The sequence below is a fragment of the Nicotiana tomentosiformis genome, chromosome 8, assembly GCF_000390325.3.
Source record: "Nicotiana tomentosiformis chromosome 8, ASM39032v3, whole genome shotgun sequence".
NCBI classification, from domain to species: domain Eukaryota; kingdom Viridiplantae; phylum Streptophyta; class Magnoliopsida; order Solanales; family Solanaceae; genus Nicotiana; species Nicotiana tomentosiformis.
Window position 1 is genome coordinate 140,430,763 of NC_090819.1, and position 72,089 is coordinate 140,502,851.

At 38.8% G+C, this 72,089-nt stretch overlaps 4 protein-coding genes across 4 annotated transcripts; 2 read left to right on the forward strand and 2 right to left on the reverse strand.

The window, feature by feature from the left end:
- Window positions 1-17,114: 17,114 nt before the first annotated feature.
- Window positions 17,115-21,842, reverse strand: LOC104107723 (RING-H2 finger protein ATL20-like). The gene is made up of 3 exons (XM_009616605.4): window positions 21,258-21,842; window positions 20,394-20,716; window positions 17,115-17,840 (listed from the first exon to the last, which is right to left on the reverse strand). Exons 1-3 carry the CDS (start codon window positions 21,644-21,646, stop codon window positions 17,386-17,388), a joined length of 1,167 nt encoding a protein of 388 aa, XP_009614900.1. The 5' UTR covers window positions 21,647-21,842; the 3' UTR covers window positions 17,115-17,385.
- Window positions 21,843-41,691: 19,849 nt separating this feature from the next.
- LOC138898238 (uncharacterized) lies at window positions 41,692-42,195 on the reverse strand. Its single transcript, XM_070184288.1, has one exon. The coding sequence runs from the start codon at window positions 42,193-42,195 to the stop codon at window positions 41,692-41,694; it is 504 nt and encodes a 167-aa protein (XP_070040389.1).
- A 21,769-nt stretch (window positions 42,196-63,964) lies between these two features.
- LOC138898239 (uncharacterized) lies at window positions 63,965-65,288 on the forward strand. The gene is made up of 2 exons (XM_070184289.1): window positions 63,965-64,111; window positions 64,686-65,288. Exons 1-2 carry the CDS (start codon window positions 63,965-63,967, stop codon window positions 65,286-65,288), a joined length of 750 nt encoding a protein of 249 aa, XP_070040390.1.
- Window positions 65,289-68,974: 3,686 nt separating this feature from the next.
- On the forward strand, window positions 68,975-69,730 carry LOC138898240 (uncharacterized). The gene is made up of 2 exons (XM_070184290.1): window positions 68,975-69,037; window positions 69,398-69,730. The coding sequence occupies exons 1-2, from the start codon at window positions 68,975-68,977 to the stop codon at window positions 69,728-69,730; spliced, it is 396 nt and encodes a 131-aa protein (XP_070040391.1).
- Window positions 69,731-72,089: the final 2,359 nt, after the last annotated feature.

Here is a 72,089-nt window from a genome sequence, read left to right on the forward strand (position 1 = left end):
GAAAATAAGAAAAACAGGTAAATTGGCAGCGCATAAGTACTCGTCACCTCACATATACGCCGCTCACATGAATTTCACATAGCAAATAATCTGAAATTTCGAATTCCCTCAAGTCAGGGTTAGACACAACACTTACCTCGCTCCGAAGGCCACTTAATTCTCAATCACAGCTTTTCCTCTAGAATTCACCGATCGAGTGAACACTGTCGCGTTCGCGAAGGGCATCCTCCTAAGGACTTACGCGATTGCGGGAGGCTTTACGCATTTGCGAAGGTTTAGCCCGCCTTACCTTCGCGTTCGCGAGACATGGCTCGCATTCACATAGAGCTTCACAGGTCCCCTGCCCAACCTAACTAAAGCTACGCGTTCACGTTCGACCGTTCGCGTTCACGTAGAGAAACTCCCCCCAATGCTCCGCGTTCGCGACCATGGTCTCGCGTTCGCGTAGGGTAACCCCTCCCCAACCCAGGTTCCCCTTCGCGATCACGAAGTAAAACATGTCTGATACCAAATATAGCAGAAACACCAGATTTTTCTTAAGTCTAAAATATCTCGTGGCCTATCCGAAACTCACCCGAGCCCTCGGAGTTCCAAAACCAAATATGCACACAAGTATAAAAATATCATACGGACATACTCGCGTGATCAAATTTCCAAAATAACACCTAGAACTACGAATTCAGCACCAAATCAAATAAAATTCTCAAGAACACTTTCAAATTTCTATCTTCATCATCGGACGTCCGAATCGCGTCAAATCAACTCTGTTTCTCGCCAAATTTCACAGATAAGTCATAAATATTATATTGGACCTATACCGGGCTCCGGAATCAAAATACGGATCCGGTATCAACAAGGCCAAACATCAACCAAATTTTAAAAACAATTAACTTTTAAGCTTTTAATTTTTATCAAAAATTCATAACTCGAGCTAGGGACCTCCGAATTCGATTTCGGACATATGCCCAGGTCTCATAATTCGATACGGACCCGCTGGGACCGTCAAAACACAGGTTTGGGCCCGTTTCCCAAAAATGATGATCGAAGTCAATTAAAATCAATTTTTAAGGTAAAAAGTCTTATTTTCATCAATTTTCAACATAAACGTTTTTCGGAAACACGTTCGTACTGTGCACGTAAATCGAGGAGGGTAAAAATATGATTTTTAAGGCTTAAGAGTGCAAAATCGAGTTCTAAAACCTAAGATGACCTTTTGGGTCATCACATTCTCCACCTCTAAAACAACCGTTCGTCCTCGAACGAACATAGAAAAGTACCTGAGCTGGTGAAAAGGTGGGGATATCTACTCCGCATATCGGACTCGGACTCCCAAGTAGCTGCCTCAACAGGCTGACCTATCCACTGCACTCGAACTGAAGGGTAACTCTTTGATCTCAACTGGCGAACTTGCCGGGCTAGAATAGCCACCGGCTCCTCCTCGTAAGTCAAACCCTTGTCCAACTGGACAGAGCTAAAATCTAACACATGGGACGGATCGCCGTGATACTTTCGAAGCATGGACACATGGAATCTCAAAAGATCGCGGGACGGGACGGGTCGGGTTCGCGGGCCTTAAGTATCATTTTAAAAATAAAATTATTTAAGCATTGAGTTTGGCAACGACTATTCTTTTGACAATGACTAAGTTTTTAAAGTTTGCAACAACTAGTTTGTTGACTTATTTAATAAACTTAAAAATTAAACAAAAATTAGAAAACTAAGTAAAGAATTATAAAATATTAAAACAAAAGACTTGTAATGAAATATTCTAGTAATTATAAATATATAATAGAGTTATAATTTATTTAATATAATTTTAAGCTATTAAGTAACTAAGTAAGAGTGTAAGACAATTCATAAAAAAAATTCAACGCTTAGAGCATTTTATTTTATTAATAGAACTTTCAAATCTCACATACAAATATAATTCTTTTGAAGAGCACCTAATCTACGCAGCCACCTTCTAGGAAGGTATCTGTTTGAACTAAGCCTCTTAGTAACCAATTACAAATTATCATACTAATATTTGTAAGCTCCTATATAATTTCGTTGTAACTTATCTATAATTTCTCTCGGACATTGTTTTGGAATTGGAAATGCTGATTGATGTTCCATGAGTTCCATGCCGTCATCGCTCCTAGTGCTAAGTATCTCATCGTATTCATCTTCTTCCCTAATGGTTAATTTTTCAAAACCAAGATTTCTTCTTTGTGAATTAATCCAATCTCTGAATAATACGAAAATCTCTAGGTTGTCCTCCGCTAATGAATATCTATGATCTCCTATTTGAAATCTCGCCGAGCTAAAAGCATTGTTCGATGCTACTGATGATGCTTGAATAGCAAGGATATCTCAGAACATTATTAAAAGTGTTGAAAAAGTCTTGAAAAAGTCTTGCCACGCTCCCTCCACCATGCCAAAAGTTATTCGTTGCCTTCTTCGTCTTTAATACTTTCCAATCTTTGATTAAGATAAGAATCAAGTTCATCATTAATAGAGGAATCAAAACCTGTTATATCATCCATATCTTCCCATATAACTTCTACTCTAGACTTAGAAGTAGAAGGAGCAGTTTCACCACATGTTATTTTCATAGATTTATATTTATCAAACATTGATCTAACATAAGAATATATGTTAGCTTGGCAGTCTTTGAGATATGGTTGTTCATTTTCTTGAATTGCTAAATTCTCATAAATTTTACGAACAAGTCCCTTTACACCTCTTAATTTTAAAGATGGATTAAGTATAGTAGAAATTAAATAAACTTGGGGAATAGATTAAATTTTGCAATCATTTCATTAATGACCGGTGCATTAGTTGGATTTTTATACTTACCAAATACAACAAAAATTCCAAAAATATACCATAATATTTGTGTAACAGTAGGATAATATATACCAGAAAATTATTTTGTAGCATAATAAAAATTTTCTAAAATTTAGTAAGCAATTAGAGTCGTTGCCCAACGGCTAGAATTTAAAAAAAAAAAAAAAGGATGCGGGACAGGCGGGACGGGACATGCGGGATAGGCAGGACGGGACGGGACAAAACGGGACGAAACGGCCATCCCGTCCCATCCCATGTCACGTTTAACATGGGCCTATCCCATTTAGAATTAAGTGGGATGTTCCGTCCCGTTGGACAGCCTTAGTTTGGCCTATGGCCCTATTTATTTTAATGCATATCCCAATCTGCAAATTTCTTTGAATGATGAAAATTCTCTTGATGCTTTAATTTTAAGTATTAAATTGCATGGTTATAATTATTTACATGGTACAAAAGTTATATGTATATGTTATAGAATTTATTATAAGCTTTTATATACTTTAAATCATATGTGCAAAATTATGGATTTTAAAAATGAAACTATTTTAATAGAGACTAATTTTGGTAGATCTAAAGTTACTACCATAAGACCTATTAAATGGGACAAAATTAATTTTCCCACAGGGTCATAGAGGAAGCAATAACTCCTCAAAACACTGGTAATTCTGAGGTTACGGAAATCGAGCAAACCTCAGATGGAACTATAAAGATCAGGTTCAATAAACCCGTTCAAATTGATAATATGAATTCATCATCTAGACTAACTAGATCTAATTCATCTTATATTTCTCTAATTGATTATGTGGTAGATTTTTTATCTAGAGCTTCTCTTCACAAATTAGATATAATAATAATAGAATTGATCATACCAAAATCAGCCAGGATAATATTGTTAAGGTTGATTCAGACCCTGACCCAACTACATCCGAAATGGATTTTTCAAAAGGTCTTAATGGATATAAACCAAATAGATTTTAGTTCGGGATCACCGGCAGGAAAAATAATTTGTGAAGAATTTAAAAAACCAAGATGGAAACTTTTCAGAAATTAATTTTTTGATAACTTTAATGAAGAGTTAAAAACTTTCTTCCGAGATGAGTTTTATAATGACATTAGCAAGTATAATAAAATCATTGCTTTTGTTCCTTGGTTTATGTCGAAATATGTTCATAACTATATTTCTGTGCTAGAAAGAGATTATAAGCTCACCAGTGGAGAAATCACAAAATCAGTTTTTCCACCACAACAATCTTTTCAAATAGGTGAAAAAGATAAAGTAGTATACTTTAATGCTTTTTCAAAATTATTTGAAAATGACACTGTTGTTATAACTCCTAAAAATTTGAATACTATGCTCACGCAGAATAATTACATTAATATTTATGTTAGTATTCTGGGTGAACAGATTGCTTCTATTCATGAAAGATTGGACAAGCTAATAGCTGAAGTCCAAAAAATATCTGAAAAGAATACTAAGGGTAAAGAGCAGATCGCTACCACTAGTATTCAACCCCCTCCCGAGGTTAAGGATTTTAAGATCAATAATGTTGAAATTCTTGAACAACAATTGAACAAGGTATTCTTGTTTATCTATTGGAGGGTATTGTTTTAATATTCCTCCATACCCAATATCTGAGGCATCAGTTTCAATTACCTTTGCCCAACTTGAGTTGGCAAGGGTTAAACATGGAAGATTATTAACCTTCTGTTTAATCTTTTTGACTGAATCTGTATGACTTTCAGTCCATGATTTTGGATTCCTTTTTAGTCTATCATAAAGAATTGCAGTATCTTAGCAATATCACATATAAAAGGGGAGATATAATTTAAACTTCCTAAGAATCTTTGAAGTTGAGTTTTATTAGTAATTATATCAGAAAATTTAGAAGCAAATTCAATACTTCTATTAATAGGAATAATTCTACCCTTTTCAATATTATGACCAAGAAATCTAATATTAGTTTGGAAAAGGGACATTTTTGGTTTAGATATTACTAAACCATTTTGAATAATAATTTTTCTAAATAAATCAAGATGTTTGAAGTGTAATTCGATATTTTTTGAAAATACCAAAATAACATCTATATAGACAATTATAAAATCTGTATAAGGGATGAAAATATCATTCATAATCTTCTGAAATTCAGAATGGGCATTTTTTAAACCAAAATGCATCACATTACACTCTTACTGGCCCATTGAGACATTAAAAGCAGTTTTATACTTATCATTTTCAGATATCTGAATTTGTTAATATCCTGATTTTAAATCGAATTTAGAAAATATAATAACATCATGTAACCTGTCTAATAAATCCTTTTTATTAGGAATAGGATACCTGATCCATTTTAAAGCCTTATTAAAGAGGTTAATGTGATGACCCAAAATGTCATATTTAAATTTGATAATTAATTTTGTATTCTAAGACCTCGAAAAGCACTATTTATTATTTTTCGACTTGCGTGCACAGTCCGTACAATTTTTCTGAAAATATTTATGTGAAAAATGAACTAAAATATGAAATAGAGCTTTAAAACTCAACTCAGTTGATTTTGGTCAATATTTTGAGCAAACAGACTCGGATCATTGCTTTGACAATTCCAGTAGGTCCGTATAGTGATTTGGGATTGGGCGTATGCCCGGAATCAAATTCCGAGATCCCTAGCCCGATGTTGGATTTATTAACACCGGGTCCGTATTTTGGTTCCGGAGCCCAGTATAGGTCCATTATAATATTTATGACTTGTCTGCCGAATTTGACGAGAAATGGAGTTTATTTGACGTGATTCGGACGTCCGATTGTGAAAATATAAGTTTTAAATTTTTTTTGAAAAATTCATTCGATTTGGGGTTCAATTAATAGTTCTAGGTGTTATTTTAGCGATTTGATCGCGCGAGCAAGTTCGTATGATATTTTAGGACTTGTGTGCATGTTTAGTTTGGAGCCCCGAGGGCTCGGGTGAGTTTCAGATAGGCTACGAGATGATTTTGAACTTAGAAAAATCTGGTTTTTAGCTTCTGCTATAATCTGGTGCATTGTGCTTCGCGATCACGAAGCCATTCCGGCGATCACGAAGAGGAAATTGTAAGTCGTGAGTTTTACCATTCGCGTTCGCGAAGATAGGAACGCGATCGCGGAAGGTAAACTCCCAGTGCACTGCGAACACGAGGGATAAGATGCGATCGCGTAGAAGGAAGGAAGGCAAAAGCTAGGCACGTCAATCGTGCTACGCGACCGCACAAGTAAGTACGCGATCACGTAATGCTGAGAAAAGGTACGCCGCGATCGCATGATCATTTATGTGATCGCGTAGAGTTAAAAATATGGGCAGCCAAAATGTGCTTCGCAATCGCGGGATTGTTCTACACGACCGCGAACGAATTTCCGCGACCGCGATGAGTAAAAATCTGAAAAACAGAACTTAAGTTCTGGAAATGGGATTTCGACCCATTTTCAACCATTTCTAATTTTTGAGCTCGGGATGATTGTTGGGCGATTTTCACAGGAAAATATTGGGGTAAGTGTTCCTTATCCTATATTGATTATATTTCATGATTCTATACTCATTTACATCATGAATCCGTGAATTTATGGAAGAAAAATCAGATTTTTATAAAATCTTCCTAAAACAAAAATTTAAGATTTGTGGGTCCATTTGACGGAATTGGATAATTTTTATATGGTTAAACTCGTAGCGGAACGGGTGTTCAGATTTCGCGAGTTTTTTCGGAATTTGAGATGTGGGTCCCATTGTCGAATATTTAAATGATTTTTGGATTTTTATTCGGAAAATTAATAAATTCATATGGAATTAATTCATATGATTCGTATTGAGTATATTGAATTGTTTGTGAATAGATTTGACGCTTTATGAGACAAATTCAAAAAGAAAAGTTGTGGTCGAATAAATTATTGGAATTTGCAAAGCGAGGTAAGTGTCGTGGTTAACCTTGACTTGAGGGAATAGAACCCTTAAATTATTTGTTATGTGAAATGCATGTGAACGACGTATAGGCGAGGTGACGAGTGTCTATACGTCGTCAAATTAATTGTTTGAATAATTATTTGAAAATTATAAATTGTTCTAAGACACGAATTAATTGATATAATAATTGTTTCTCTCCTATTCTTTGTCAAATATTAATTCTTGAATTCCTGCAATAATTGTTACATGCTATTTGATTTATGTGTCCTAATTGTTATTTAACATTTAGCATACTAAATATTAAACTACTTATTTTCTCCATAATTTTTATAATTAATTGCTAATTGTCATTGTTTGTTCATAAATAAATTATAATTATCGTGTGACTTGATGCCTAATAGTTTTTCATTGGACGTGGTATTTATTAGAATAATTTTTATTACATTTATGAGTTGTTTAAAGTTATATTTGGGGAACGGGTTGCACGCCGCACCGGAAATGAAAGTGTATATATATATATATATATATTGGGGAATCGGATTGCACGCCGTAACTGACTTATTTAAAAGTCTATATTGGGGGATCGGATTGCACGCCGCAACAGACTTATTAAGAAGTCCATATTGGGGGATCGGATTGCACGCCGCAACAGATTTATTTAAAAGTCTTTATATGTACTTGATTAAAATAAATATATTGGAGGAGGATTGTAAATGAATATATTGTAGTAGCGATTTGCACGCTGCAAGAGAAATTGGTTGAAATAATAATTGATTATGACTACTGAGTTGGCTTCAACTATTAAAATTGATTTACTTGATTTATTTCTATTATTGTTGTTCTTACTAATATTGTGTACATGTTAATGTAAGTGACCTGCCTTAGCCTCGTCACTACTTCGTCGAGGTTAGGCTCAACACTTACCAGTACATAGGGTCGGTTGTACTGATACTATACTCTGCACTTTTTGTGCAGATTTCGGAGTTGGTCCTAGCGGCGTACCACAGACTTGCTCGGATTTCAGCTACTAGTGGAGACTTGAGGTATAACAGCACGACGTCCGCAGTTCTGAAGTTCCCGTCTACTTTAATTTAGTTGTGTGTTTGTTTCCAGACAACTTTATTTTATTCAGACCTTTATTTGTATTATTCTAGAAGCTTGTGCACTTGTGACACCAATTCTGGGATGGTATTTAGACATCGTTATTTTTATGAATTATTCATAACATTTTCATAATTTACTTCCGCATTTGTTTTTTTTGTTATTAATAGATTTAAAATTGTTTTAAAATGGATAATATTATTCTAACGTTGGCTTGCCTAGCAAGAGAAATGTTAGGCGCCATCGCGGTCCGAAGGTGGGAATTTCGGTTCGTGACAGTTGGTATCAGAGCACTAGGTTACATAGGTCTCACGAGTCACGAGCAAGCTTAGTAGAGTTTAAAGGATCGGTACGAAGACGTCTGTAGTTATCTCTTAGAGTCTATGAAGTTTTGGAACAATATCACTTCTTTCTTTTTCTGTCTTGCAAATTTATTCTATCATCGATGATTGAACCATTCTACTCTTATTCTCTCGTAGATGGTGAGAAAACGTAATACATCTACCAATGGACAGGGACCAGAGCCCCCGGTGGCAACTATGGCCAGGCGTAGAGGTCGAGGTCGAGGTCATGCTAGAGGCAGAGGCAGAGACAGAGGCTGAGGCAGAGGTAGAGCTCAATTTAGAGCTCGAGCAACTGCACCTGTTGTAGAACCTCAAGTAGATCTTCAGGGAGAAGTTCCAGTTCAGAATGTACCAGTCGGACCAGTTCAGGTTCTGGAAGGATTCATTGCCACCCCAGTACTTCAGGTCGCTTTTATCCATTTGGTGAGTCTTATGGAGGGCGTGGCCCAGAATGGTACATTTCTAGTGGCACCGACCGTCTCACAAGCTGGGGGTGCAACACAAATGCCCACTACTCCCGCTCCGGAGCAGATGGCTCCCTAGAATCAGGCTCCAGCAGCCCCGCTAGTTGGGGCAGTTCAGCCAGTTATTGCGGCACGGGCCGGTGATAGGCCCACCATGTCTTTTGAGGCCTGATTGAGACTGGATAAGTTTACTAATCTCTTTCCAGTTCACTTCAGTGGTACACCTCCTGAGGACCCACAAGATTATCTTGACCGCTGCCATGAGGTGCTACGAAACATGAGTATAGTTGAGACCAATGGGGTTAATTTTGTTATATTTCAGATGATGGGTTTCGCCAAGAGGTGGTGGAGAGATTATACATTGGCCAGACCAGTTGGATTGCCTGCACTTACCTGGGAGCAGTTCTCTCAGCTATTTCTGGAGAAGTTCCTTCCTATCACACCGAGAGAGGATTTTCGCAAGCAATTTGAGCGTCTACATCAGGGCAGTATGACAGTTACTCAGTATAAGTCTCGTTTTGTGGATTTGGCCCACCATGCTCTCCTTTTACTACCTACTGAGGGAGAGAGTGAGAGAGGAGGTTTATTGAGGGACTCACTCACCCTATCAGGTTTTAGATGGCGAAGGAGACCGGAAGTGAGATTTCTTTTCAGGTGGCTCCTAATGTCGCGAGGAGGATCGGGATGGTTCTTGCACATGAGAAAGGGCAGAGGTCTGATAAGAGGCCTCGTCAGTTCGGTGGTTTCAGTGGTACCTCGTCTGGAGGCAGGGGTAATTTTGGTAGGGGTCATCCTCCCAGATCATTTTATTCAGCACTTCATGCATCTCACGGTGCTTCAGGGAGTCACGGTCCTATTATGCCTTACTATGGGCAGCTAACATTTAGTACACATTCAGGTTCTATTAGTGCACCACCACTCCAGATTTACTACAGTGGTTATCCAGCCCATTCAGGCCAGCTTCAGTTTCAGCAACCACGGCATCAGTATGGGTGTTATGAATGTGGGAATATTGGTCACATCAGGAGGTATTGCCCTAGGTTGGCGAGTATTAGATTTTGGCAGGATTCTCGTGCCATCATATCGGCACTGGTTGCTACACCACCTTCTCAGCCAGCTAGAGGTGGAGGTCAGGCCATTAGAGGTAGAGGTCAGACCGTTAGAGGTAGAGGCTAGCTAGTTAGAGATTGTTCTAGAGACGCAGTTCAAAGTGGTGGGGCTCAGCCCCGATTTTATGCTTTCCTAGCTAGGCCTAAGGCCGAGTCATCTACAGCTGTTATCACAAGTATTATTTCAGCCCACTCGATAGAGATATTGACTTATGTATTGATTTGGCTCCGAGCATTCAGCCCATTTCTATTCCACCGTACCGTATGGCCCACCGGAGTTGAAAGAATTGAAAGAGCAGTTACAAGACTTGCTTGATCAGGGATTCATTAGAACCAGTGTCTCGCCCTGGGGTGCACCGGTATTATTTGTAAATAAGAAAGATGGTTCTATGCGGATGTGTATAGATTATCGGCAGTTGAACAAGGCCACTATCAAAACAAAATATCTGTTGCCAAGGATTGATGACTTATTTGATTAGCTTCAGGGTGCCAAGGTATTTTTGAAGATTGATTTGAGGTCTGGCTACTATTAGTTGAAGATTAGGGCATCTGATATCCCTAAGACAGCTTTTCGGACTCGGTATGGGCATTACGAATTCCTAGTGATGTCATTTGGGTTGACAAATGTGCCAACAACATTTATGGATTTGATAAATCGGGTGTTCAAGCCCTATTTGGATTCTTTTGTGGTTATATTCATTGATGATATCTTGATTTACTCCAGCAGTCGAGAGCAGCATGAGCAACATCTTCGGAGTGTGCTTCAGACTTTGAAGAATAATCAGTTATATGCCAAATTTTCAAAATGTGAGCTTTGGTTAGACTCAGTTGCTTTTTGGGGCATGTTGTATCCGTAGAAGGTATAAAGGCGGATCCTAAGAAGATTGAGGCTGTTTAGAATTGGCCTAGACCTACTTCAGTTATAGAGATCCAGAGTTTCCTGGATTTGGTAGGTTATTATCGTCGGTTCATGGACGAGTTTTCATCTATAGCAAGCACATTGACCAGACTGAACCAGGCAGGTGTCCTATTCAGATGGTCAGACGAGTATGAGTTGAGATTTCAGAAGCTCAAGACTGCTTTGACTGCGACACCAGTATTGGTGTTACCCACAGGTTAAGGATCGTATATGGTATATTGTGACGCATCTCACATTAGACTTGGTGCAGTATTAATGCAAGATGGCAAGGTGATTGAATATGCGTCGAGGAATTTGAAAGTTCATGAGAAGAATTATCATGTTCATGACTTAGAACTGGAAGCCATTGTTCATGCGCTGAATATTTGGAGGCATTACCTCTACGATGTCTCGTGTGAGGTATTTACTAATCATCGTAGCCTTCAGTATCTGTTCAAACAAAAAGATCTTAATTTGAGGCAGAGGAAAATGGTTGGAGTTGTTGAAAGACTATGATATCACCATTTTGTATTACCCCGAAAAGGCCAATGTGGTAGCCGATGCTTTGACTAGAAAGGCTGTGAGTATGGGCATTCTTGCGTATATTCCGGTTGGTGAGAGGCCATTAGCTGCAGATGTTCATACTTTGGCTAATCAGTTCATGAGGTTAGATGTTTCAGAACCCAGTCGGGTTCTAGCTTGCACAGTCGCTCGGTCTTTTTTATATGAGCGCATCAGAGGGCGGCAGTATGATGATCCTCATTTACTTGTCCTCAAGGACACGGTGCAGCACGGGGATGCCAAACAGGTTGTTGTGGGGGAATATGGAGTTCTGCGAATGCAGGGTCATATTTGTGTGCCTAATGTTGACAGGCTTCGTGAATTAATCGTTAAACAGACACACAGTTTTAGGTATTCTATTCATACAGGTACCGCCAAAATGTATCAAGATTTGCGGCAACATTACTGGTGGAGGAGAATGAAGAAGGATATAGTTGCATATGTAGCTCGGTGTCTGAATTATCAGCAAGTTAAGTACGAGCATCAGAGACCTGGTGGTTTGCTTCAGAAGTTAGAAATTCCTGAGTGAAAATGGGAGCGTATCACTATGGATTTTGTTGTTGGACTCCCACGGACTTAGAGAAAATTTGACGCAGTTTGGGTCATTGTGGACAGGTTGACCAAGTCAGCACATTTTATTCCAGTGGCAGTTGCCTATTCTTCAGAAAGGTTAGCTGAAATTTACATTTGTGAAATTATCCGCCTTCATGGTGTGCCCGTGTCTATTATTTCAGGTCGAGGTATGTAGTTTACCTCACACTTCTAGAGGACTATACAGTGTGAGTTAGGCACACGGGTTGAGTTGAGTACATCATTTCATCCACAGACAGACGGACAGTCAGAGCGCACCATTCAGATATTAGAAGATATGCTTCGCACTTGTGTTATAGACTTTGGAGGTTCTTGGGATCAGTTCTTGCCACTTGCGGAGTTTGCTTATAATAATAACTACCAGTCGAGCATTCAGATGGCTCCATATGAGGCATTATACGGAAGGCGATGTTGTTCGCCAGTTGGCTGGTTTGAACCGGGAGAGGCTCGGTTGTTGGGTACCGATTTGGTACAGGACGCCTTGGATAAGGTCAAGGTTATTCAGGATTGACTTCGCACAGCTCAGTCTAGGCAAAAGAGTTATGCCGACCGTAAAGTTCATGATATTGCATTCATGGTTGGAGAAAGAAGGGCAAGTTGAGCCCTAGGTATATCGAACCCTTTGAAATTATTGAAAGGGTGGGTAAAGTAGCCTACAGGTTTGCATTACCACCTAGTTTATCATCGGTTCATCTGGTGTTCCGTGTGTCTATGCTCCAAAAATATCATGGTGATCTGTCCCATGTGTTAAATTTAAGCTCAATCCAATTGGACAAAGATTTGACTTACGAGGAGGAGCCGGTGGCTATTCTGGCCTGGCAGGTCCGACAGTTGAGGTATAAGAGTTATCCTTCAGTTCGGATGCAATAGAGAGGTCATCCAGTAGAGGCATCTACCTGGGAGTCCGAGTCGGACATGCGGAGTAAATATCCACACTTATTCACCAGCTCAGGTACTTTTTCTAACTTCGTTCGAGGACGAACGTTTGTTATAGAGGTGGAGAATGTGATGACCCAAAATGTCATCTTTAAATTTGATAATTAATTATGTGTTCTAAGACCTCGAAAAGCACTATTTATCATTCCTCGGCTTACGTGCGCATTCCGTACAATATTCCGAAAAGTTTTTATGTGAAAAATAGACTAAAATGTGAAATAGAGCTTTAAAATTCAACTAAGTTGACTTTGGCCAACATTTTGAGTAAACGGACTCAGATCAATATTTTGTCAATTCCGGTAGGTCCGTATCGTGATTTTGGACTTGGACGTATTCCCGAAATCGAATTCCGAGGTCCCTAGCCCGAGATATGAAATTTTGATGAAATATAAAAGTTTGAAATATTAATGATTTTTAAGAAGTTACTGATCTTGGATTTATTGACACTGGATCCGTATTTTAGTTCTAGAGTCCGGTATAGGTCCACTATAATAATTATGACTTGTCTACCGAATTTGGCGAGGAATGGAGTTGATTTGACGTGATTCAGACGTCCGGTTGTGAAAATATAAGTTTTAATATTTTCTTGAAAAATTCATTTGATTTGGGGTTCAATTCGTAGTTCTAGGTGTTATTTTGGGGATTTGATCGCACGAGCAAGTTCGTATGATGTTTTAGGACTTGTGTGCATGTTTGGTTTGGAGCCCCGAGAGCTCGGGTGAATTTCGGATAGGCTACGGGATAATTTTGAACTTAGAAAAATATGGTTTTTAGCTTCTACTGTCATCTGGTGCATTGTGATTCGCGATCGCGAAGCCATTCCTACGATCGCGAAGAGGAAATTGTAAGTCGTGAGTTTTACCCCTCGCGTACGCGAAGATAGGCACGCGATCGTGGAAGGTAAACTCTTAGTGCACTGCGAACGCGAGGGATAAGCTGTGATCGCGTAGAAGGAAAGAAGGTAGATCGGGTTGTACGCCGAAACAAACTTATTTAAAAGTCTATATATATACTTGATTAAAATAAATATTTTGGAGGATTGTAAATGAATATATTGTGGGAGCGGTTTGCACGTTGCAATGGAAATTGGTTGAAATAATAATTGGTTATGACTGCTGAGTTGACTTCAACTATTAAAATTGATTTACTTGCTTTATTTCTATTATTGTTGTTGTTACTAATATTGCGTACAGGTTAATGTAAGTGACTTGCCTTAGCCTCGTCACTACTTCGTCGAGGTTAGGCTTAGCACTTACCAGTACATGGGGTCGGTTGTACTGATACTATACTCTGCACTTCTTGTGTAGATTTCAAAGTTGGTCCTAGTGGCGTACCATAGACTTGCTCGAATTTCAGCTACTAGAGGAGACTTGAGGTATAACTGCATGGCGTCCGCAGTTCTGAAGTCCCCGTCTACTTTACTTTAGCTGTGTGTTTGTTCCCAGACATCTTTATTTTATTCAGACCGTTATTTGTATTATTCTAGAAGCTCATGCACTTGTGACACCAATTCTGGGATGGTATTTAGACACCGTTATTTTTATGGATTATTCACTACATTTTCAGAATTTACTTTCGCATTTATTTTTTTTGTTATTAATAGATTTAAAATTGTTTTAAAGTGGATAATATTATTCTAACGTTGACTTGCCTAGCAAGTGAAATGTTAGGCGCCATCGCGGTCCGAAGGTGGGAATTTCGGGTCGTGACAGTTTATAATTAATAACTAGTCTAGAAACTCCTCGTTCCTGTTCAACATGTTTATTAACATAGAAAGCAGTACAAGACCATTTGGGCTTCGAGGGTCTTATTAAACCCTTTTGGTGTAAGGAATTAGTTTCCTTTTTGCATAATTCTAAATATTCAGAATTCATCTGACAAGGCCTAGCCTTGGTAGGGATATTACCCTATGAGAAGTCTTCTTCATAGGGAAGACTAACAATATATTTTTTCTATCCCAAAATTGGTTTGGATGGTCTCCACAAATTTGTAAGGATAACTGATTCTTTAATAAATCAATTTTATTAACTAGTTTAGGATTTTTTAAATCTTGTTCAATGGTTAAAGAACAAATTTTATTTTTTAGAAAATCAATTTGTTTGACCTTAGCAAAAATATTATTAGAAATAATTTCATTTAAAAATCTTTGAATAGGTTGAGTTATAAACTCAAAAGTGATTTCCTTACCATTAAAAGTTCCCGAAAAACTTTTAGTATTCCAATTTGTAAGGGACATTATTTTATGAAAGAAGTTGACCCTAATATAACATCTTGATGAATATCTTTTGCCAAAACAAAACCTTCAGAAATACAAATATCATTTTGGCAAATATAAGCCTTAGGTAATTTATAAGAAATACTCATTTGAATCTATGAGTGGTTTTATAAAAATATCTTGAAGGTATTACTCCTTCTTTTATACAACTCAAATTTGCCACACTTTCAAATAAAGCAGTAAATTCTTTTTTAAAATTGTAATCGATCAAAATAGTTATTTTTATTAAAAGCTTTTGAGTAGTAAAATAATGGAGTTTTTGCAAAAATTCATCTTTTGCATAATCAATAGCTCCTAGTAACTTATCTGCTGACGTTTCTTCATCGTCTGCTTTTTCAGTAATATCAATACCGAATTCTTTTTCAAGATCAGAGTTTTCTAATTTAAAAACTCTTTTGTCTAAGGCTACATTAGAAGCCTTTAACTCTGAGACTTCTTTTTTGAGATTATTAATCTCAATTCATTATCGTTAATTCGTTGTATATAATACTCCTATATATTAGTATCCATTCATGCTTTTATTTGACAGCTACTAGCCCTCAACACAGAAAAAAATTAATTAGAGGTGGAATATATTCTAAAATACTGGATGGAGGCATTTGTTAGAGGCTACGTTCCTTTATATATATATATATATATATATATATATATATATATATATATATATTTGTGTTATTGTGTACAGTAAAGAAATAACAATTCTGCAAATGGTCAAAATTTGTGTCATAAGTACGTCTAACACAGAGAAGACAAGAAGGATGGCCGGGTAGTGCATTATATGTTTTTATCTCATGATTCAGGCTCTTGCAAAAGAACTATAGCACCGTGCATGTTTCTTTTTATTTTTTCTTTATTTTTTTCATTATTTTCATTGCACAACTCATACTTTTTTGCTTCGTATTTGTAGAAATTTGTACGTCAAGATTGTATTTTTGTGTGTGTACGTATTTTCTTCTTTTATCTTTTTGTGTTATCGAACATGTATAGAAATTTTGTCGACTTTCGAGCCAACATACACATGGAGTATAGAATGAAAGAAATTTGTACATAAGATGATCTACGTACTGACGATATAACACATGATGGATTAATTTCATTACATTTGTTTTCGAGAATTTCTATTGGGGATGGTTTCTTTGTTAGCTAAATAAGATTAAAATTTACCATTTTCAGAAACTTGAATTTTTTTCTTTAACGTTTAATTTATAACACAAAAATATTCTTTAACAATATTTATTTAGTTTTAAAAAAAATTATGTTCATTAAAATAGAATACACGCGCAATGCGCGTGCCCAAATACTAGTTTATTTTCAAAATAAGTAATCCAAATCCGATATAACTGCAAAAATTGGTCATATTGTCCTTTATTAAGGAAACTAGTTTTATCAATTTGAAATCGATTGGTTAAGAAACTTTCAAGTATAAATATTTTAAATTTTCAGTGTGTAATGCTAATTAGGAACTGATTTTATCGTTATTTATAAAGAATACAATATACCTTCGCTTGTAATTACTACTTACTAGTAAATAAGTCAATAAGAAGTGTAATTAAGGATTACAAAATTGTGTGCTTGTAATTATAACTATTAAGCAAATACTTTTTTTTTGGTCGAACTGAATTTTTTTATTCAACCAGGTATAATTATGTACATCAGCTAGTTCTTTTTGACTCTCGAACTAGCGCTCCAAAAGACAACTATTTCTTACCTATCTATCTATCTATGAAGACAAACTAAGCCTTGTATCGTATTACATCAAGATAGGAAAACAATTTAAACTACTTAACAACTTGCTCCAATGGCGATTTTGTTGTCCTCTAATATGTAGTTGTAGTACAATCTCTCTGATTCTATGAGCTATTTCTCTTTTGTGGCTTTGAAGTCGTCTCGCATTTCTTATATAATAGTGTTGTAGTTCTGCTCGAGCATCCACATTTGGAAACCATTTCATTGCTTCGATTATTTTCCTAACAATCCAGTTAGACTGTTTCGGGACAGCTATTGAGGTCAAGGCATTGTTTTTATGTAGAAACTATGTACCACTATTAAGCAAATACTACGAGTTAAGAACAAGGAGAAAAAAAGGAGCAACAAGTGGATTTTTTACTGTAGAGAACATAATCATCCATTTCTATATCGAGTTTCAACCCTATACTTAGGAGGACAAGCGATATGTATACTAGCACTTCGTTTGTAAAACGTAATTGTCCTTTCCTTTTCTAAACAAACAATGCCAAAAAAGAATTCTATCCTACAAGCTTTATTTTCTTTCCATTTACAATACCGAGATCACAACTTATATACAACAAAAATTCCCAATGAAAGGACATTAAAATAGAGTTTTGTGAGATCTATGGAGAAGATGAGACCAAAGAAGTTGATGATGAGCAAGGATGTAAAGAACCATCTGGCGTATTTCGACATAAGGGGCAAGTAGCATTGAGCTTAAGCCATTCATCTATGCATTCAGCATGATAATAATGGTTGCATTCTGGTATGGTTCTTAAGGTTTCTTTAGGCTGGTAATCTGATAAACATATCGGACATGTGCCATCGTTGGGGTTAGGAAGGCGCTTGCTTTCCCCGAGCACGATCTTGGGATAGGAATCAATGGTTGCCTTGTTAAGACCTGTCGTCGCGATTGCTAATTGTAGATTAATGGTGGTAGGGAGATCAGAGTTCAAATCACGGCGGAGGGCATAAACCTTGATCTTACCAAAAGCAAAGCTTATTAATCCTAATAAGCATACAAAACCTGGTACTCCAACTCCAATTATAATGCCATATTTGGCACCCCTGGGTAATCCTGCACAAAGAATACTAACGATTGTTAAACCATGAGTTTTCCCAACGGTCGAAGGATCCAATATTCAAGTTATTACCTAAACGTTAATCCGAATTAGTTACGATTAATTATATGAATCTTGTATATCTACCTCACTTTATTTGAGATGGCCATTGAAGTAAAGAAATCTATTAAAGGAAATGGCTTAGCTTTCAAAGAAAAGGCTGAAAAATGATGGGAGATCTGAGTTCAAATTCTGGTAAATACAAAAGATTTAGGATCTACCTAAATTTATCCAAACTTGTGTTGGTTGGAAGTAGCAGACACGGCCGGTTCACCCTCTAGGCGAGTGAGGCGACGGCTTTAGGCCTCATATTTTGGGGGGCCCAATCTTATAAGTAATAGGATAGTGGATTTTTTCTATAAATAAAAAATTCAAAATGGATTATTTGGTCTCAAAACTTCACAAATAAGAGATATTTTATTGAAATTAGTAGAATTTAGTGAAGATTAATCAAAACTAAAAGTGTTACTGTTATATTTGATTGCATCTGAGAAGAATATAAAACACAATGCCTTAATAACGAGAACATGTTTAAAAAATAATTTGCCCATAATATTGACAATAAACTGACAAAATCTCAAAAATCTTTTTAAGTTAATTATTCCTACTTCTTATACAACCATTTTTCACTTCAAAATATATTTTAACAAATTCAGAGAATATTAAAAAAAGAATTCTATTTAGTGGTGAAACTTTAAGATCAGTAAATGATTAGAATCTAAAAAAACAATGCCTTGAGCGTGAAAGTTTCTTAAAAGAAAATAGTCATTATGAGAGTGTTGGCTTAGACTAATTCAAACTAAAAGTATTAAGGGATATAATAAATTAATTCTTTTTCAAATGCCTATATTATTTAGAATAATGTTAATACCTCCTGTGACAACTGTCTTTGCAAAGTTTTTAGAAATTAAAATTGATAAATCTTCAATAATGTGTCAAGTGAGATAAAATGGATTGATTATATTATAAATTAAAAAGGGAATTATGAATAAATTTGCATTTCAAATAATTAGAAAATAAAATCTATTAAATATATATATATCAAAATAAAAGATTAAAGCTTCCTCTAAGTTTCGCTTTAGGCCACAAATAATGTTGAGTCGGCCTAGGGCTTCGCCGTACCCTGCTTACTCCTCTTTCACTTTCACTAGCTTCTACTTGTCTTTTTATTATTGGCTTATTTATAAAATGATATCAATATTTGAGACGACTCTCCCGGGCCAATCCGCAGTCGTCCACCGCCCCTAGTAGTAGGAACTGAATTTTATGGTAGCTTTGAGGGGTCAATGGGGTTTCCAGAAATAACATGTTATGTGCGGTGGCATATGGATGGCTAAGACTTTTAACTTTGTGAAATCAGAGCCTCATACATGACTCAATCTCGATCAATAAACAGCCAAAAGCAAGTTACGACTTTCATTAGGTAAGCTACAATTATTTGACCCCACAGCCAAAATTGTCAAATTGCTTAATATTTCCTTTCCTCAACTATAAAATAGTATAGATGATGTAACATGCCAAGCACATGGACCATGCAACACTATTGATTGGGACACTGGACAAGTGACATACTAACACATATGTAAGTTCAACAACTCCAACAAGAATCAATTTAAAAATTTTGGAAAGAGCTTTTGTTAAAAAAAAAGGAAATCAAAATCAAAGCAAAATGATAAAGTATTTGCATATCTTCATAAATAATTGATTCCAACACTTCCTTTATTGAAACTCTCTGGTACCCTTTTCAACACTTTCTTATATCTTTTCAAAGTTTATTAAAATTCAATATTTAAAGTGGTTCAAAGAAAGAAAGAAATTGATTTTACATATAATGAATATCTTTTTTTATAACTATCTAATATTTGCTATTCACTGGCTATTAATTTAGATTTGTGTTGAGTAAGGTTCCTAGAGGGGAACTCCCTACTGGGAATTTCTCCATAACTTAAAATGACCAATAACCTACACACACTCACACACATTTGCATAACGTACAAACATTATTAAAAAAATTAATTTTTTAAAGGGGTTAAAAGAAAGACAAAAACCGGACTTACATTAATGATGAATAACCCTTTTTTATAACTACTACCGTATTTGATATTCGATATTCACTCATTGATTAATTCAGATTCGTATATGTTTCAATTTATTTGAACCTATTTGACATTTTAAAAAAAATGAAAACTATTAGAATTTGTGGTCCTAAAAAAATCAAAAAGAGGTCCATAGTATTTGTGTGGTTATAAAAGTTTCTCATTAAGGTAGAATCGGAAGTTTAAGCTAAAGTTTAAACGGACAAAAAAGAAAATAGATTCACATAAACTGGAACGGAGGGAGAGTGTTCCCTGTAATTTCTCCCTACCTTAAATGATGAATAAATACACACACACACACACATTTGCATAACGTACAAACATTCTAATACAGAGTACAATGCCCACATTGCACAAACTGATCCACCAAGAACATACTAATAGGAGTAACAGAAAAATGACTGAAAAACATACCTTTAGAAGAGGGAGGATTAGAACAAGCAATATCAGATCCAGTATCACTTTTAAACCCACAAAGTTTCCCTTTATTTTCACAAATCCTACAACTGGGTTCACTCCAAGTTAGCAAAAGACTCTCCATTGGAGACCAAAAGTTATCTTCCAATTGCAAAGGAACTGAAACCTTTGACATTAACTTGCAACCTGGTGGCTTTCCTTGTGCATACATATTTGGTGGCATAGCTAAAATCGCCTGATTTCTGCTCGAAAATCCCCGGCAAGATAACCGAATCGCCACCTGATAATTTGGGTAATTTAGCCAATCATCCGAAGTACACCTAACAACATACGCCAATTCAGAATCTAAAGTCAATAGTTTGAACTAAATGCATTGATATTTATCTATATTTTTGTAATAAAAAGAAAAAGAAAATTCTCAAAATATGCAACTGAACCCGGTAATTATTACAAAATTTAAAGTAAATTATAATATTTGTTTATTGTATGAGCTTAATCAAAGCTTACAATCTAGTGATACCAGCAGAATTCTGTCACACGGGCTAGATGCACAATTAAAGTTACTGGATTCGACTTAAGCTTTGATTGTATGCGTTAAAAAATCTACTAAATATGTAGAATTATTAAATTCCGTACTCAGTAACTCAAATGTTAATTCGTTTCAATAGTATTCTGAACCTATAAACTTTAAATCTTGGATCTGTATATACTCTCGCGCACAAATACAATAGGTGTGGATCAATTCTCATTTATCCCCCTCTCCTTGCTATAGAAGAAACTTCTTTTAAAAAATATATATATATAAGAGCTGAAAGTAATAAATTCAATTAAACAGTTGAGAAGTGCTAGATTTGTAATTACCTGACAATTGTGTAATTTCTTTGATGATCAGCTCTGAAGGGAGAATTCGTAATATTGAAATCGATGAGTCTTTTCACAAGGCAGAAATCTGGATCATAAAGTATAATAGATTGTGCAGTGTAATCAATATCTATAACTAGAAAATCACCTGAAAAAGGAAGTGTTATAATTGTTTGGCCTCTCTCATTACATGAAAGATCAAAACCGGGGTACCCACACCGGTCCGGTTGCCGGTTTTTTAGCCGGAAAGGAAACCGGATTTCCGGTCCCATACCCACTTCTGAACATACAGTTGGGTTGCAAACATCAACAGAGTAAACTGGAAAAAGATTAAGGAAGAAAAAGAAGATTATGAGATTAATCTTCAGGTTAAGCTCTGTGGTTTCCATTTTCTTTACAAAAATGAGAAATTGGAAAGTGAGAATATGGGTATTTGAGAGGAGAATTAAGCTGAGGGGGATTTGAATACTGTGATAAATTGGAAATTTTAAAGTTTAAAATGTTGGGTTTTTTGAGTTTCTAGATGAATTCTGATTGTCCAAATTTGTAGTATGAAGTCAACTGCAATGAACTGAAATTACAAGCACTATAACTCAGTTGGAAATAAATTAATATAGACATTGTAACTCTAGTGGTCGGCACAAGTTAATAATTAGTAGGCATTTGACATAAAAATTATAATTTTTGAAAAAAAATAGTATTTGAAGTTAAGTTGAAAAAAAAAATTAAAATTAAAATTAAAAATTATGTTTGGACATGTATTTTACTTGAAAAAATATTGTAGTTTTATGAGTGGTGAAAAATATTTGAAAAACTCATTTTTGAAAAAGTTCCAAAAAAACTTTCAAAATTTCACATACACACATTTTTGAAAGAAAAAATTTTTGAAAAAGAGAAATTTTTTTATGGACAAACGGGGACTTAATATATATAATACAACCATACATATTAACTTCTTAATTGTTAATATTCGGTTGAGTCTTCTTGTCTTTCGTGTTAATTATGTAGGAAAACAATACTTTTCAAATTTAACTATTTCACGAGTTTTATTAGTAACTACTTTTTCCTCTCTCTCTTTTTTTTACAAAGAAGAAGATTATTCTTCGAAGTTCTTATTATGCTCGTTGTATAGTGGCATTAAAACTTACAATATATAAATGTATAATTTTCCTAATTCTATAGATAATTAGATCTTGTACTTTACTAATAGTCATTTTCTAAAATGTTATAAGAAATGTGTAGGTTAAAGACAAACTGAATTAGGTGGGGAATCATGCACGGGGCTCAACCATTATGCAAAATAGAATACTATATAAATAAACCATAGCCATCTTATTTTATTAATTAAATTGAGAGGGTCCGAAATCTTGTTTTAATAGTCAAATCATTCGACTTTTACACATCGACAAGGATTACGATGGCTAAGAAAGAAAATATATAAAGGGTAGGTGTTTGAAGTTGAACATATTGCAAGGAAGTCTTTCTATTGAATAAAAAGTTAGTTCATTCCATAATTGCTAGTGACCTAATTTTTATATCCGGGAAAATGGAAAATATGCCGCTAACGAGCAATGAGTTTGATTCTAACTATTCAAAACAGAGAAAATAGAATATTATATAGTCTATAGCTATAGGATTAGGCTCCGCTCTTCGCTCGAGCTATCAGCTTTCTTAGATTTCATTCACTAATCCGAGTCCTTGAGAGCTTAGACGTCAGCAGAAAAGAACTCCTAAAGAATTTCATCTGCTCCTCTCTTGCTCTCTTAATGGTATCTAGTTGAAATGGTTGCTGGATTGCATTTATAAATCTAAATTTTAGTCGTTCATGACTTTTATTACCAATCATTGAGTTATTGTATGAAAACTCGACTATTTTATTTATTGATTATTTATGATCTTCATTAGAGTTGTGTTGACTGTTATTTGTCTTACCTAATGGGTTGGGTTATGTGTCATTACGACTAAGTGAAATTAGTATAACTTTTACGAAATTGAATAGGAAATATTTTATTAACACCCGATTTTTATACTAAATTATATTAATTATCTTGGTTTGGTGGATACATTTTTTTCGAATAAAATATGGATATGCATTATCATTTTAGAGGGTTAAATAAACCTATTAGAGTCGTGGCCACCTGGTTGTCATTTTCTTTTTCTACTTAATTGTAAATTTAAATCTCGTCAAGGATGATTCCCTTTTCTATTCCTTTGTTAAAAAAAGTTTATTTGTTTAAGAGAAAAAAGGAAAAAATAAAGAAAAAGGGAAAATGACAAAAAAGCTGTATATCCATTAAAACAAATTGTCAATATGTATGAAAGCAGAAACATGACTTGTTTATTGTGCTATTGCATTGCAACTGCAACGTAATGTTAATTGATGGTGAAAATTTAACTACTGAAGCGTGTTTTAGGTTGGAAAAAGTGCAAGCTGGATCCAGATTTTTAGTGTTAACACCATAACTTCTCACTATTTACTTCTCATATATGTTATATTATTTTAATATTAACACAAATATCTCTATATATATAAAAGCTTTATTCCTCTAAGGCTCTAATGATCGATGTGACGATAGTTGAATGGATCGTCAAAAGTAAACATCGAGTGCAAATAAAAATTTTATTAGGTGAGACTATAATTATCAAATAAAATCGACCAATATTTTTATTTTTATTTTTATGTATTTTCATCAATTGACCCGTTGAAAACTTCAATTCCCCCTAATTAAATTATGCGATATTAATTGCCTTGTTTAAATTTTTCTGACTACTCAAAGGTCTTTAATCCTCTAATAGCTCGTTATTTGGTCTTTATGTGTGTTGGTCAAGTTAGTGAAGGTCTAATTACTCAAGACGACTAAACATTTCCAGCGATTAAGAATTTGAAAGAGAAGAAAAGGAATAAGAGGAATTATTGGTCAATGGTCAAGTTCCCTTTTCAAATTCTCTTGCTAATTCTAGTTACTTTCCTAGTCAAGAGTTGTTTCTATTGAAGAAGAAGATGTGAAAAAAGAGCAATTCTATAATTATCAATCTAATAATTTCCTTACAAAGCTTGTTTGGATGGTTGTTACCAATTGTATTGTATCATATTGTTACTTTAAATATGATGTTTGTTTTGGTTGTTACTTAAATTTTATTGTATCTTATCGTTAAATACGTCGTTACATAATAACGAAATGTGTCACTTTATGTAGCAACTGATTTGGTGTGGTTGCGTCCTTATCTTGTCTTTTTCTCTCATCTCACCCTTCATTTAAATAATTTTATTTTATCATTTATCCTATTTTTTTATATAATAAATTTACCCCGTATCATAATTTTTTTTTATAATATTGCATGTTAATTCTTTATATTACTGTTGTGTGATATCATAAAACAATAACAAACGATACAATTTATCCTAACATTATATTTATCAAACGATACAGTACAATATAATACGATACGATACGATATATTGTGAAACAGAGTATATCAACCATCCAAGCAAGCCGTGAAGCGTTGCGCAAGAATCTCGTCTACACATCAATTTCTGATTAATCGGGAATTGATAAGTACATAATATGTGCTCATAATATGTGTCTGTCATTTATCACTTAATTATAACTATAGATAATACACATTCTGGTGTGATTTTCATGCAACCACCATGTACGGGTGTTCATGGTTCGGTTTGGGTCGATTTTTCCCTAAAAAAAAACCAAATCAAGTAAGTCGGTTTTTCAAATATTGAAACCAAACCAAACCAATTAAGTCGATTTTTTATCGATTCGTTTTTTCGGTTATTTGTCGGTTTTTTCTTAAATATGAGACATACACTACCAAACGCATATTCCGGCGAGCACATTTTCAACGTAACGCTATCAAACCAATTGCTCTTTGAGAAATCTATCATTTACCAAGATATATTGATGATAATTGACTCAAATAGTGATGAATAACTTAAGTACTCAATTAAATCCCGACTATTTTAACATGAAATAAATTCTTGTACTTAATAAAAGAAAACTACCAATCAAACTAGAAGGAAAATAATTAGATTATTATAATAGCAAAGAACTAGACTAAAAATACAAATGACTAATATGTACCATAAAATTTTAGAAACTTTATATAAAAATATACATATATATAGGTGTAATAATAAATTTAAATAGCTACTTTATAGTCGGTTTGGTTCGTTTTTTTTATTAAAACCAAAACCAAACCAAATTTGATCGATTTTTTAAATTTAAAATCAAAACCAAACCAAACCTAAAAATATCGATTTTTTTGGTCGGTTTGGTTCGATTTTTCGGATTTTTATGAACACCCCTATAAGTAATGTTTTTTTGCTTAACCTAATTTAAAAAGACTAATAGGTCTATTGTTGATTAAATTTGCAACTGCATTTAGTTTGGATTTTGAACTAACTATTGAAAAGCTTACGCTATCATAATTTTTGGGGTCATAAAGCGAAAGAAATATTGCATTAAGTTAACAAAGTAGTACATGGTTTCGCATTTGTTCACTAGGCACCATAGTGACTCATAGAGAGTTTGGCCAAGCTAAAAAAATTAGCTTATTTTGAAAAATATTTTTTTTAAAGTATTTTTTTCAGAAATATTTTTAGTGAAAACAGTTTGTGTTTGACTAATTAATTTGAAAAGCAATTCTGGGTAGCAATTAGTGCTTGGCCAAACTTTTAAAAAGTGCATATAAGTGTATTTTTCCCAAAAGTGTTTTTGGGAAAACTATTTTTCTATGCTTCTACTCAAAAGTATTTTTTTTTGTCCTCTAAAAGTTTGACAAAACACTTCAACTTTAAAAAAAAAAAAAAAAAAAACACATTTAAAAAAAATATTTTTGACATTGGACCAAACATACTATAAGTCAACTAAGTTTTGGATATTAGTACATATGTCTACGCCCCTATGGTGCTCATTACAACAAAAGATGTCTACAAAACTACGGAGGAACTAGTACTTTTGGTGGATTTACGGAGGGAATAGGGGAGTGTTGTAAAAAAAAAAAACAAGCATTAACGAGTCTTGTTATGTTAATCTCCACATAGTCAACTTACACCTAAGTGAGAAAAAGCAGTCGAGGATTTATAAGCAAATATATGGGGCATGTGAACTCATAATGTTTTTGTCAAATTAGGTAATTTATGTACATATTCTTTAGAATTGGTCTAATATTATCTACGGGCACCCATGTTCCAAAGAGACTAAATGATGTACTTGATTAAATGTTGAGTTATTTACCTAGAGGAGCAGGAAATAAATCACACTTAATATTTTTTTCCCTCCTTTCTTTAGTGATGCACCCATGTTATAAAAATTCTAGATCTGCTTCTGACAAAGAGATGTGGTGCATCAAAAAGTTTCAAGCTGCCTCCGAGGGGCATGTGAGCTTCATGCTTTGCTAAACGACCTGCTATACGATTTTTCTCCTTGTACGAGTGCAGGATGATTGGCTCATCCAACTGGTGGATCGTTGACCCGCAATCATTAATGAGATTAGGGTACAAAGCGTGATTGTGCTCAAGTAGAGTAAGTACTTGGTGATATCATATATATATACACACACGCGCGCGCGCGAGATCTTGGTTATTGTCAATTAGCAATTGTTAAGCTAAAGTTGTATAGGGTAAAATATGCCATGACACGTGGCCACCCAATAGAGGGACACATGGAATCCAAGACGGGGGGATGGCCAAGATCGAAGACAATTGTTCCGTTTGTCACCAGAAAGAATAACGATCATAAAGATGTGATGAGTACTCTTCACCCGCTAGCATTTAATAGAGAATATTCTGTGGCATTAAGAACGATTACCCATTACAGAAAATTTGGCATTAATGTTCACACTTACATCTTCATCAATGACACTCATAATTGACATTATAGAGGGGTACGATCCTAGGACCCCCTTCCCTAGACGTAGCTATAAATAGTGAGCTCAGTTATCATTGTAAAAGGGAATTTTTCGGACAAACTCGTGCAACATTCTATTCAAAGCTTAATAAACTTATCTTCTTGCTTTTTGATTTCATTATTATTGTGCCCGTAAATCCTATTCCCGAAACTGCTATTTCTATTATTTCGCCTCCATCTCAAGGCTAAGTATTACATAATTCTTCAATTATTTTATTATTTCAGAATCAATTTAATTTACTTATTTAGAAACCATGTATAAATTCAATTGTACCATTTTACGGGTAAACAACTTGGCGCCCACCGTGGGGCCTAGACAGTCGTGCGATTAAATTGATCCTTGTCTTTTTTACTAACGTAATTTGATTATTTTGTCCTAGAAAAAATCATAACAAATGACTGATAACACTGTTAGCAACACGCACAATCCCGAGATTCGAGGGGACTGGTCTTATTTCGAGGACTCAATCAGTGACACCCACAATGAGGGGAATGACGACACACCGGTGCATGACAGGCAGTATCTTCGACATGTTCGAGAGACAACTCCCGATGATGCAGAAGATGAGCAAGTCGTTGACGCGGTAAGGGTCTTGCAAGAGCAGCAAGCGATCATTCTAGACCATCTCATGCGACAGGATAAGGTTATGCCGGAGTTGAACCAGGCGATGTCGGGGGCTTCGACTAATATGAATAGACGAGATCCGATTCCTCTCGATGCTCCCGCGAATCAAACAACGCAGAGGGTCGACAACAACACTCCTAGAGGCAAAGTTGGCTTCGATCGGACTGGGGGGGCGTATCCGGCCTAAATAACGAGAACGATCCTTTCAAAAATGAACTTTACGATTTATGAGGGATGTGAACACCCGCATGGACCAAATCCTGGGCACGCCACCAGTGCTGAAAGTCCGGACTCAAAGAAGTATACACAATTTCCATACAAGCCAAGTGCAGTTGTGCCAAAGTATGACGGAACTTCAAACCCTCAGGAGCACGTTACTACGAGTATTCGTTACCCAACTCTAGAAGGAGAGAATGTTGCTCCCAGTTGTCTCGGATAAATAGGCGGCTGAAGCATTCACCAAGGGATTGAAACTGAGAAGTTTAGACGCTTTCCGGAAAATGAAGGAAAGCCTACTTGAGTTTCAAGCAACGACTTGGGCGGGTGTCCATAACTGGTACGAGTCAAAGATAAGGATCGAAGATGATCAGGTTGGTTTTCCATCATCGACCAAAGGACGGGAGAATAACAGAGAAAAATCAAAAGACGATTACGACATGGACAGACGGACTTCGAGGGACTGGTTTTGGCCCTACGAACGGACTGAAGGCCGCGACAGAGGCTTTCGGATAGTGGACAGGTTCGCCATGGACAGAAAGACTGATCACGGTCGGAATAATAGATCATTGTAGGATAAAGAAGTGTCAGGGTCACGGGATCCTTCTTACCCCAAGTTATCGGAATACAACTTCAACGTCGGTATAATGGAGTTGGTGTCAGCCATGAGAAATATCAAAGAAGCATGGTGCGTGAAACCAATGAGATATATCCTAGCTAGAGGGATTCCAAATTATAGTGTGAATACCATGAGACGAATGGCCACCGGACGGGGGACTGGCGACACCTCAGTGAAGAAGTAGCAATATTATTGAAGAATAGTCACCTCAGAGAATTCTTGAGTGACCAGGCTAAAAACAATTATGGTTGTAACCGGGACGATGCAGAACCCTCGAAAGAATGAGAAAATCCCTCGCGCCAAACGATTAATATGATCTTCAGAGGAAACGAGATCAACGAGGTCACCTTTTCGACAGCAAAAAAGACAAAAGTGTCAATAACTCATAGCAAAAGGCTCCGGGAAGATGATATCACTTTTACGGAGGAAGACACATATGGATTGCTGCTACTACATAATGACGCACTGGTAATTTCTTTAAATGTGCTAGATTTTAAGATTAAATATGTTCTAGTGGATCCAGGAAGTTCGGCTAATATCATACAATGAAGAGTATTGGAGCGATCTAAGCTCACTAGAAGCATTATTCCAGTCACAAAGCTCCTCGCTGGATTCAACCCCGCGAACGTGACAACCCGAAGAGAAATTTTATTACTCACAAACGTCGAATGAGTAATGAAAATAACTCTTTTTGAAGTGGTAGATGGTGATATGGGATATAATATCAATCTGGGAAGGCCATGGTTGCATGAGATGAAAGTTGTACCATCAACATATCATCAATTGCTGAAGTTTCCAACACCCGAAGGAATTAAGTACATAAGGGGTGACCGATCGGCGGCAAGGGAGATGAATGCAATTTTGGTCTCCAGTAGAAAAGGAAAGGAACGCGCGGCATAACAATTACAGGAACCGACACCTGCTCCAGAAGTAGATGAAGTTAGCCCGGGGGCAGAGGCATCAGAATATTATCAAGTGCCGAGATATTTCCAGGTTCCAGAAGAGACAGATGCAACGAAATCCAGAGCAGAAAAGCTTGAGAAAGTTGCATTGTTAGAAGAATTCCTAGAAAGGAAGTTCCACTTGGGGACAGGACTACACCCGGATCTCAGGTCTGACTTTATTAAATTCCTTAAATCTAATGCCGATTGTTTTGCATGATCGGATGAGGATATGACAGGTATCCCGACAAAGGTAGTCATACACAAGTTAAGTTTGGATCCCACCATACCTCCGGTAAGACAAAAGAAACTCCCTATCGCCGAAGCCATGAATAAATTCGTCAAAGAAGAGATAACCCGCTTACTTAATATCGGTTTGATTCGAGAGGTAAAATATCCAGACTTGTTAGCTAATGTAGTAGTAGTTTCTAAGAAGAGCAATAAATTTCGCATGTGTGTAGATTATAAAGATCTTAATAAGGCATGCCCAAAGGACTCGTTCCCACTGCCAAACATCAATCAAATGATTGATGCCACGGCCGAGCATGAGTTAATGAGTTTCCTCGATGCTTATTCCGGGTACAACCAAATTAAGATGAACCCGGAGGACCAAGAAAAAACTTTGTTTATAACAAATTTTGGTACATATCGCTACAATGTGATGCCCTTCGGCTTGAAAAATACTAGAGCCACTTATCAATGGCTCGTGAACAAGATGGTTGAAAATAAAATAGGAAAAACTATGGAAGTTTATATAGAAGATATGCTCGTTAAGTCTTTGAATACAGTTGATCACCTTAAGTATCTACAAGAAACTTTTGACATCCTAAGGAAGCATAATATGAAACTTAACCTCGAGAAATGCACGTTGGGGGTCAGCTCTAGGAAGTTTCTGAGATTTCTGGTATCGCAAAGGGGAATTAAGGTAAACCCCGATAAGATTAAGGTCATATAAGACATCCGGGACCAACTGTCAAACATGAAGGAAGTCCAAAGGTTCACATGGAGATTGGCAGCTTTGAGCATGTTCATTTTCCGGTCATCAGAAAAATGTCATCATTTCTTCGCACTGATCAAAAAGAAAAATAATTTCGAATGGACCCCGGAGTGCCAGCAGGCTTTGAGGTATTTGAAAAACTACTTGTCAAGCCCTCCATTACTTTCAAAACCAAAAGACGGTGAAACATTGTTAGTCTACCTCGCGGCCTCGGAAGTCGCGATAAGTGCGGTTTTAGTCCGTGAGGACGAATGTATGCAATCTCCCACTTATTATGTTAGTAAAATTTTAACAAGAGCAGAAACTCGCTACCCACATTTGGAGAAACTGGCCTTAGATCTCGTAGTCGTCGCTCGAAAGTTGAGGCCCTACTTCCAATGCCACATGATAGTCGTGGTGACCATTTTCCCTTTGCGAAACATCCTCCATAAACCTGAGTTCTCAGGTAGATTGGCCAAATGGGTCATCGAACTAGCGAGTTAATATAAACCAAGGACTGCAATTAAGTCGAAGTCTTGGCTGACTTCATGGTTGATTTCAGTCTAGGATTACTGTCTCTAGCAACCAATGAGGCAGTAATGGTGTCGAAATCAACATAATGGGTTTGGACCTTATTTACGGGCGGAGCTTCCAATATTAAAGGGTACGGGCTTGGTATAGTCTTAATCACGCCTTCGGGGGAAAACCTAAGGCTAGCCACTAGAACGTCCTATTTAACTAACAATGAAGTAGAATATGAAGCTTTGATTGCATGGCTCGAATTGGCCCGGGGACTTGACTCTGAGGTCATCAAAATAAAAATCAACTCACAACTGGTGGTAAATCGGGTCTACGGGATCTTCAAAACCAAAGAGGAGCACATGCAACAATACGTGGTAAAGTTACATGCTCTATTAGCGCGATTTCGGGAGTGGTCGATTACTCATATCCCGAAGGAAGATAACATAGAAGCATACGCATTGGCTAACCTTGGATCATCGACGGGAATAAAGGGATCGAAATCTGGGATGGTAGTACAACTGATGAACTCAGTCCTGGATACAGATGATTACTATAAGGTAAATGCGATTATTAATTTGTTCTGGGACTGGAGAAATGAAATTATCGGTTATCTCGAGCACGAAAAGCTACCCGAAGACCCCAAAACATCATGTGCGTTGCGAGCCAAAGCAGCGCGATATAGCTTCAAGAGAGGTCAATTGTATAGAAAATCTTTCCAAGGTCCGCTGGCTCGATGCTTAGGGGAATCCGAAGCTAACTATGTCATGAGAGAGGTTCACGAAGGGATATGCGGCAACCATTCGGGCGCAGGTTCCTTAGTGCTGAAGTTGGTAAGGGCAGGATATTATTGGCCCTACATGGAACAAGATACCAAATACTTCGTACAAAAATGTGATAAGTGCCAACGCTACGCACCACTGGTACATCAACCGGTAAATCCCTTACATTCGATTATGTCCCCGTGGCCGTTCATGAAATGGGGGATGGACATCATCGGACCACGACCACCAGCTCCCGGAAAGGTAAGATTTCTTTTAATTTTGACTGACTATTTTTCTAAGTGAGTGGAACCAGGTCCTTATCAGAAGATCGGCGAGCGCGAAATGATGGATTTCTTGTGGGAAAATATAATTTACAGGTTTGGAATACCAAAAGAGATAGCATGTGATAATGTGCCATAATTTATTGGTTCCAAAGTTACAAAGTTCCTCGAAGATTTAAAAATAAAGAGGATCACATCTTCACCCTATTATCCGAGCGCAAACTGTCAAGCGGAGTCAAGGAACAAAATAATTATTCAAAACCTCAAGAAAAGGTTGGAAGCGGCAAAAGGTAATTGGCCTAAGGAATTATCCAGAGTACTATGCGCATACCGAACAACGGCCAAATCGAGCACAGGAGAAACTCCATTTTCCTTATGTACACTACAGAACCTTTAATCTCGGTAGAAGTAGGTGAACACACCTTGAGATATTTCCAAGAAGAAGAAGAATCAAACAACGAAGCAATGTTAGTCAACTTGGAGCTACTCGATGAACGCAAGGTCTTGGCTCATATTAGAATGGCAGCCCAAAAGTAGAGAATGGAGCGGTATTATAATCGAAGAGCCAACCTCCGTTATTTCAAAGTAGGAGACTTGGTCCTAAGAAAAGTAATTCAAAACACAAGGGAGACCAATGCACGGAAGTTAGGCCCAATGTGGGAAGGCCCCTACTAGGTTTCAGCCGTCACCGAAAAAGGTTCATATGAATTGGATAACCAAAATGGAGAAAAGTTTCCCAACAACTGGAACGTGGCGCACCTCAAAAGATATTATTATTGATAAATATTATCCGAGCGGAAAGTATGTGTTGCACTCTTTTTCCCTTTGTTCAATTTTTGTCCCAATTGTTTTTTTCTTGCAAGGTTTTTAATGGCGCAGTAACTAAAAGCATACTACGAAGACAACAATAATAAGACCTTTAATAGCAAGGCACACAAGCAAAGATCCACTCGGGGATAGTTAGATAATCTTTTGCTCTATAACAAATTCCCACCAGGAAGTTAAGTTTGCTATTGAGCAAAGTTTAACCGACCATTCACGAGCGCAAACCACTAGAGGATTGTTAGATAGTCCTTCGCTCGATAGCATAAATTCCTGAGGGGAAGTAAAGTATGTTACCAAGTTAAGGATTATCTAGCAATTCATTGGTGGAATCCTCGAAGACACAAGACTTCCAGTGTTCTAATTCGCATTCTTCGTATTTGGATACTAGGGGGAATGATATGAAGATTCAATGACAAGCCACGTTAACCAGGAACGAAAAACCAGAAACATAATTATATCATCAGGACAGGTGATAGAATATAATGGTCCACCAAACTCTATAGAGAACCAGGTTCTCTATCAGTTCTACTAGAACACACACACACTACAGTAAGTAGATGACAAGAGGAATTTTACGTGGAAAATTCCCAGCTCAACGGGATTAAAAACCACGAACTACCCTTGTAGGATTTCAACTTCACTACTGAGCAACCTTTAGATTACAACCTAGGAATTAACCTCTTAATCCCTCACTAACTTGTAATACTCTATTACAAGCCACTTTGTAATAACTCTATTACAAAGACTTTACAACTCGACTAACTCTAGCCAAGACTCAAACACAAATGTTTAAGGTTTACAAAGAGTTTCCTACAAAATACTTCTGAACAAGCTAAGTAAGAAATATAATTTTAGAACTATTACAAAGTTACAACTCAACTAAGGACATACAATGACTTGCTGTGGGGAACTGGTGCATAGTAGTGTTGTTCTTTGTTCTTGATGCACTTAAGAATTGATTGCTTGATGATCAATGACCGTGTGAGAGCTTCAATGATTTATCTAAGTGAACAAGTGATTTGTTTTACCTTTCTTGATGTTAATAATACATTTGTGACATCACTAGGATGATGTAAGCAAGGTAGGTAAAAGACACTCCCCATAAAGTTGACTGCTGCACTATTTCTGCATTGTAGCGTGTGTAGGCAGCAACTTTACAACTGGGGCAGCTAACTTGTAATGTTTCCTCGGGAAACGATAGGTATATGTTCCTTCTGTTGTTCCTCTGACTCTGAAGAGTTGAAGCATATTCCAAGCTGGAACCTTTCGATCTTAAGGTCTTGAGGATATGTAACTGGTTCCTTATCTGGTTCTTGACAGTAAGTTTGTTAGATCATCAAAACATAAAGCAATGTAGTTGTAACCTATCAATTTCCCCCTTTTTGATGATGACAAACTTATAATTGAAGATCCCAAAAAAATGCACAGAACCAGACAATGAACTAGAAAAGCCTTAAGTTTCCCCATGAGTCTGTATTCCCTTAAGTTTCCCCCTGAGTCTGTATCCCCCCTTAATCAATGCTCATTACATTAATTAATTAGGCACATTAATCTTTCCCCTTTTGGCATCATAAAAACAAGAGCAACAAGTATATAGCAAAAAGAAGTTTAGCTCGAGTTAACTCATGCCACTTGTGTGTACACAACATGACTAAAAACATAGCATAAAGACAAGGCATAGTTAGCAAAAAGGGAAAAGCTTGCATTATCATTAATTTGGATTTTCAACAGGAGAAGAGTCAATGTTACTACTACCATCCACAGTTTTGAACAAAAAAAAAAAACCACAAACATCATCATAAAAACTGACACTTAGGGAATAGACTGATCACTAAGAACTGGACACTGAGGGAACACTATTTAGGGAGAACTGGAAGGAGATGGCTTAGAAAGGGCTTGGAGGACTAAATCAATTTGAGCATTTGCTGACATTTGCTCGTTAAGCAGTCTCTCTTTTAGGTCCTCCACTTGTTTCCTCAGCTCAGCATTCTCTTTTGTTATACGAGCAACTTCTTCTCATTGAGGACAACTAGAACCAGGTGCCTCATCCTACTGACTTAACTGAGTCTCAAGGATAGCATTCCTTGCTTATCTCTGATGTAGCACTGTTCTGAGCATTGATCAACTGAGATATGGTAGAAGTGCTTCCAACCCCTCCAATTTTCTCGATACACTCACATTTTTCAAGAGTAGCTTTGGAGAAAGTTTGTTTCTTTGTGCCCACTTTAGCTTGTCCCAGAGGAACCTTGAAGTGCTTAAAGACCTTGGTGAGAAGGAACCCATACGGCAACCCATAATTACTATCTTTAAAGCCTGCCACTTTGTTCATGTGCTCTATCATAATCCTAAGCAGATTGATGGTAATGAAGTTGTCCAGTGCTTCCATGCGGAACAGGTCTGCACGAGAGGTGATAGATCTTCTCTCAGCTCGAGGCAACAATACCTTTCTCACCATCTCAAACTACTGTATATAGGAAAGAGGGCCTTCTTCTGAACCTATTCCCCCTGCTGAACTGCTTTGTCCTTTAATATGGCATTTCTAAAATTTTGAGAACAGGATCCATAAACACTAGACAACCCTTCAGCATGCACACCAAGAATGGACCCCAACAAGGCAGAGTCCATCACCATATCAACTTCATTCACCAACACACAGATGTGATCATCTTCAACTTTAAAAAGGTCAGCATAGAAACTTTGAACTTCCTCTTCATACACCATTGGAGCATCAGTTGTGAACAAATGTGTCCACTGTTGGAACTCACAGATCTCAACCAATTGTCTCATACCAGCCTCCTCCAAGATATCAGGGGCAAATGTGTGGCCCCGTAGCACCTTTTGACTTTTTAACCTCTCTTTCCCAGCACTTCTTGGATCACCCACTCTGGCCCTCTATGAGGAACCAGGTCCCTCCTCCGTATTAGCTTTTCTCTTAGCAGACATGCAAATATTCTTTCCTTTTTCATCAAACTTCATAGACTTTTCACCACATTCTTCCATTACCCTGGCAGCAGACTCTTCTACCAACTTATCACTAGATTCTTTCACCACATTTTCACTAGCAACAACATCATCAGACTTGTTCAGACTTTCAGCAGACACAGAAGATCCTCTTTTAGGATTGGGGAGACCATGCTTCTGTGAGCGCTTTCTAGTCAAGGAACCAGGTTCCTCTTCTACTTCATCATCCACATTCACAACTAGCACTGTCTTCTCGCTCACAAATTTTTCATCTTTCACTAATTTTCTTCTCGTTGACTTAGCTTGGTTGTTCTTAAGTGCAGACTCAAGAGCCTCCTTCCTTTGCAACCTTGTAGTAGGTCGCTTAGGAGTAGACTCTTGAGCAACCATTGGTCTACGCCTAGTCAACCTAACAATCAGCATATCTTCAGAATCCTCTTCACTAACACCTTTTGTTTCTCTAGACATAGATCTTTCCTCAGGCATCACCACACACAAAGGCTCAACATCAAAGTGAGGAGACGGAGCAGGGTCAATATTGACCTGGGGCTCTTGAGAGGACCCTTGAGTTGGATCCTCCTGGGAGGAATCAAGTCCCTCATTTGGTACCCTAGTAATATTGTCCTGTGCCGATTGTTCAACAGGCACAAGCTCTCTACCCTCTTTCATAGTCTCAAACTCTTCCCCCTGAGTCTCAAAACCATCATCACCCCCTTCTATAACAACCCATTCATGAGCTATGGATAACAGGTTCTCTATTGCCTCTTTTTCATGTATATCCATGGAAAACTCGGGAGTGTTACATGTGGACATAAGATCGGGAGCAGTCTTTGTTGAATCAAACTTCTCGAAACTGTCAGTTGGATCTACCTTTGAACCTTTTTTCATAGTCGAGCTTGAAATTGTCTGATTTTCTTCTTTGTCAGCAATACTCTGTTCATCCCCTTTTGGGGGTCGAGATTTTGCGACTCCTATGAGAACCAGAACTCGAGTGGGTAGGAGAGGAGACGGAATGTGGGGGTGACTCAGTCCTAGGGTTTTGGTTTACAGTGGTATGGGGTGAGGAGTCTGATACGAGTATGTCAGCATGTGAGGACTCAATGGGGATGTCACTTGGAGCACTCGAGGTTGTTTGATGTTCAGCCATGGTGAGCAGAAGAGAGAAAATTTGGCAGTTTGAGGAGAGGCAAAAGAATGGGGTTTTGACGTTTGATGGGAGAAGTTGTAACAGTGATAGATGAAGTTATAATGGATGAGGGACCGGTTAAAAAAGGGCGGCAATTTTGGGAGTCGGGTCGATAAATATCGGGTAAGACGTTTGGGTTCACAAGATGCAGGGAAAAGAAACTAACGCACTGATGACGTGACACTTATTTTAGCCGTTCAAAATTGTGCATGAGAGAACAGAGAAACTACTAACCTGTGTCACGAGAACCACGTTCCCTGACTAATCTTGCATCTGTAAGCTTTGCCTTTTTTACCAGCGCGTACTGCATCAACTGCCTATTTTCTCTGTAATCATCATGTGTGTCTACCTGTAATGGTATAGATATGAGTTAGACTTTGCTAGAAAATACTTTTTAGCTAATTTTTCCTGAACGTGTCTTTCATAGCCAATCATCGAGGGACTAGGTTCTCTACTAGGCTTTATCAATCCCAGTGCCAGATGATTTCTTTCAAAATGCTCTCTACTCAAAGCCTTGGTAAATATGTCTGTAATCTGATCTTCTCTGCTGCAGAATTTCATGCAAATGAGCCCCTTTTTAATATTGTCTCTGAGGAAGTGATGGCGCACATCAATGTGCTTGGTTCTCTTACGTTGGACTGGAGTTTTGTCCATATTTAGTGCACTTGTATTGTCGCATAGGAAAGGCACACAATCTGAGAACACTCCAAAGTCTTCCAGTTGTTGCTTGATCCACAGCGACTGAGCACAACAAGAAGCAGCTGTTACAAATTCTGCTTCTACAATTGAGAGTGCCACTTAGTTTTTCTTCCTTGTACCCCATGAGATTAGGCAAGAACCCAAGAAATGTGCCATTCCATACGTACTTTTCCAGTCCACCAAATATCCTGCATAATCAGCGTCAGCATACCCAATAAGATCAAAGTTGTCTCGTGAGGGATAGTAGAGAAACAGGTCCTGTGTTCCTTTGAGATGTATCAATATTCTCTTGGCAACCTTCAGATGAGATTCCTTTTGATTGGATTGAAACATTGCACAAAGGCCCATGCTGAACACAATGTCTGGTCTGCTTGCAGTGAGATACAAGAGTGACCCTATGATCCCTCTATACACGGTCTGATTTACAGGGGAACCGAGTTCATCCATTTCTAGACGGGTAGCTGTGGCAATAGGGGTGTCGATGACTTTTGATGCTTCCATGTCAAACCTTTCAGCAATTCCTTGATGTACTGTTGTTGACTTATCAATGTTCCCTTTTGAGATTGCTTCACTTGGAGTCCTAGAAAGAAATTTAATTCGCCCATCATTCTCATCTCGAACTCATTCCCCATGAGTTTTGCAAATTTTTCACAAAGAGAGTCACTTGTGGCTCCAAAGATGATATCATCAACATATACCTGAACAATGAGCAGGTTCCTCCCTCGTTTCTTCAGAAAAAGAGTGTTGTCAATTTTTCCTTTTGTAAATCTATTTTCTAAAAGGAATTTTGACAACCTTTCATACCAATCCCGGAGAGCCTGCTTTAGACCGTACAATGCCTTGTCCAGTTTGAACACATGCTTAGGATGCTCGTGACTCTCAAAACCAGGAGGCTGCTTGACATAGACTTCTTCTTTCGGATAGCCATTTAGAAATGCACTTTTGACATCCATTTGGAATGGTGTGAACTCCATATGAGATGCAAAGGCAATAAAAATTCTAATGGCTTCTATTCGAGCAACTGGAGCAAATGTTTCACCATAATCGATCCCTTCTTCCTGATTGTAGCCTTGAACTACAAGCCTTATCTTGTTTCTTGTTGTATTTCCAAACTCATCAAGTTTGTTCCTGAATACCCACCTGGTTCCTATGATAGTTCGATCCGCAGGTCATGGAACCATGTGTCATACCTTGTTTCTTTCCAATTGATGCAGCTTCTCTTGCATGGTTGTGATCCAGTCTGCATCTTTCAACACTTCTTTGGTGTTTTTGGGCTCTATTTGAGAAAGAAAGGTTGAAAAGGTAAGTGAATTTCTGACTTTTGATCTGGTTTGAACACCTGAGTCAAGAGGGGTGATTATGTTGTCAAGAGGATATGAGCTTTTGTGCTTCCAGTTTGGTACCCGAATCTCATTTGTAGAGAACCTAGGTATATCTCACTGTGGTTCTTTCCGCTTCTTACTTCAGTAAGTGGAGTACCTTGGACTGCATCAACAACTCTATTTTCAGCTTCAGTTGTTGTGATCGTGGGACCAGGTTCCTCTCCAATGGATTTAGATGTATTTGCATCATCTTTACTGGATTCCTTGACATGACTCATCATGTCTGCCTTTCCATTTGCCATGTCAATAACTTTACCTAGAACAGATAAAGGTTCTACATCTTGGTCAACATGTCTGTCCTTCTCACAGGAGAGGTGAGATTCATCAAAGATCACATGTATACTCTCTTCAACAAATTGAGTCCTTTTGTTGTATACTTTGTAAGCTTTGCTTTGGTATGAGTATCCTAGAAAGATTCCTTCATCACTTTTGGCATCGAATTTTCCAAGAGCTTCCTTTCCATTGTTGAGGACAAAACATTTACACCAAAAAGTGCTTAGATGTGTCAGCTTGGGCTTCCTTCCATTCAGCAGTTCATTAGGAGTCTTGTTTAGAAGGGACCTGATCATGTACCTGTTCACCAAGTAGCAAGCAGTATTGACAGCTTCTGCCTAGAAATATTTTGCGATCCCATTGTCAATCAATATTGTCCTTGCCATGTCTTCAAGAGTTCTATTTTTCCTCTCCATAACACCATTTTGTTGAGGTGTTCTTGGAGCTGAAAAATTGTGAGTGATACCATTTTTAGTACAAAACTCATCAAACTTGGCATTGTCGAACTCTGTCCCATGGTCAGACCTGATGCACACTACATTATTACCCATCTTCACTTGAATTCTTTTGACGAAAGCAACAAACACTTCAAAGGTTTCATCCTTAGTTATGAGAAAAAGAGTCCAGGTGAATCTGGAGTAATCGTCAACTATAACGAAGATATAGTTCTTTCCTCCCCTGCTTGCCACCCTCATAGGTCCATATAGATCCATGTGAAGAAGATATTAAGGTACTGACTTTCTTTTTGGGCTTGAATGAGGATCTGACTTGCTTGCCTTTTACACATGCATCACACACTTTGTGTCCTTGAAACTTGACTTGGGCAGACCACGAACCAGGTCCTTCCTGACCAGTTTATTCAGCAACGTGAAGCTTGCATGACCCGGCCTCCTATGCCATAATTCAGCATCATCATCAACAACACTTAGATAGTTGAGATCACCATTCTACAGAGACTCAAAATTAGCAACATAGATATTTTTGTATATTTTTGCTACTAGCACCACCTCACCAGTCACTATGTTTGTGACTGTACATATTTTTGACACAAATTCCACCTTGTTTCCCTTGTCACAGATCTGGGAAACACTTAGCAAGATGTACTTTAACCCGTTCACGTAGTACACATTTTCGATTGAATGTGAGGGAGACTTCCCAATCCTTGTAGGGCTTTAAGTGAAAGAAAATCATTTATACTTCCAGTCATGTACTTTGAGCAGCCACTATCCATGTACCATTGTAGGCTGCTTCCTTTTGATGTTCCCTGCACAAGAAAATTAGGAGTTACACTTAGGAACCTAAACGAGTTTGGGTCCCTTGTAATGAGGAAAAGGGTGAATGAGGTATCTTCTGGTCCAAGCAGGCATCATGCATTTTTTTATATAAGGGACCATGTTCTCTACCAGTAGCTACTTTTTCAGTGAAAACTTTGTTTTTTTGTTGTGACTAAAATTTGGCCTTACAGTTTTCTTTAAAGTGCCCGGTGTTGCCACAGTGATTGCAAAGCCAATTATCAGGTACAGTAACATGCTATGAGGGTTGTAGGGAATATTTTCCCTTTGGAACCCAATCTCCTGCATGTTTCCCCCATTGTTGGTGTACATGACAGTGATAACATCAGAGGACCAGGTCCACTTGAGTGATTTTTCAAGATCACTCTTCACTCTTCCTAGTTCTTCATGAAGTTGTTTGTTTTTCTCAAGCGTAGCACATAGACTAGACTTCACTGAATTTAACTCACTTTCAAGCTTAATGTGTGCCTCGCTTGCAACTTCCTTTCCCTTTTGAGAATTTTCAGGCCTACTCTCTATTTTAGGTTCTCCCATTGTTTCCTTCAAGTCCACTACCACCACTAATAGGTCATCTCTCTCATGTTCAATGTTGGCAACTTTCTCAGCTAAGACTTCTTTTTCCTTTCTTACACACTCAAAGGTCTCTTTTAGGTCTACCACAACGACTATTAGATCATCTCTTTCATGTTATATATTTGCAATTTTTTCATCTAAGACATCCTTCTCTTTCTTCTGGTTCTCAATTGTTTCCTTTAAATCAACAACAACGATTACTAAGTCACTCTGGTTTGTTCTGCTTCTCCTAACTCCACAATTAAAGCATCTTTATCATTTATAAGACTGTGATAAGCATCAATTAACACATTTGCCAAAGACATGAGTTTTTTAGGAGAATAAGGTTTCAAATTTCTCTGAACATCCAGAAAATTTACCTCATCATCGTCGTCATCTTCATCATTCGTCATCTTCATCACCATCATACTGAGCCATCAAGGCAAAGATTGAGTCATACTCAGTTGCTTCACTTTCCACTGCCATCATTGAACTATCACCATGATCATTTTCTTCTTCAGATTCGCTGGAGGAGTCTCCACATGCAACAAGAGCTTGCTTTACAACATTTTCAACGACATTCGTTATCTTGTAGGGTTTATCAGGAACCGGGTTCCTCTTGGCTGCTTTGTCAAATTTGTTTTTGTATTGATCTTGCTTTAAGAGAGGGCACTCCTTGATGAAGTGTCCTGGCTTGCCATATTTATGGCAGAGGTCATGCTTTTTTGGCTTGCTAGAGTTTCCCCTTTTTTGAATGCCTCCATTCATGCGAACCATCTTCTGGAATCTTCTTGTCAAGTAAGACATATCACCATCCTCACCACTCGAATCATTAATGTTTGTCTTGAGGACCAGGTTCTTCTCCCTTTTGGGTTCTCTTCTTTCACTGTCCTTCTTCTTCTTCATTTCATATGTTTTCAGATTGGTTCATATATGGTCAATGTCTTCAAGTCCTTCGCCTCTGTAATGGCGTTCACTTTACTTTCCCAAGAACTGGGCAGAGCACTAAGGATTTTCCTGACAAGCTTGTTTCTTGGAATAGTTTCACCAAGTGAGTGAATATAATTAATGATGGAGGTGAAGCGAGTGTGCATATCTTGGATGGATTCATCATCATTCATCCTGAAGAGCTCGTATTCAGTTGTGAGCGTGTCGATCTTGGATTTTTAATCTGTGTCGTTTCTTCGTGAGCTGTCTGAAGAGCCTCCCATATTTCTTTTGCTGATTGGCATATCATTATCTTGTTATATTCATCAGGACCAATGCCACAAAGAAGAATTTTCTTTTCACGAAAGTTCTTTTCTATGGACTTTCGATCAACGTCATTTAATTCCTTCCCCATCTTAGGAATGGATACAGCTGGGTTGCCAAGATTCTTGGTGGGAACAAAGGGTCCGTCGCATATGACATCCCATAGCTCAGAATCTTCAGTCATGATGAAGTCGTGCATCCTAGTTTTCCACCATCCGTAATACTTCCCATTGAACCTATGTGGTCTGTAAGTAGACTAGCCTTCTTCGAAGTTTGGAGGAGCAGCCATGAGGATCCTTTCTAGGTGTTAATCTGATAGAAAGAACCTGCTTTGATACCAATTGATAGAATATAAGGATCCACCAAACTCTATAGAGAACCGGGTTCTCTATCAGTTCTACTAGAACACACGCACACTGCAGTAAGTAGATGACAAGAGGAACTTTACGTGGAAAATTCCCAGCTCAGCGGAATTAAAAACCATGACCTACCCTTGTAGGATTTCAACTTCACTACTGAGCAACTTTTAGATTACAACCTATGCAACCTAGGAATTAACCTTTTACTCCCTCGCTAACTTATAATACTCTATTACAAGCCACTTTGTAATAACTCTATTATAAAGACTTTACAACTCGACTAAGCCAAGACTCAATCACAAAGGTTTAAAGTTTACAAAGAGTTTCCTACAGAATACTTCTGAACAAGCTAAGTAGGAAATATAATTTTAGAACTATTACAAAGTTACAACTCAACTAAGGACATAAAATGACTTGTTGTGGGGAACTGGTCTATAGTAGTGTTGTTCTTTGTTCTTGATGCACTTGAAAATTGATTGCTTGATGATCAATGATCGTGTGAGAGCTTCAATGATTTCTCTAAGTGAACAAGTGATTTGTTTTACCTTCCTTGATGTTAATAATGCATTTGTGACATCACTAGGATGATGTAAGCAAGGTAGGTAAAAGACACTCCCCATAAAGTTGAGTGTTGCACTATTTATGCACTGTAGCTTGTGCAGGCAACAACTTTACAGCTTGGGCAGTTGGCTTGTACTGTTTCCTCGGGAAACGATAGGTATTTATTCCCTCTGTTGTTCCTCTAACTCTAAGAGTTGAAGCATATTCCAAGCTGGAACCTTTCGATCTTAAGGCCTTGAGGATATGTAACTAGTTCGTTATCATATTCTTGACAACAAGTTTGTTAGATCATCAAAACATAAAGTAAGGTAGTTGTAACCTATCAACCGGGGACTGCGCGGACAGCCTCGTAGAAATAAGTTGTACAAATTAGCCACAAGTAATGGCAAAATGTTTTTTGCATAGCAAATGCTTATGTACCTTTTGAAAATAGAAGGAATAAAGTGAAATGAAATCATTTTATTTTTATCCTATTTCTTGTTTGAATGATGAATTAACTTTGTCATTTGAAAGTTAAACAAATACTTCAAATACTAGTGTCGTAATGAATAGGAGACGTCATCTTCAAGAGCATCGTAAATATAAGAAGGCCCTCTCTTATTAAAACCCTCACAATAAAGGGTTGGTTTCGGAAGAATTTATGCCTGAAATCAAATTACTTTCGGGGAAAATATACCCAAGGCTTTACATAATAAGACGCAAACAGAAAAACTTGCGCAAAATTCTCAAGCAAAAGGAAGAAAATGCAAAGGTTAAAGACTTGCATGAGTATTCAAACGAAAGAAAGACTCAAACAAAAACTTAAGCAAAAAGATGTTTCTATTTACAATAACATGCCAAAATGGCACAGACACAAGAATTGGAAAAAGAAAAAGAAAAGATAAACTACAGTATCTTCGGAACCCGGAGGAAGAGAAGTGTCTGCGTCCCATGGAACAGTAGATGGATCCACCGATGGCTCAACATTTTGATCTTTACCAGTTTGGCCTTCAGCATTTTCATCCTCCCATTCTTCTTCAGTTCCCAAAAACTCGAAACTGGAACTAGAAGGACCAGGAGCATCAGGCCTCGCTGGAAGACCACTTTTAGCACCTAAATCAAGCTCATGGGCTTTAGCAATTTTGGCATCAAAATCAATGATACCAGCATTGGCCTCTTCCAAGGTTTTCCTTCTCATTCTATACATAGCATAAGTTTTCTCTACAATGAGGAAATCCGCTCGGTGCTTGAGTTCTTCTTTGAGTTGGGTGACCTTGGCAAAAAGGTTTTCCCGGACGCATCTAACGGACTTGAGGCTAATATCGAGCTCGCGGACAGTACAGTTGAAAATCTTATTATACTCAATGGTCCTCTTGTGCTTCTCCTCCAGTTTGGCATATTTTACCTCTGCAACAGCAAGTTCTTCAGCCTTGAAATTCAAGGATGCCTCTAAGTTATTCAATCTTTCAACAGAGGCAGTCTCATGATCGGATGCATGAAGAATGGCATTATGGACTTCATCCCATTTGGCCTTAGCCTCTTCAAATTGAACCCTCAAATGGGCAATCTCTTGGCTAAGGGTCTCCACTTCCTACTCACTTTGCTGCAAATAAGTTTCCAATACAACAACCTCGGAAGCCTTAGTTTCCTATTTTGAGAGGCGAATAATGGCTCGGTCCCGTTCAACCAAAGGTTGATCCCGCTCGGAGGTAAGTTTCTCTTTTTCCCTAATCAACATTCGAAGGCCCTCGAAAGTAAGAAAGTTAGCCTACAAAATGAGAAAAACAAACTCAGGATGTGTTTATACAAAAATAATAGAAACAACAAAAGAAGTAAAGAATATACCGATGTGTCGTTGTGCAAGGCGTTTTTCAACAAGCACTCTCCTGAGAGAGCCCGAATCTTTTCCCAATTGTTCTTTGAAGCCAAAGGCTTCAGGTAATTAGCAAGCTCCACCAGTCGAGATAGCAAGTTGCATCTAGTGGAGACTGAAAGAGTAACATTCCTCACCCCTTGCGGATCTCCAGAAGGGGGAGCATAATTTTGCCACAAATTTCCATGAACTGGGGACTGGGGAAGACGAACACTTCCTTCATGATCAAGTATGACCGGTGGAGGTGATGTGGCAGCTGCTGGTGGAAGAATAGATGCAGATGAAGCAGTTGATGGTGTAGGCGAAGGTGGAGATGAAGCTGATGGGTTTGAAGAGTGAGAAGCAGTTATATCAAATGTAGTGCTGGTTATTGGATACTCGCCAACCAAAGATGGCAGGGACCCGGTACTCAGCTCCGCAACACCGGACAGAACAATTGGGGCCTGAAGACGGAAATTGACATTATCTACCAAATTAAACTCTTCCCAAAGGGCCGAAACATCATCCTCGATCGGTGTAACAATCTCAACGGGTCAAGCATCCAGTTGAGATGATGAGGATCGTCATCTTCTATGTAGAGAAGCTCCCTCATCACTAGATTCTTCTTCATCATCGATCATCATGGTGTCTACGACCAGCCCGAAAGGAGGGCCAGTCATCATCACTACCGGAGATGACTCGGGGGAAGCAGTCTTCACCCTCTTGTTCTTTTCCCTGGCCACAGAAGAGCGTATTTTTTTTTATTGTTTGTCTTCCGGCCGGGGACTCCGTAATGATACACTTGTACCCGAAGCAAGAACATAGATACTTGTTCGAGTAAGCGCCTCCTGAAGCAGCCTCTCCACATCAGCAGGATCAACCAAGATATCTTGCTCAAGGATAACAGCAAAGCTCACGGGTAGACCTGATTTCATAGACAAGGTAGAACAAATCAATCAAGTTCTTCACATGAAAAATTGAAACACGGTGAGTTTGAATTACTATGATTTTTGGCCTTTTACCCGTATCTAGGGGCCATTTGTTTCCACAAGCGAGTTTCAGGCATCGTAACATCCAGGATCTTCTGGACCCACTGGTCCAAACTTTCAACCGCCGGTGGGATCCATCGGGTTGCTGAAACAGACGAAGGATGGAGGGTCAATACTGGTATAGAACAATATTTAATATATAAAAAAATTAAACAAAGCGCTTACGATTATCGTTGGTGGCAACTGCAACGAACCGTTCCATCCATCCACGGTCGTTGTCGTCATTCATGCTAGATAACAGAGCATGGTGGCCATGTTTGCAGAGGTTTATCATTGCCCCACGGAAGATCTTGGGAGAATAGAGATTCACAATATGAGATAAGGTTAGCTCTTCTCCCGTCTCCTAGCACAAACGCTGAAGGCAAGCAACCGTCCTCCATACAAAAGGACTTACTTGTGACAAACACACCTAATAGCGGAGGCAAAACTCCGCAATAATGGAGTCAAGCTCTCCACTCAAAGAGAACGCATCCAAAGTAAAATGATACGTATAAAAATATGTAAATCCCTCTTTGGGTAGGGGCACTCACTCCGATAGATCAGGAGCATTAATATACAAATCCTGACAACGACAGTCTTTCTTCATAACATGAATGTTAGAAGGACGGATGGAAGAAGGATACCAACTGACGGCCCATGTACGAGAGTTAGTAGTATAAAATTTCTCTTCGAAGTCTTTTGTAGTAACAAGACTTCTAGGGATGATGGAGCCCATTGTTGGAAGAGCAGAATCCTCGGCCTTGTTCTTGTTCTTTGAAAAATTGGTACGTTTTGACAAAGAAGCCATTGTATGGAAGAAAGAAAAGGTTTTTGCTTAAAGAGAGTTGGAGAAACAATGAAGAGCGGGATGCAAGTCGAATAAGAGAAGCTTGTAAAATTATGAAGTATAGAGGAGAAGGTTGATGCGTATAAGTAAACGTTTGGCGGCTAAATACATGGCCATGATTACCTCGAGAATCAGTAAAGGTTGTGCTGAATCATGGGATGACGCGTATTCAGGGCATTAAATGCGGAGAGATGTGCGTCTAATAAACTATCAGAAGCTTTCAGATGGAGTTATAGTAATTCCCACCAAAAGAGTGTTTCTACCAAATTTCCGATAACACAAATTTGTGCCATCGGAAAGTAGGGTGACTATCTGTATAGGGTAAAATATGCTATGACACGTGGCCACCCAAAAGAGGGACACATCGAACCCAAGATGGGGGATGGCCAAGACCGAAGACAACTGCTACGTTTGTCACCGGAAAGAATAACGCTCGTAAAGATATGATGATGTCACACCCCGACCTCGGGGAGCGCGACCGACGCTCAACCGAGATACTTCGGTCAAGCAAGCCTTTACAATACCTTCTACCTAACTCACCTATGAATAAAAGTAAAGAATACATTTCATTAATTAGATAGAAAGAGGTCATGGAAAAACACTAGTTCATTTCCATTAGTTACGAGATTCACAAGTCTCCAAAATAGTACATTGTACAATCATAGTTAAAGTGAAATAGATAATATGATTACAACATTTTAGTTTAACCTTCCCAAAAATATATGCAAACCACACTATGTCTACAAAGCCTCTAAGAGGAACAAAGGAGTGTTATGACAGTGCCGACAATAAGGCCCCGACTATACCTCAAAACGCTAGGTACAAATGATGAAAGATACAGGACCCCGAAATGAAGTAGGGCTCACAAAATAAGCTGAGGAGAGGGTGCGTTGCTATCATTGATCTGTACCATCTGCAATGGAACCACATGTATCCATTAAAGATGCAGCGCCCCCGACAAAATGGACGTTAGTACATATGGAATAGTACTAGTATGTAAAACTAAACACCCTTTCAATAGAACGAGCAACAGTAAACGGAGATTAAAACATGAAATCAATAAGAGACTCCATCAGTATCAAGGTGTCAAGTTAGGGGATAGATAAATTTCAAGTAAGTTTCATTAATTTAATTTGGGAGATCTTTAGAACCGATACACCACTGTGTTTTAGCACGGAGTTCGATCTCAGCCCGACCTCTAAGTCGTCTCACCCCGATACGTACACTCACAATAACACCTAGTGCGCGGCATGGCATCCGATCTCAGCCCGATCGGCTAAGCCATCTCATCACAATGCCGTGTGGGTCGACATCACATCACATCTCGCTAACAATAATCTCATCCCATTTAAGGAGAAACATCTCAACACACCAATATCATACCATATAACGAGAAATAGTCTCATCATATTAACGCGGGGATTTACCCCTCAATCACTCCTACACCGGCACGTGTAGTTTCGGGGTTAGGTTATTCCGACCTACCTGTTGTTGATACCCAATTTTTCCCTCATATTTTTGAAATATATATATATATATATTTATACTTTCAAACTAGTGCATATGCATCATCATTCGATTTACAAGTATACACAAGTATTTTCATAATTTTCCATAATTTTAAAGGCTTTAAATCAATTTATACCCATTAATTACCTTACAAAAAACTTTTATGATGATTTTATCATCTAAACTCATCTTTTACACCCATTTTATGTTTTAAATACTTTTAGTACATTTGTTATAATTACATTTGCATTTTAAAGGCTAAAATTGCATATTTTGCAATAATAGCCTATATTTACATATAATTACATTATTTATACAAAAAATAACTTTTTATATTTTTATAATACTAAATAATTGTTTTAATCATTTTCATGCACAAATGATAATTTAGATATTTATTAATTACTTTTATAAATTATTTATTTATTAAACATTGTGTATTTAAAATCTAGCCCTAAATTCCTTTTAATTTCGGACCTAACTACCCAATCCCAGCCCAATAACACTTGAGCCCAACCCAATTAACCCAACCACATACCCGGTCGAAACCCGTTTTACTAACCCGACCCATAACCCCCGACTAATCGTGACTGTTAATCTCTGAGATCAACGGCCCATATTACACCCGCCCTTTTAAATAATACCCGAACCCCCCTAAACCCTAAACCATTTGTCCATTCACCCCGCCGCCCTCGAACTCTCTCAAACTCCCCTTCTCTCTCTGTCAAACCCTAGCCATCTCCCCCCTAGTGTTCTCTCCTAATCCCACCGATCATGGGATTCCGTGGCCGTTTCTTGCCATATTCGACTCCCCTTGGTACTGGAACCTTCTATATACCGCTTGCCTAAACATGGCAATCGGATTTCATCGATTTCAAACTAAAGTTGGTTCATTTGCTTGACCTTTTCCGTCTATGTACGTTCTTGTTCGTTTATGGTATGAATCTCTGTGCATTTTCGTGATTCCTACTCACCCTAAAATTAGGGTTTCGGATTCTTTTAAATGGAACCAAATCTGCTTCGATTCTTTGATTTTAAAAGGTATTTCTGTCTATGTTCATCTTATTCTATGCAACATGTAATTTTCACCTTTTATTTATTATAGGTTTCTGCCGATTTTACCCTTTCCCTAAAATTATGGTTTGATATTTTTATATTTTCCTTACTGATTTGATTGCATGCGATGATTATTTCCTTTCTCGTGTTTGATTGATGATTTTCCTTGTTTGGATGTTAATTTCTGTTACTAAATAAACCCTTCCTCATTCCCCCTTTTGGGACAGACTTGATCATGAATGTTTACTAAAAGCTGAAGTTATCGCTCTTTGTTCTCTAAACACTCTTGTTCTATATTCTGGTTCTTGGCCGACGGAAAGCCAAGGCCAGAAATTCTGGGTTCTTTCTACTGTGGACTTTGTTCTTTCTTGTTTTTCGTTTAACTGGTGTGTTGCTGAACTTTCGTCACTTCATTCCTATTTACCTGTCATTAGTATGTGTTTTCATTTCTTAAGGTTATTGTTCAATATGTTTCTGGGCTAGTCTCGTATGCAATCCTGACTGTCTTACTTTAATTCTAGGCCTTTCTAATCTAAAATGCCATTACACTTGTAGTTTGAGACATGTTTAGACCTGCTTTAAGTTGATTAATTTCTTTTTAAGTCTGTCTAGCCTATGTGTTACTGATATTTAGAACCTTTGCACTTTAACCATCTCTTTAGTGTTTAAATTTGCTATTAACCCTGTTACTTGAACATGCTTTCATATTCCCTTTTATGGATTAGATGACTAAGCATGAAGGTATTCACTAAGTGTTTAGCATAAGTCTGTTTCTGAACTTGCTGTGATGACATGTAGCATGTTTGATCCTGTATGCTTCTACCATGTCTTGACTTCCCAATAGTGGCCTTAATTTGTTCTCATTCTGTTAAGTTCTGTTGCCAATTGATGTGATCCCTTCTTGGGACACTGGCATCTATACTTAACATAATCTGAACCCTTTTTTTTTTACTAAATATGAGTCTGTGTACATCAATCTTGCAAACCTGTCTTGTTAGTATATGCATTATGTGTTGAACTTGTTTTTCTGAAACTTTGTTAAGTCTGTTCTCAAAACCTAAGCATGTTCTACTACCTGTTCTATGTGCTCAATTTGAATTTGCTTGCATCCTTCAGTGTTGTCCCTTAACCTTAGTCTATTCCCTTATTGTCTGGTCTCTTTTGAGTTCTTATTCTTAGCAGGTTGAAAGCCAAGGCTACTTAGGTTCTATCATTTGACCTCCCTAGTGTGAGCACTGCTCAGGGTCCAATTGAGACCCTTGTGAACTCTGACATACTAGGATTTGGTACTTAGGCTTTCTCTGAATTTCCCCTATCAACCTCCCTAGTGTGAGCACTGCCCTGGGTTCTTGAAACTCTTGGGAACTCTGACACACTAGGGCCATGGTTCTAATGCTCAACTCTGCCCTGTGCCCACTGGGTGAATCTGTCACGCCCCAAAACCGAGGGGCGCGACCGACGCTTAACTGAGTGAACCCGACCGAGCAAGCCTGTTAGATTCCTTCTACCAAAACTCATTCATGAATTAAGAGAATATATGTTTTCCTTAATTAAACAATAAAGTGGTCATGTCTCCAATTACCAATTTCTTACTATAAGGTGCACCATTTTTAAAGTCTCAAATTGACAAGTAATACAACCACAACATAGCATAGTTTTTTATTTCCCAGCACCAATATACAACCCACACTATGTCTACGGAGCCTCTATGGATAAAGAAGAGTACAATTATAATGCGGGCAACAAGGCCCCGGCTATACCTCAACCATAATACATTAAGAACAAAAGATACATGACCCCGAGATGAAGTGGGGCTCACTAAGTCAGCTAGGAAGAAGGTGTACTGCTATCACTGATCAATGTCTCCTGCTGTGGAACCACCTGCATCTATTTAAAGATGCAGCTCCCCCGGTAAAAGGGACATTAGTACCGTCGAATAGTACTAGTATGAAAACTAAACACCAATTTAAGAATTTAGAAGTACAAGATAATTATGATGAACCAGTGCGACAATAGAATAATATAGATAACTGTCTCAACCATAGCAAGCTTATTAAAAGCTATCAACAACATTTAATGGATTTAAGATGAGGTCCTCTATAACCATCTTCACACAAAGTGACCCCACCGCCTCACCCGATGTATGCAGGTGGAGGTGTACGTACAATACCATAACTCTAATCAAACGGCCATGCCGCCTTACCTCAATGTATGCAGGTGGATGTATAACCACAGTACCAAAAACCTACACGAAGCGGCTATGCTGCCTCATCCCAATGTATGTGGGTGGAAATGTATCAACGATACCAATACCAACACAAAGCGGTTATGCTGCCTCAACCCAATGTATGTGGGTGGTGGCGCCACAACAACAACAAAACCATACACAAATAGGTCGTACTGCCTCACCCCAATATAAGCAGGTGAAGGTGCAGTCCCACAATATCATAATCCATACACAAAGCGGTCATGCCGCCTCACCCCAATATTTATGCGGGTGGAGGTGTATCACAATCACAATCTATATACCATAATACCCACACAAAGCGGTCATGCCGCCTCACCCCAATGTATGCGGGTGGAGGTGTTTCACAATCACAATCTCTATACAACTTGGAATAATAACTTTCACATAAATCACGACTAGAAATTATAATATGTGGATACGTAATCCATAGTTTGGGACACATCCTCAATTTATAATGCAATATGATAAGAGCATTTGAAATACGAATTGAACATATATCTTCATCACAAAAGTTATCGGAAAACTCGATTTACAATCAACATCTCGGAACTTACAAGGATAATGAGAATTCCAATTCTTAAAGAAGAGTTTATCCAACATGCCTCACTTGAGCTTCCTTATACTCTAAATGTTCCGGAATTCTTAGAAACTTCAATCTATTGTAAAAATATAACAAATTGAATCGAAATTAGGAAGATGATTATGGTTCTAGCTCATTTGAGCATTTTATCAAACACTAAGTGTGCATTAAGGTTTCAATGCCCTTTTTATGGAGGATTCCATCATCCCACAACCCAATCTTTAACATTTTTAGCTCAACAATCTTCCTACATCCTTTGATAACATATGCATGTAAAATAACCAATCCTCTTGCCCAGAAATTATCTTGCTTATTATTCGTTTCTACACAAAATTTGAAATTGAGGGTTAGGATATAGAATCTTACCTCTAGGATGAAGACCTAGTGAGTTTCCCTTCTTAATCTTCCAACACTTGGGCAAGAATTGAAGGACAAATATTGGAGAACACCTTCTCACTCTAGGGCACCCTCTCTCACTCTAAAATATCAGATAATAGCTCAAAAATTACCCAAAGAGTGTATTTAAAATCCGACCCTATTTCGTTAAAATAGCCAAAAGAATTGTTTGTGTATGCGGTCACTATGCGGTCCGCATAACCATTATGCGGTTGCATAGTCGACCGCATAATTGCTTTCAATTGGTCCAATTAACTGCCTCACTCTGCAGCCATTATGCGGTCCGTAGAGTGATTATGCGGTCGCATAATGGACAGCAGAAATGCACTTTTCCGCCAAATATTTTTCTTTACTTTCTGGTGCATTGTTCAACCCCGAAGAATTTTTACAATCATCAAACATGTAAGCCTAGTCCGACACCATGAAACATTATTTTCTTTGTAAAATTTACCGGGCTTACCACTTAAGTACTTCAAAATTTTTGGGGGTATTACATTCTCCCCCGCTTAGGATCATTCATCCTTGAATGAGGGTAAAAATCCGTCATTAGCATCTTATTCAACTTAGTTTTCTTTATACCATAAAGTAGCAACCCCAAATTTGACTAACTCCCTAAATTTCCAAAGATTTCGCTAGAGTTTCTCTTGTAATTAGGCCTATCCACCTGTCAGAGAGCCCTAGAAACACATCTTAACAACATATACATAATCCAACAACGTAACATAATACAAAACAACACCAACTGTGGCCTCACAAGTAATTATATTACCAGAACGGTACACCCTCAAAACCAAATGTACTAATCATACATATTTCATAGGAATATCCCTTAGCATTTTCATAAGGCACAACTCATAATTACATGGTTATTCAAATAAATAAGGATACTTTTTCTTCATGTCTTCTTCAGCCTCCCAAGTAGCCTCTTCAACATGTTGGTTTCGCCATAGCACTTTCACGAATGCAATTTCTTTGCTTCTCAACTTTCGGACTTGCCGATCAATAATAGAAACTGGAATCTCTTCATAAGTCAATTCTTCATTTACCTCAATAGTCTCAACCGGAATAATGGATGTCGGGTATCCAACTATTTTCTTTAACATAGACACATTAAACACCGGGTGTACTAGTGACATCTCAGGTGGTAGCTCAAGCTTGTATGCTACATACCTCGGACTCAATTTCCCTTTCTTACCAAATCGCATTACACCCTTCATGGGGAAAATTTTCAAGAATACCTAATCATCTTCTTTGAACTCCAAATCCCTACGACGAACATCCTAATAGGATTTCTGACGACTCTGAGCAGTCTTCAACCTCTCCTTAATGATTTTAACTTTTTCCATAGCCTGATGCACAAGGTCTGGCCCTATCAAATCTGCTTCCCCAATTTCGAACTACCCAATGGGAGATCTACATCTCCTGCCATATAAAGCCTCGAACGGTGCCATTTGAATGCTAGCATGATAACTATTGTTATATGCAAATTCTATGAGTGGTAAATGATCATCCCAGCTACCTTTGAAGTCTATAACATAAGCACGCAACATATCCCCAAGTGTCTAAATAGTCCGCTCTGCCTGACCGTCAGTCTGTGGGTGAAAGGATGTACTAAGATTCACTTGAGTACCCAAACCTTGCTAAACTTTCTTCCAAAAATTAGCAGTGAATTATGCCCCCCGATCAGAAATGATGGAAACAGGGGTTCCATGCAACCTGACTATTTCTTTAATATACAGCTGAGCATACTGCTCCGCTGTGTCGGTAGACTTAACCGGCAAAAAGTGTGCTGATTTCGTGAGTCGATCCACAATCACCCAAATTGAGTCAAACTTGCGCGGAATGCGCGGTAATCCTACCACAAAGTCCATATTAATCAAATCCTATTTCCACATTGGAATTTATATGTTCTATGTTAACCCACCGGGCCTTTGGTGTTCAGCCTTCACTTGCTAACAATTTGGACATCTTGCCACAAAATCTGCCACATTTCTCTCCATATCATTCCACCAATAGACTTTCGTAATATCATGATACATTTTCGTTTAACCTGGGTGCACGGAATACCTAGAAGTGTGAGCCTCAGTCATAATTCTTTCCCGGAGACCATCCACATTTGGAACACAAAGTCGCCCTTGGTACCTTAGTGTACCATCATCCATGCCAAGAGAAAAGGCCATGGTCTTATGTTTATGAATCCCCTCTTTCAACTGCACCAACAATGGATCGTTGTATTGCTTCTCTTTGACTTCCACAACAAGCGATGATTCAGCCCTATTTTGCATAATTACCCCTCCTTCACTAGAGTCCGCAAGAAGAACTCCCAACCTAGCCAATCGGTGAACTTTTTTGGCCAATGGACTTTGATATGCCTCCAAGTATGCTAAGCTACCCATAGATTTTCAGCTAAGAGCAGCTGCCACAACATTAGCCTTCCCCGGATGGTATAAAATATCAATGTCATAATCCTTGAGTAATTCGAGCCATATTCCCTGCCTCAGATTCAATTTCTTCTGTTTGAAAATATATTGAAGGCTCTTATGGTCCGTGAATATATCCACATGGACCCCATATAAATAATGACACCAAACTTTCAATGCAAATACCACCGCCGCAAGTTCTAAATCATGTGTTGGATAGTTCTTTTCATGATTCTTTAGTTGCCTAGAAGCATACGCTATTACCTTCCCATGTTGCATTAATACACATCCAAGCCCGATTATTGAAGCATCACAATATACCACAAATCCATCTATACCCTTTGGTAGAGTCAACACCGGTGCCGTAGTCAATCTTGCTTTCAATTCCTGGAAACTCTTTTCACATGCATCTGACCATTGGAATTTAATTGCCTTCTGCGTAAATTTAGTCAATGGAGAGGCAAGAGTAGAAAACCCCTCCACAAACTTTCTATAATATCCAGCTAAGCCTAAGAAACTACGAATCTATGTTGGAGTTGTAGGCCTCGGCCAATTCTTCACAGCCGCAATTTTCTAAGGATCAACCTTATTCCCCTTACTAGAGAAAACATGACCCAAGAATATGACCGTCTCGAGCCAAAATTTACATTTTGAAAACTTTGCATATAATTTGTGTTGATGCAGGGTTTGCAGAACTACCCTGAGATGGTCAGCATGATCCTCCTAACTTCGTGAATATACAAGACTATCGTCAATGAACACTATCACAAAGGAGTCGGGGAATGGCTTAAAAACGCGATTCATAAGGTCCATGAAGGTTGCTGGGGCATTTATTAGCCCAAAAGACATCACCAGAAATTCAAAATGCCCATACCGGGTTCTAAAAGTTGTTTTCGGAATATCTCACTCCCTGATCTTCAATTGGTGATACGCGGATCTTAAATCAATCTTGGAGAAGTACCTGTCACTTTGCAATTGATCGAACAAGTCATCTATCCTTGGCAGTGGGTACTTATTCTTGATTGTGACCTTATTAAGTTGCCGATAGTAAATACACATTCTCAGTGACCCATCTTTCTTTCTTACAAAAAGGATTGGTGCGTCCCAAGGTGACACACTCGGTTGGATAAAATCCTTTTCTAACAAATCTCTCAATTGTTCCTTTAGCTCCTTCAATTTTGCGGGTACCATTCTGTAGGGTGGAATAGATATAGGATGCGTGTCTGGCATCACATCAATCCCAGAATCAATCTCCCTGTCTGGTGGGATCCCAGGGAGTTCATCCGGAAAAACTCCTGAAAATTCATTCACAACAAGCACAGACTCAAGTGTAGGTGCCTCAGCATCGGTGTCTGTAACCCGGACCAAATGGTAAATACATCCCTTGTTTATCATCTTTGTGGACTTAAGGTAGTAAATAAACCTACCCTTTGGCACTACATCACCACCCTTCCACTTATTAACTGGCTCATTTGGAAATTCAAACCTAACAATCCTGGTTCGGCAATCAAGCTTGGAAAAACAAGAATAAATCCAGTCCATCTCCATTATCACATCAAAAATTGACCATTCTCAATTCGATAAGATCGACCACGGTGTCTCAGCCACGCAATGTGACAACACAAACCTTATAAACCCGCGCGGCCAAAATAGACTCACCAACTGGAGTAGATACAGAGAACGACCCATAAAGTTGTTCTGGTTCTATCCCAAATTCCATAGCAACATAAGGAGTGACATATGACAAAGTGGAACCAGGATCAATAAGAGCATATACATCATGAGATTGGACAGTCAATATACCTGTGACAACATCTGGAGAAGCCTCTAATTCCCGACGTCTCCGCATAGCATAAAATTTGTTGGGTCCTCCCGAATTTTGTGCACCACCTCTAGCTGCACCATGCCCTGCGGGTGCTGGGGTGCCTCGAGCTGGAGATGTTGTGGATGTAGTAGCTGCAGAATTATCTGACTGTGCCGCGCCTCTGCCCATATTTCAGCGGGACAAGCGACAATCTCTCTAAATGTGACCCCGCGAACCACACCCATAGCATACTGGTAGGTCCATGAAACAGGACCCAAAGTGCATCCTTCCATACTTAGGTAATGGAAGCCTCCGCTGCTGAAACCTTCTGTCGGGCCGACCCTACTAGTAGGGTCCCATATTACCCTGACTGGGTCCAGATGACTGTGCACCCATCGAAGACTGGGCGAATAATTGGGATGGTCCTGATGACCCTCCCCTAAATGCCGACCTACCACCACTACCACCGGAAGAACCACCAAAGTTGCCCGTGGATCGGGCCTTGCTGCTACTCTGATGCTCCATTCTATTCTTCAATTTGCGGGTCTATGTGGCTTGAGAAAATGCCACCATCTTACTATAGTTCAATTCAGAATTTAAGTCAACTGTAGAGGCCTCATTTATAACCAAGGGGCTAAGTCCCTGTACAAACCGGCGCACTCTATCCTCCATAGTGGGCAACATGTGAATAGCATACTTGGAGAGGCACGCAAACTCCATATGGTACTCCCACACATTCATACTACCCTGCTTCAGGCTTTCAAAATCAGCGGCATGAGCTGCCTTAATTTCGGCAACAAGGCCCCGGCTATACCTCAACCATAATACATTAAGAACAAAATATACATGACCCCTGGATGAAGTGGGGCTCACTAAGTCAGCTAGGAAGAAGGTGTACTGCTATCACTGATCAATGTCTCTTGTTATGGAACCACCTGCATCCATTTAAAGATACAGCTCCCCCAGCAAAGGGGACGTTAGTACCGTCGAATAGTACTAGTATGAAAACTAAACACCAATTTAAGAATTTAGAAGTACAAGATAATTATGATGAACCAGTGCGGCAACAGAATAATATAGATAACTGTCTCAACCATAGCAAGCTTATTAAAATCTATTAACAACATTTATAGGAATTAAGATGAGGTCCTCTATAACCATCTTCACACAAAGCGGCCCCGCCACCTCACCCGATATATGCAGGTGGAGGTGTACGTACAATACCACAACTCTAATCAAACGGTCATGACACCTCACCTCAATGTATGCAGGTGGATGTATAACCACAGTACCAAGAACCTACACGAAGCGGCTATGCTGCCTCACCCCAATGTATGCGGGTGGAAATACATCAATGATACCAATACCAGCACAAAGCAGTTATGCCGCCTCACCCCAATGTATGCGGGTGGTGGCGCCACAACAATAACAAAACCATACACAAATTGGTCGTACTGCCTCACCCCAATATAAGCAGGTGAAGGTGCAGTCCCACAATATCATAATCCATACACAAAGCGGTCATGCCGCCTCACCCCAATATTTATGCGGGTGGAGGTGTATCACAATCACAATCTCTATACCATAATCCCCACACAAAGCGGTCATGCCGCCTCACCCCAATGTATGCGGGTGGAGGTGTTTCACAATCACAATCTCTATACAACTTGGAATAATAACTTTCACATAAATCACGACTAGAAATTATAATATGTGGATACGTAATCAATAGTTTGGGACACATCCTCAATTTATAATGCAATATGATAAGAGCATTTGAAATACGAATTGAACATATATCTTCATCACAAAAGTTATCGGAAAACTCGATTTACAATCAACATCTCGGAACTTACAAGGATAATGAGAATTCTAATTCTTAAAGAAGAGTTTAGCCAACATGCCTCACTTGAGCTTCCTTATACTCTAAATGTTCCGGAATTCTTAGCAACTTCAATCTATTGTAGAAATATAACAAATTGAATCAAAATTAGGAAGATGATTATGGTTCTAGCTCATTTGAGCATTTTATCAAACACTAGGTGTGCATTAAGGTTTCAATGCCCTTTTTATGGAGGATTCCATCATCCCACAACCCAATCTTTACCATTTTTAGCTCAACAATCTTCCTACATCTTTTGATAACACATGCATGTAAAATAACCAATCCTCTTGCCCAGAAATTATCTTGCTTATTATTCGTTTCTACACAAAATTTGAAATTGAGGGTTAGGATATAGAATCTTACCTCTAGGATGAAGACCTAGTGAGTTTCCCTTCTTAATCTTCCAAAACTTGGGCAAGAATTGAAAGACAAATATTGGAGAACACCTACTCACTCTAGGACATCCTCTCTCACTCTAAAATGTCACATAATAACTCAAAAATGACCCAAAGAGTATATTTAACAAAATAGGGTCGAGTTTTTAAAACCCAAAAATGGAACTCCGGAACAAGGTATGCAATCACATAACCGATATGCGGACCGCATATCGGTCGCATAGTTTGTTACAAAATAGCCAAAAGATTTGTCTATGTATGCGGTCGCATAATGCACCGCATAACAGTTATGCGGTGGCATAGTCGAACGCATAATTGCTTCCAATTTGTCCAATTAACTGCCTCACTCTGCGGCCATTATGCGGTTTTCAAAGTGATTTTGTGGTCGCATAATGGAACGCAAAAATGAACTTTTCCACCAAATATTTTTCTTTACTTTCCGGTGTATTGTTCAACCCAAAACGTCCGAGTAACGACTGTTATGAACTATGAGAATGAAGGCATGGCTTGGTCTGGTGTATCTTTTGGCATGTTGTAGGTTCCCTATAGCTATTCTACTTTGTATTTCATTCTATTCATTTTGGGCCTGTAATAATTATTTGTAATAACAATTAGGGTATAAGTAAATTGGGAAAGTGGGTTTATTTTAACATTTGCATGAGAATGGGTAGAAATCCTTCCTATAGGTGTTTACTTTGATCATTCTGCTATTGTGTTAGAAATCCTGCCTATAGATGTTTACTTTGCTCATTCTGCTATTGTGTTAGATAACCTGCCTCTAGGTGTTTACTTTATTCAAATACATTCTGCTATTGTATATTAGATAACCTGTCTATAGGTGTTTATTTTGCTCGAATAAGCTTTGTGGATAACATGCCTATTCTGCTTTTTAGATACCATGCCTATAGGGAATAAAATAATCAAAGTTCAGTTTTGCATTGCAGCATATTCATTAGGCATCATGATCATTGGGTCATTTATAAATGTGCATTTTTAGAAGTCATGCCCATAGGGTTCTTAATTGATTGATATGCTATTGTCATATTTGCTCATTTAATATATAAGAACTAAAACCAGTTTCAATCATCTAGGGTAGGAATCATGTCTATATGGTAATCACTATCTGTGTTAAGCACTAAAATCAGGCTTTAAAACACTGGCTCATTGAGCGCTAGTAGAAAGCATGCCTATAGGAACAACTAAATAATTCTGAATATCTCTCGTGTTTATTACTGCCAAATAATGAGTAAATCACCTAGATAGCATGTTTATAGGTTTCAACCGCTTATTCTTATAATCAGTAGACAAATGTGCAGTCACTTAGAAATTACTTTGCATAACTGCTCGCATGATTAAAATCCAAAATCATATAGAAATCATGTCTATAGGGCTTAACGACTTAAATTGTTAAAACTGTCAAAACGCCTAATTTGTTTGCGTGCATTTGCTGCCTAAGTGTGGAGGCTAACTCGAGCCCTTATTTGCTTTTACATGAAGGTCCAACTTGTTTTGTATGTCGCTTAGTTTTATCATTTTGAGCAACCTAAGTTAAGTCTAGAATCATCCAAAATAGAGGTCCAAACGCCTTCTGGGCCATAGGCAAGAGACGGGTAGTGCACGCATAGGGTACGACTTATAACCAAATAGAGCGCTTTAGGTAAACAACTTAAAGATAGTAATCGGGTAGCAGGAGATGATAGTGTGTGCCCGCTGAATAATATGAGTAACACCCCGTCTTGAGGAAGTTAAGAAGTATTATTTATGTTGTACAGGGTGATCCTTTAGGCTAAAAAACTTAGGACCCCCCACTCCTATTAAAATAATTCTTTATGTTTCTCTTCTCTCTTAAAATAATTCACATGATTTAAGTTCGGTCGGGACCCACTGTTGTGGACCTCGAGGAGTGCCTAACACCTTCTCCTCAAGGTAATTTGAGCCCTTACCCGATCTTTGGTGACGCAAACTAGTAAACACGAGTCATTTGAAATAGGTTCCCTAACGCATATTAATCTGTTAGGTAGCGACTCTCTTTTAATAACCCTTCCTCCTCCCTTTTCAAAAGAGTTGTCATGACGTCGAAACCCGATTTCACGGGAAAGAGGGGCGCGACAGCATGGCGACTCCGCTGGGGATATTCTTAGGCATAAATACATGCTATGCATCATATTCCACTCGTGCGCAATTAATACCATAGCGGCACTTGATGTGTGTATGCTTTCTTCCTATATTACCCTTTTTAAATTCGAAAAGGCTTATTTACGGTAAAACTAGTCGATCAGCAGTGCAGTAGACGGTTTCGTGCCTTTCCCTCTCAAGTTGTCCGCTTGAGGGTACCGGTCTAGACTTCTATAGAAAACCCTACTCTGATGTTAACTGTGCATGCATCATGTCCAAACCTAGCATGAGTTAGAAAATGTGTAAGTAGTCATGATATGTGCATTATTTGGAGAAAACGTGCCGATATACTAATCATTAATGTGTAAGTAGTTAAACCCGGAGGGGGAAAGGGCTAACTTTATTTGTTTTGCAGAAATGAGGCACGAAGTCCCCAGGTTCGGCATGGTCTGAAGTATCTCACCTCTATTGCTAGACTGGTGGGAAAATCTCTCACCAAGCGACAAGAACCATATGAAAAGAATTCTTGGAAATTTACCTTCTTTGTTGGACATTCAGCCAAACAATGTACTGATCGAGGCCGCTACTATGTTCTGGGATGAAAAGAGGGTTGTTTTTCGTTTTGGTAACATAGAGATGACTCCCCTTCTTGAGGAAATAGGAGGTTTTGTCGGGATAGCCATGGTCTGCTGGTACCGGAAAATCGTACTTCTAGGAGATTTATGAAAATGATGGGTCTTAGAAAGAATGACGAGTTAGTCTGACTGAAAAAAGTCCTACATACCTTTCGACTTCCTTTATGGGCGTTATGGGCACAACACATCCTACCGTATCTATCATGATGAGTTTGCCATCACTTCCCTGGGCTGGACTCATCGTCGGGTTTTGTGTTCATCGTTTGTTTTCTAGGTATGATAGTATTTCCAATTCAAGGAGACAGGATTCACACTCGTTTGGCTATGGTTACCAAGACCTTAATGGAAGGGATTAAGGGACATACTTACACTATTGTCCCAATTATCATGGAAGAGATATACCGAGCTTTGGATCGCTGTAAGAAGGGATTCATACATTTTGAGGGTTGTAATTTGTTACTGCAAATATGGTTGTTGGAGCATCTTCAAAGAGGACAGAACCATCAGGAATTTCCGCGGCGACCATGGAATGACCACATAGCCTTTCACCATCCAAAAAGAATGACTTTTATCCCAGACAGGTTTGCACAACCGAAAAACGCCGTGGATTGGGTACACTTCTTTAGCAATTTGACTGATGACAAGGTCCATTGGATGTTCGAGTGGTTCCCTACTAGCGAGTTTATCATCAGGTCCAGGGATGTTCCTCACTTAGTGCTAATCGGGTTGAGGGGTATCTATCCTTATGCTCCTATCAGGGTCATGAGACATGCTGGGAGAAAACAAGTCATACCGCGCATTTCTAAGATGGTTCACTACAAAGTAGACTTTTAGGGTGGTGCCATTCCATTCAAGTGTGAGGCCCAACACATGTGGCATCTGAAGATTATTGTGGAAAAGGATAGCATCGAACCAGAACGGTACCACACTGGTCATGTGTATATCTACCTATCATGGTTGGAGTATGACATAGCAGGAGAAGTCGAGCCAGGGATCGATCGAGGAAACAGGGTCATAGAAGATAGACATGGAATCAGAGTCTGAAGCCATACATTTGAAACAACACAAGATAGACATGGAATCAATCAATGAATAGAGGGAAGTTGCTACAAAATCAACAGAGAGTTTGGAGTACTTAGAGCAGGGTCTTATGGAACTTAAAGGGAAGATGAGAAAAATGATCGTGGATTGTCAGAATGCAGAGGGCAACGAAAGAGGGCACCTAGCAATGGCGTATCTGCTGTTGGACATGCGCGACTTGGGGAATCTGATCGATGGGGATAATGAGGCCAAGCTTGGAACGGGTCTCTCCGGGACCAAATAGAATAGAATTGTTATTTATTTGGTTTTCTAGAGTCGTTTTAGAAATTGATTGTAATAAGACAAATTCCACTAGCAACTCTTTTAATTATTGTCATTTTAGAGGTTTGATCTATTTATTACATTAATGAAATGAAGCAGCTATCGGCATCAAGTTTCTCCAAATCTATGTGTCGCTAGGCCTACCTAAGGCACAATGAGGTCCCTAAAATTAGGACGCGAATTTATAATTCCGCAATACATGTTTAAATACTGCAAATATCTTTCCAAAATCCCCCCTTGACTTGTTTACCTTTTTGCTTTTCTTTGTTTTGATTATTCCCATCCCCTAAGGTTGGTTCTTGCATACTGGCATCATCAGCGTATCATACCAGATCCAGAGGCCTTCCACATCCTCCTCCTCCAAGTGATCCTAAAAGTAAGGGAAAGGCTAATATGGATGACATGAGTGGTATCAGGAAAGATAACGTTGCGCATGCGGAAAATGTCGAAACTTCAGATGGTCGGAGTACTCTAGCACAGAATGATTTGGTTCTACGGTTGGAGCAAAAAATACTGGAATTGCAAGGGGAACTTGAGCAGGTCCGCAACTTGGCATACCTCTCCCTCACCTTAAACGTCCCGGATATTACCAACAGAATGCCCAAAACCCAGCACCTCCTTAAAACACACCAAACCAACATCCATAAAACCCTCTCGCATCTCATCAATATGACACACCCCCTCAAAATCCTAACCCTCCACCAGTGCCAACTCCTCCTCAACGCCAACATCTTCCGACTCAGTATCTACAAACTACTACCTACCATACTCCTCAAAATACACCGCAACCTACCCCCGATCCGCAGAACTCAACCAATGATCACCACTACACTCAAACCCGGCATCTACCAAAACAAACCCCATATATGTAGAAACCCTACCTCACCCCACTCAACAAACCCCATACACACCGGAATCCACCGAGATGGACTTGCTCATCAAGAATATGGCAGAGGAACTTAAGAAGCTCACAAGCCAAGTCTAGGGTGTCGAAGGGGGTAAAGACATTGAGGGTTTGAATTATGAAGATATGTATATTCAGCCAGATGTAGAACTATCGGAGGGTTACAAACCTCCTAAGTTTGAAATGTTCGACGGAACTGGTGATCCGAAGGTGTATTTGAGAACATATTGTGACAAGCTTGTAGGAATTGGCAGGGATGAAAGAATCCGCATGAAGATGTTCATGAGAAGACTCACTGGAAATGCCTTGTCTTGGTACATAAGTCAGAACACAAAGAAATGGGTTAATTGGGCAAGCATGGCATCGGATTTCATGGATCAGTTCAGGTTTAATACGAAGAATGCGCCAAATATCTTCTATATCCATAATCTTAAGAAGGATCCAACAAAGACTTTCTGCGAGTATGCTACTCGATGGAGATCGGAAGCTGCGAAAGTAAGGTCGGGATTGGAAGTAGAGAATATGAACAAGCTCTTCGTCCGGGCCGAGGATCCACAATACTACGAAAGGTTAATGGTTATCGAGAATCACAAATTCTCCCACGTCATCAAATTGGGGGAAAGGATTGAAGAAGGGATCAAGAGCAGAATGGTAACTAATTTTAAGGCATTACAGGCTACAAACAAAGCATTGCAGTCAGGGGGTATATCCAAGAAGAAAGAAGTAGGGGCCGTGATGGTAGCCCAAGGTCCAAGATCTCATCTTACATACCAAACACCTCCACCCAGATATCAGCCTTCCCCTCCCAGATAACCATAACCCGCCACTACCTACCACACTTATAACACCCATCCAGCATATTTTCAATCACCGCCAGCCTGCCAAAACTATCAGAAACCCACACCAAATTTCAACTGCAGGCCACCTAGACAATACACCCTTATTGCTGAACCCATCGATCAATTATACGAGAGACTGAAAGTTGCTGGATATGTCATCCATATTCTCGTTGTTGCCATGGAAAACTCTTCTCAATGGGTCAATCCAAACAAAACATGTGCCTACCACTCCGGCATGAAATATCATACCATTGATAAATGTCGCACCCTGAAAGACAAGATCTAGACACTAATTGATACCAAGGTTATACAAGCAAAGGAGATTACACCTAACGTCCGCAACTATCCCCTCCCGAATCATAGGGGCGAGGGATTAAATTTGATAGAGACTGATGAAGAATGGGACCCAGAAGGGTCTATTGGGCTTATTCGAGAAGGGGATGAACCAAAGAAACATGCGGTCACTCTTACTCCTATTGTGGTACATACACAGCCACCAGTTGAAGTTGAAGTAGACGCACCAACCCCGTTCGAGGTGGAAACAACACCTGTAGATACACTTGGTCCATTCAAAGTAGAAGTAACCACACCCTTCACTTTGACGGTAGCATCCACACTGCCCTTTAAATCGAATATCGTACCCTAGGATTATGTTGCAGAAGCCAGAAGGAAAGGAAAAGAAAAAATGGGAGAATCTGGTGCAGCACAAGGGATGACCAGGATTGGTAGAATTTATACACCTGAGAATTTGGAGGAACAAATAGAGAAGTTGTTTCCAAGCAACCCATCATCGAAACTGGCCCGGATGATCTTTGGAGAAAGGTGCAAACGAGAGAATATTCTATGGCAGACCATATGAACAAAACTCCTGCTTAGATATCCATCCGATCATTACTGTAGAATTCTGAGGCACATAGGAATGCCTTGATGAAGGTATTGAATTAAGCTTACGTACCTAACAATATCACAAGTGGGGAGATGGCTAACATGGTAGGGCAAGTACTGGATAGCCACAAGATCACCTTTCATGAAGACGAACTGCCACCAGAGGGATTAAGCCACAACAAGGCGTTGCACCTCACGGTACAATGCGAGGATAAATTCATTGCCAGGGTTTTGATAGATGGGGTTTCGAGTCTTAACATATGTCCACTAACTATTCTAAAAAGATTGGGTAAAGGTATGCACAAGATACTAGCAGGAAGTATGAATGTGAAAGCATTTGATAGGTCTCAAAGTGCCACAATTGGGGAGACCAACCTCAGCCTACAGATGGGCCCAACCTGGTTTGATGTTGAGTTTCAAGTGTTGGACATATCTACTACCTACAACCTATTGTTGGGACGAACTTGGATACATACCGTTGGCGTCGTAGCTTCTACTCTATATCAGGTCATGAAGTTTGAGTGGAACCATCAGGAAGTGATCATCCAGTGGGACGGAAGTAATCCTATTTACACCAATCAAACTGTTCCGGTCATCGAGAATAGAAGGAAGTTGGGTGGAGAAACATACCATCTCATGGAGCGCGTCAATGCAATTGAATAGGACAAATGACGGAGCAGTAAGATAAAAGGCATATTGGTATGTACAGGGTATGAGCCTGGCAAAGTTCTCGGCAAGAATCTCCAGGGGATCACCAAACCAATACAGCTAAAGCGTCACGACACAACTTTTGGGCTTAGGTATGAATACACCTGGCACGAGTATCAGAATTGGTCGCCACCATGGTGTGGCCCTTATTACCCTCTAGAGCAACCAGTACCACATTTGAGCCAGTCATTTCACCAATATGATATGATGTGGGAGTTCGAAGAAGATGAAGTTCTAGCCGGTATAAGGAATCTGTTTCTGGATGATGGAGACATGGATTGCAGTGCGATAGTCAAGGAGGAGAAGGAGGAAGGCCTCATTATTCAGACTGTGGAGAAGGGAGTTATTCTCAAGAACTGGACTGCTGCACCATCAAGGGCCCATCGAATTCCTGGGTAGCCTCGCAATTAGCATCATTTATTTTAAAAGCAATTTTATGAGCATTTAAGATGTTTCCAGCATTTTGTTTTAAGCATGTTTTGTTTTTAAATAATTGCTCGGGTCATCGAGTCGCACCTATTTGACGTTTTCAAGATTTATCTAAATGCATTGCTACTTTTAGTATTTATTATTATTCTTTACGTTTTTTCTCTACAACATTATTATTACCTATCCCGATGAATTTACGACTGTGACATGTAATGAGACAACGCAACATAAGGATAATGATTTAGAGGATCTAGAAGAGGATATAATGCCCGAGGAAATTGTCAGAGAAGTGGAAAACATTGAAAACAATCCTAAGTCCAATTTGGATGAGACTGAAACAGTTAATCTAGGAGACTCCAAAACAGTCAAGGAAACACGTATAAGCATTCACCTGTCACCATCATTGAAAGAAGAATACACTCGTTTCCTGAAGGAATATGAGGATATCTTTGCATGGTCCTATGGTGATATGATTGGTTTGAGCACGTACATAGTGGCTCATAAGTTGCCTACCAATCCAATATGTCCACCAGTAAAGCAGAAGCTCAAGAAGTTCAAGCCAGACATGAGTCTAAAATCCAAGGAAGAAGTCACCAAGCAAATCAAATCTAAGGTCCTTAGGGTGGTTGAATATCCAACTTGGTTGGCGAACATCGTGCTGGTCTTGAAGAAAGACGGGAAGGTCAGGGTATGTGTCGACTATCGGGATTTAAACAGAGCAAGTCCCAAAGATGATTTCCCACTACCAAATATATACATATTGATCGACAATTGCACCAAGCATGAACTCCAATCCTTTGTTGATTGCTTCGCGGGTTATCATCAAATTTGGATGGATGAAGAAGAGGAGGAGAAAGCAGCTTTCATCACGCCGTAGGGAGTGTACTGTTACAAAATAATGTCGTTTGGTTTAAAGAATGTTGGGGCCACCTACATGAGGGCCATGACAACCATTTTCCATGACATGGTACACAAGGAGATAGAAGTATATGTGGATGACGTCGTCATCAAATCCAAGAGGGCCGGAAATCACATAACAGATCTGAGAAAGTTCTTTGACCGGCTGCGAAAGTACAATCTGAAACTGAACCCCGCAAAATGTGCCTTCCGAGTTCCTGTTGGAAAATTGTTAGGGTTCATTGTCAGTTGCCGAGGAATTGAGTTAGACCCGTCAAAGGTTAAAGTTACCCAGGATTTACCACCACCAAAGAACAAGAAGGACGTGATGAGCTTCTTGGGACATCTCAACTACATCAGCCGCTTCATAGCACAATCAATTGTAATATGTGAACCAATTTTCAAAATGCTGAAGAAGGATGTCGCCACTAGCTGAATTGAAGTCAGAAGGCTTTTGACAAAATCAAGGAATACCTGTACACACCGCCAGTCCTGGTCCCGCCAGAACCTGGTAGACCACTGCTACTATATCTCTCTGTACTAGATGGGGCTTTCGGTTGTGTCTTGGGACAACACGACGAGATAGTAAGGAAAGAACATGTCATATATTATTTGAGTAAGAAGTTCACACCCTACGAAGCACGGTATTCTTTGCTGGAACTCACCTGTTATGCTTTGACCTGAATAGCCCAGAAACTGAGGCACTACTTCTTTGCTTATACCACATATTTCATATCAAGGATGGACCCTCTGAAGTACATCTTCCAGAAACCCATGCCTACAGGGAAGTTAGCAAAATGGAAGGTATTGTTGAGTGAATTCAACATTGTCTATGTGACTCAGAAGGCAGTTAAGGGACAAGCATTAGCAGATCATCTTGCGGAAAATCCTGTAGGAGGAGAATACGAACCACAGAATATGTATTTTCCTGATGAAGAAGTATCATTCGTAGGAGAAGATATCGTTGAAGCCTACGACGGGTGGAGAATGTTTTTCGATGGAGTCGCAAACTTCAAAGGAGTGGGTATTGGAGCCGTTTTGGTGTCAGAAACAAGTCAACTTTATCCGGTATCCGCGAAACTCAGATTTTCGTGCACGAATAATATGGCAAAATATGAGGCTTGCATATTGGGGCTTAATTTGGCTGTTGACATGAATATCTAGGAATTACTGGTAATTGGCGATTCAGATCTGCTGGTACATCAGGTGCAGGGAGAATGGGCTACAAAGAATACCAAGATATTACCATATCTATATCATGTGCAAGAGATGATGAAGAGGTTCACGAAGATAGAGTTTAGACATGTCTCAAGAATCCAAAATGAGTTTGCAGACGCATTGGCCACTTTGTCCTCCATGATACAGCATCCGGACAAGAATTTCATCGATCCCATTCCAGTAAGAATCCATAATCAACCGGCTTACTATGCTCATGTTGAAGAAGAAACAGATGGGAATCCATGGTTCCACGATATCAGGGAATATTTGGCAAAATGAGAATATCCAGAGCATGCAAACCACACTCAGAAACACACAATTCGGAGGTTATCCAGCCATTTCTTCCAAAACGGAGGAATTATGAATAGAAGAACTCCTGATCTGGGCTATTACGGTGTGTTGACGCCAAAGAAGCCTCCAAACTGCTTGAAGAGATACACGCTGGAACCTGCGGCCCACATATGAATGGTTTCGTCCTAGCCAAGAAGATACTCAGAACCAGATACTTTGGATGACTATGGAAACAGACTGCATCCTGTATGTCTAGAAATGTCATCAGTGCCAGATACACGTAGATATGATATGGGTACCTCCAAATTAACTTAATGCAACAAGCGTAACTTGGCCTTTTGTTTCTTGGGGAATGGATGTCATTGGACCAATCGAACCCACCGCTTCAAACAGGCACAGGTTCATTCTAGTGGCCATCGACTATTTCACAAAGTGGGTTGAAATTGCATCTTACAAAGCTGTAACCAAGAAAGTCATCTCAGATTTTGTCAGGGACCATATTCTTTGTCAATTCAGGGTTCCAAAATCCATCATCACTGACAATGCCACCAATCTCAACAGTGATCTAATGAAAGCCATGTGTGAAACCTTCAAAATCAAGCACAGAAATTCCATAGCATACCGACCCCAAATAAATGGAGTTGTGGAGGCCGCCAACAAGAGCATTAAGAAACTACTAAGGAAGATGGTAGAGAATCACCAGCAAAGGCAAGAAGTTACCATTTGCCTTATTGGAATACCGCACCACAGTCCGCACGTCAACCGGGGCAACTCCTTATCTATTGGTCTACGGTACTGAAGTTGTCATCCTTGCCAAGGTAGAAATTCCTTCTTTGAGAATCATACAAGAATCTAAACTCAGTGATGCAGAATGGATAAGGAGCCGCTATGAGCAATTAGCCCTCATAGATGGCAAAAGAATGAATGCAGTGTGTCATGGTCAGCTTTATCAGAACAGAATGTCTAGAGCTTTCAACAAAAGGGTCAAGCCTAGACAGTTTGCACCGGGGCAGCTAGTGTTGAAACGAATCTTTCCACATAAGGATGAAGCCAAAGGAAAATTCTCACCCAACTAGCAAGGACCTTATATGGTTCACAGGGTACTAACATGAGGAGCACTCATACTCGCAGAAATGGATGGAGAAATTTGGCCAAAGCCTATCAACTCAGATGCAGTCAAAAGAGACTATGTTTAAAGTTGTTTACATTTATGCAATTGATATAACTGAACTACGCTTGACCTAATTCCCGTTTAAGAGGGGATACGTAGGCAGCCCTGTGGGTTCGGTCACAATTCAATAAAATTCTCATTTTCCCCATAATCGTAAACTGGGGCAGAATTTTGAGGAGGACCCTCAAAATTCCGAAGCAGGTTCAGCCAACGGCACCATATGCGGAACAACCAGAGATTCGTCTAGGTAACCGGGCAGAATTTTGAGGAAGACCCTCAAAATTCTATGGCAAGATGGTCGCAATGTTTCTAACAATGTCGCATTTATTGGTTCATCTAATAAATTTTTAAATTGCACATTACTGCATTTTGAATAACTATGCATGCACATTTTTGCGAAAACTTTATTCTTAGCCAGATGCTACCCATGGTAACTCGGACAGGATTTCAATGCGGAACAGAGCAAAGGAAGCAGAGAAAGGCACGAACCAACCTCCCCCCGCAAAACTCACAATTTTTCTTTGAATACAGGAACACGAGATAGTCGCCAGTACGTGCGCACCTTAGAATCACTGTCTTCACAACAACAAGGCTACCGAACTCATCCTCATGTAGGAAATACTCCGCTATCACTTATTATTTATTCGCTGCATGAGACTAAGCATTGTCTTCATCCTGCATGAGGCTAAGCCTTGCCTCCTCAACTGCATAAGGCTAAGCATTGCCTTCCATTTGCATGAGACTAAGCATTGTCTCAAATCTTGCATGAGGCTAAGCCCTGCCTCCTCAACAATATAAGGTTAAGCATTGCATTCCCCTTTGCATGAGACTAAGCATTGTCTCCATCTTGCATGAGGCTAAGCCATGCCTCCTCAACTGCACAAGGCTAAACATTGCCTTCAATTGCATGAGACTAAGCATTGTCTCACCCTTGCATGAGGCTAAGCCCTGCCTCATTAATTGCATAAGGCTAAGCTCTGCCTTCCCATTGCATGAGGCTAAGCATTGTCTCAAATCTTTGCATGAGGCTAAGCCCTGCCTCCTTAATTGCATAGGGCTAAGCTTTGCCTTCCCATTGCATGAAACTAAGCATTGTCTCAAATCTTTGCATGAGGCTAAGCCCTGCCTCTCAACTGCACAAGGCTAAGCTCTGCCTCCCCCCCCCCACATACACGA

Bases quoted from the DNA above. Each gene is read 5' to 3' on its own strand.
- LOC104107723 (XM_009616605.4), bottom strand. From the start codon at position 21,646: ATGGAAACCACAGAGCTTAACCTGAAGATTAATCTCATAATCTTCTTT. The intron at 20,717-21,257 runs GTAATTACAAAT...GTATGTTGTTAG, and splicing joins AGAAATTACACAATTGTCAG to GTGTACTTCGGATGATTGGC. The intron at 17,841-20,393 runs GTATGTTTTTCA...TTCTTTGTGCAG, and splicing joins TAATCCTCCCTCTTCTAAAG to GATTACCCAGGGGTGCCAAA.
- LOC138898239 (XM_070184289.1), top strand. From the start codon at position 63,965: ATGGATGACATGAGTGGTATCAGGAAAGATAACGTTGCGCATGCGGAA. The intron at 64,112-64,685 runs GTCCGCAACTTG...GGTGATCCGAAG, and splicing joins TGCAAGGGGAACTTGAGCAG to GTGTATTTGAGAACATATTG.
- LOC138898238 (XM_070184288.1), bottom strand. From the start codon at position 42,195: ATGAAGAAGAAGAAGGACAGTGAAAGAAGAGAACCCAAAAGGGAGAAG.
- LOC138898240 (XM_070184290.1), top strand. From the start codon at position 68,975: ATGGACCCTCTGAAGTACATCTTCCAGAAACCCATGCCTACAGGGAAG. The intron at 69,038-69,397 runs GTATTGTTGAGT...ATGAATATCTAG, and splicing joins GGAAGTTAGCAAAATGGAAG to GAATTACTGGTAATTGGCGA.